General features: G+C 36.9%; 1 protein-coding gene and 1 long non-coding RNA gene across 2 annotated transcripts; both read right to left on the bottom strand.

The window, feature by feature from the left end:
• Positions 1-22523: 22523 nt before the first annotated feature.
• On the bottom strand, positions 22524-33139 carry LOC124153843. The gene is made up of 5 exons (XM_046527221.1): positions 33007-33139; positions 26115-26228; positions 24759-24872; positions 23657-23795; positions 22524-23225 (listed from the first exon to the last, which is right to left on the bottom strand). Exons 1-4 carry the CDS (start codon positions 33071-33073, stop codon positions 23728-23730), a joined length of 363 nt encoding a protein of 120 aa, XP_046383177.1. The 5' UTR covers positions 33074-33139; the 3' UTR covers positions 22524-23225; positions 23657-23727.
• Positions 33140-39980: 6841 nt separating this feature from the next.
• LOC124174083 lies at positions 39981-60485 on the bottom strand. Its single transcript, XR_006868853.1, has 4 exons — positions 60398-60485; positions 52312-52441; positions 41277-41346; positions 39981-40091 (listed from the first exon to the last, which is right to left on the bottom strand). It is a non-coding gene; the product is annotated as an uncharacterized LOC124174083 (long non-coding RNA).
• Positions 60486-72089: the final 11604 nt, after the last annotated feature.

Here is a 72089-nt window from a genome sequence, read left to right as displayed (position 1 = left end):
ACAAAAATAAGATGTTGCTTAATATGCCAATTCCCTTTCCTGCTCGCCTTCACATGTAGAGTCAACTATTGATTGTTTAGAAATAGAAAAGCCTGGTAACTAGAGCTGTGCGAGAGTCTCGTCTCGACGGTCGAGACGAGAATTTCATTTCTCGGCATTGTCGGGACGAGACTCTCGGCGCGGCGAGAGTCTCGCCTGGGTCGAGAGTCTTGACGAGAGTCGAGAAGTCTCGCCCCTTCGAGATTTCTCGACACCCGTCGAGACTCCCGGGCAAGGCGAGAATTTCCGATGAATACAGCAATCAGTCGTTAATAGAGATTACTGGGGTATCCCTTACTACTTTTATGGATTTATTCACACTATAAAAATATTATATTTAATTGACAATTTAAGCATATTATATTATTTAATCAACCAAAATTGACTGGTAACCATGAACCTTAGTTACCGTAAATAAACATTTCAAAAAGATATATAAAATTCTATTGAATTCTTTTTGAAAAAATAAAATATGCTTACATTGTCAATGTCGATCTTATATTACAACTATTTTTAGTTTTGGAAATATATATGATGTCTTAAAATAATCTCTTTGCTAAATTATTTTCAATGTCTAAAATAGAAATAGTGTTATTTTTTCGAGGAGCCGGGAGTCTCGACGGGTGTCGAGAAATCTCGAAGGGGCGAGACTTCTTGACTCTCGACCCAGGCGAGACTCTCGCCTCGCCGAGAGTCTCGTCCCGACAATGCCGAGAAATGAAATTCTCGTCTCGACCGTCGAGACTCTCGGGAGGTCGAGAGTCTCGCACAGCCCTACTGGTAACCCAATTTGGCAGAGTTTTACCTGAATTGGAGCATAAAAAATAGATCAGTACTCACTGCCGTGAGTGACATTATCTATTGTATGGATCAGTTCTTTTTACTGCGATCAGCATAACAAATTGCGCTTAGTTTATTACGCTGCGATAGGTATAAAGTAAAAAAGTGAATTGCGAAGGAAACTCTAAATCCGTTTTTTTACAGTACTAATCAGTGCATTATACTGCTGATTGTGAAGAAAAATAGAAATAATGCTTTTTCAAACGCAATTATTTCAAAAGGAATCATTTTTAACATTACTATAAAATCAATGAATTGTTTATAGCTCAAATATTTCTATCTAAACTCAATCAAAAAAATAAATCATATGATTCTTCTTTAGAAAATTTCATTTCGAGGGGTAATGGTGGCCGGGCAATGAATAGTGTCATTCGCATAAACTGGATTTCTTGAGCAAATTCTAAAAGGCTGTGGGGTAAAAGTAGATCGCGCGTTCAAACTAACTGTTCACTCATTCAGTGGTAAAATTTGAGAGTTAATTAGACCACCAAGAGTTTCCAAGAATGTAGAGAGCTCTCAAGATGAAGTTAAGCTAACTAAGCAAATAGAAAGCTTTAGGACCCATGTGGAGAGAGTAATAAGAAAGGTCAGGGAATACAAGTTGTTTTTCCTTCATTCCTGCATTGACAACTGTTTGGTGCAAAAAAGCAGGATTAGAGGATAGCTTTAAAAGACAATCACTTCTACCATAACGATATTCGGGCTCTGCCTCAATGATGGGGAAATGTTTTAGGAAGCGACGGAAAATACTTTGAATGATTCATTTATAACCTTTTTTTGAATAAAGATATATTTTTCATTTAAAAAATAGCGAGAGATTAGTTGCGCACCTAATACTATTTAACATAAATGATTGAATTTTGTCATACGTTTGCTAAATAGCTTATAATTATTTTGTAGGCTTCTTATAGAAGTTTCATAGCTAAGATTAAAAGCTGTATTATCTTATGCTTATGCCTATCGCTAAGCAGCCACCATAAAAGCGGCTACAAAAGTTCATAACCTGTCAAAACCTGTACACACTTCAGACAGTATGCATACAGAACACACCTTAAAACTGTACATAGTATGATGTGCATAATGTGTACAGAAAAATTACCTTAAATCTGTGCACAGAAAGCATTTCACAACATACTGAATCAAAAAGCTGATATCATACAGAAAGCAAAAAATCATAACTTGTACCATATAAACTATATTTGCACTAACTAGATGCATCAACATTTCATGCAGAAGTTTTCAACGGAGGCCGAGTAGCTACTACTGTATTCGTAAAAGCTGGCCAGTAATGCTATAATAAACTAGAAAAATTTACCACGAAGCCTTCACTTCTCTAAACTCTGCAGCCAAAAAGTCTGGGCTACTTTTAAAATATAATGCCATCATTATGGAATTCACCTCTGGGAGATTATCGCAACAGCCTTTTCACGAAATCGTCTTCCATTTCGCATATATTCGATATATTCTTGTTCTATGAATACAGAAAATTGATAAAATATACTTGACGTGACTAAATAACGTCATAAAATGTCTGAGAGAAAACACTGATTAAAAAAATAACGAAATATTCACTTACTCAACGACTGCTTCATTGTAGCTTCTGCGGCCGTACATGCAAAACGAAAACGCCGTAGGGAGAAATGACGTCACCAACAATCAGAGCTAACTTCGCGTTTGCAGACGCATTTCACTGTTTTAAATGAATTTCATGATAAAATCAATGGTTTACGAGAAGTTTGATTGGTGAAAATGGATTCCTGGTAAAAATTGCTATAAGAATCATATATTATTTCGATGAAAAAAATTTCATGCAACTTCCCCATTGTGATCCACTTTTTTGCTCATTGATTCATGCGTCTTTTGTTTCGCTCCGCGAATCGTTCTTTTCGAACGGGTCGTTCGTGATCGACCCAACACTCTGAGACCAAACAACCAGTTTGCTTACTTTCACCGTTGTGATAGTTTCGTGCAGTGATGGATAGACCGATAGTCTTCCATCACGTCATGGTGGGTGACAGGCATTTTGTGCTCTTGGCATCCTTCCCTGGCTATCGCATTGAAAGAGGTAAACTAATAATCTATTCCTAAGGAATCCTTCATGCAGCGTTATTTTTTTTACTAAATGCTTCCATCGCCCATAGGTTGTCTAGCGACCATTGGACTGTGCGTCTCCGGCCAAAATACTATGCAATTTCGGCGAGTGTTGCTGGACGAGGGCCGCTTCTCCTTTTAATTGGATCGGACGACTTAAGGAGGACTTTAGCATATCACCAACTGAGGAGTAATTTCCACAGAATTCTCCTCCGCCTTACTTGCCTATCTTCTAAGGTGGTTTAGTTGACCTTAATCCCCGCCCCATCACTATGGGGAAACGTCATTTATCGGCGTCATTTAGCAGCCATCAACCGATGGCTGCTTAAGAAAAGGGAGAGTAAGATATCAACATTTTAATTTACTTAATTCATAATTATGTCAATTTAATATTTATGTTACAGCTGCCATTCCATTCATACATTCCTCATTCCAGCTCGTAGGTGGTTTTCAAGTGATCGATGTAATTACACCTTTTCTTAGGGACGGTGTAGTGAGGGAGGAGTTATTTGAGCGGTAGGCTCGCAAATGCCTTACTAACATTTTTACTAATCGGGCGATTGTACCTGTATTCATAACCTCTGTAATTTATAGGTGGATGGGTCGCGGAGACCGGAGAAGGAGGGATGGAATCCATCTCAACAAGGAAGGAATGCGCCTCCTCTTATTTGCTTTACGGGAGGAGTTGAGGTACCCGTAAAACATTTTTTTAACGGTTTCATAGTAGGCCTGTAAAAGGGGATTTCTTTTCCGTTGGGGTAGTTCCCTGAAAAAGATCAAAACGCATTTGCCTGGTTACCTCGGAAGGTAATGTGGAAAAACCAGGGAAGAGGCATAAAAATATACAGATGTCTGTCCAGGTAAGCAAAACAACATTGTACATTTAACGTTGCTTCCACATGATTTTTCAACGAATGCGTTAATTTCCTATACAATATAATAGAACTTCGTTTTCAATTCAATAAGCAGTAAGGCTGCGAAATGTTCCGTAACATTTTGATCATCCGTCTTTCATATTTCAAAACGTGTTTATTTTCATGGATGAAAATAAATGTGATTTTTAGGATCTTTGTTAAAATTATCACGTCATAGCAATACCTCGTTTTATCAATGTTGAGCATATAACAATTTATGAGTGCTGTTTCACCTAACTCTTTTCACATATTAATTTCATGTGCGTTTCACCTATTCATTAATACCTTTCATCTTTTATCTCGAGTCATACTCTTTTAGGCATTATCATTATCTTACCATTTCTTTGTTCAATCGCAAAAACTCTTTCAGAGCTGCTATGATGTAAAGTAAATGCAGAGGTTGTTCTTATTTTCAATTAGGATGTTGATGTCATTTATTTAAGAATTACTTCATTGTTCTCGCATTGGCTAGCCGTTTTCAGTCGAAAGGAGTTCCCTACAGCGCTGCCAATGGCCCACGGATAGTGACGGTGATCGTTTACGATCGTATCGGTTAGGAGCGTGACATTTGAGGTTGTCATTCCGGTCATTCCTGCAGACGACCCGCAAAAAAAGTAAGATTAGGGAAGTGGGGCGAGAAGAGTGTGCGGGGGTAGAGGATAGTGTCTGCCATCCACCTCGCTCCGAGACGATGGAAGGGGAAGGAAAATAGAGGAATACATATTATATACACATTGGCCAAGAATGTAGGGAGAGGGAGATGACAAAGACGCGAGAAGGTGGATTGGGGGGGGGGGGAGAAAAAGGTGCGAGGCTTCCAGATCAAAGTCGCAAGGATACAATGTAATGCGAGGGGAAATAGTTGGAGGGCGGGGGGAGGAGAGAAGGAACGAGGCGAGAGTAGGGGAAGTTCCAAGGTGCATTGCGAGGGTGGGGGGGGCTTGCTTTTGAATGTTTTTCTAACCGTTTCCGGCAACGTGTTGAAACATGTGATTTTTATAACTGCCTGGATGATCACAATAGATAGACGTGCTTCAAATTGTGTCTATTGTCATTCACTCTGTCGGAGATATTTGCAAAGTGTTTCATCAACAGATTTGTGCTGCATCTTCTTCAAATAGTACAGCGTATTTTCTCCCTTGGTAGTCGTGAATATTGGTCATTTTATTGAATATTTAGTGTTCCCATTTAACGGATTATATTCTTGTGATAGTAGTGTAGGTTGAAGGCAATACCATGTGTTCACAGGAGCCAGGTCCTTCGGGTAAGCTGTGTTTCGTTTTTATATTTTCTCTAAATTATAAGTTATTTTCTAATGTGGTGAAAATTTTCTTCATTGTTTGCTTGGCTAAGTCATGGAAATTTGTCATTACTTGGAGGTTTTTTTTTCTGTCGCGTGCTACCAACGACATGCTCACCTTGTTAATGTACGGCGGAGGAAAATTTGCAGCAAATATTTTGTGAACATGATTATAACTTATGTTTTGACGATTAAGTATCATATATGTATAGTTTTTCATATTCGTGGCATAGGATAATCGATGTTGTCTCGCAAAATGTGAACTTGTCAAACTTAGTTACGGTTTTAATGCGTCGTGTTATTGTAAATAATTTTTTTTATTGCAAGTTCATTATGTTTTCCCTGGATATTGTTTTTAAATTGCTCACCCGAGATTTCACTATACATAATTGCTTGATGATAATCCATCATCGATATTTGAGCTATATCGTAAAAGGTTGGTAAATTTTGTTTTTAATGTCATGTGCGGGAAACGCGAGTGTGACGTGATCATGGGTTTATTTTTCTCGGTGGTATATTGGGACAGATATTTTTCAAATTGATCATCGCTACAGAATAGATTTATTTCACTTTGATACCGGCACATTCAGCCAACATCGTGTTGGAAGAGTTAATGAAAGAATAAAGAAGATCGCCAATCTCGGATCCATCGTTACGAAGATTGCCTACTTGATATGCCTAAGAGTTTTGCATTACATCAGAGGAATGCCAGTCTGATGATGCTTTTAATGATTACTTAATGCATTTAAAAACAAATTTCCAAAAAAACTAAAAACCATAAAATACATAAATAATATTTTCTTCTAATTTTAGCGTGGAATGTTATTTTACTTCATAGCATTACATTGAGTGCTTCTTTAACAAGCATATTGCATGACATTTATACTCTCTGCACGGGCTCCTAAAGAGAGAACGTGGGAGTAAATTATTTAGATGAGTAATGTTTCATAATTAAGATATGAATTTATATCCTTTAGTAACAAGTCCCCGTAAGAAATACACGCATCGCCCTATCTACGTCACCAATATAAGTACACAGGTGAAATCTGGAAAGCGGGGATAGGTGAGAAGGCAGTGATAAGGGAATGACCATTAAATGGAAGGGATAACAATAGGATTGCGAATTTTTCAATACACGTGTCAGTATAGTCGAAAGTTCGATTTGATTTTTATAGCAAATACGCAAATTGACATAACTTTTTTAGTGTATCTGTTGGACCAATGAAATTTGGTGAATGGGTGCATCTTGGTATTCCTTACGATACGCAATGAAAATATGTTTTGCATATTGTCTCACGTTCAATAAATATCGAATCTGCGTTTTCACATATTATATCGAATTGCTATAACATATAGGATTTTACATCCACGGGCATTGTTGATCAGGAATTATAGAGTAGATGACCATAGACTGGAATTAAAATCCATATCATTGTGGATTTTACAGTACAGATGTAAGTATAATCGAAAGATCGAATCTATTATTACAGCAAATACACAAATTTGCATAACTCGATTAGTATATACGTTGGACCAATGAACTTAGATGAATGGGTACATCTTGGTATTCCTCACAATGCCCAATGGAAATATTTTTTGTATGTAGTCTCACATTCGATATATATCGAATCTGCGTTTTCACAAATTATATCGAATTGCTATAACATATAGGATTTTACATCCACGTACATAGTTGACCAGAAATTATAGGGTTGATGATCACAGTCTGGAAGTTAAATCAATAGGATTGCGAATTATCAATTCATGTGACAGTATACTTGATAATTCGATACGATAATGATAGCAAATATGCAAATTTGCGTATCTTTATAACTATTGATGTAAGACCGAAGAAATTTAATGAATATGTTCATCATAGCATTGTTCATACTGCACTTTTGAAATATATTTTCTTGCTAGGCTCCCATTCGTCACATATCGAATCTATACTTTTGTAAAATATATCGAATTGCTATAACTTATAGAATTTAACATCTACGGGGATGGTTGAGCATTGATGTTGAAGGAAATGACCAATGAGTGGATGGCAACTCAATGTGATCACGAATCGTTCAAATCAAGTGTCGCTATAATCGAAAGTTCAATTCGTTTATGGTAGCAGATACGGAAATTGGCTTATCTTCTCTGTCATTTCTGTTTACCTATTAAAATTTGGTTTCATTGGTGCATCTTAGCCTTCTCCATGCAGCCCTTTGGAAATATGCATGATTGATGGATCCGATATATTTCGATTCTACATTTTCTTCAAATTAATGGTATCGCTATTCCTTAAAGGATTTATCATCCACTCGTATAGTATTGTTGGCATTTATTAGGGACAACGATTGAATGGTAAGGAAATCAATAGTATCGCAGATTATACATTGCAGATGTCAGTTTAGGTGAAATACGGTTTACATATTATCAAGGCTATTTTGCAAAATGGAATACATATCTTGAAAACTGTTTCCGTAAGACCAAAGAAATTTGGGGAATGGTTACAATTTGGTATTTTTCATGCTGCATTATGGACATATGTTTTGTGAGTGGTATATCTATATATTTATTTAACGAATCTGAGTTCCATTTTCAAGTTTCGCTTATCACAACGCTTATGGACTTAAAGAGTAGAAAAATAACCACAAAATCGTCACCCTCTTGAAATTTTTAAAACTTGAGTCGAATTATGACTCAATGTTAAACTTAACCTATCCAAAGAATGAAATATCCGTCAAATTAAATCATATTGAAAATAACAAATATTTTAACAGTGAACAATTAAGTTCCTTGCCCTTTCAAAAAAACGGCGGGGAAATTTTTGAATATTTAAACCACTTATTGACACAATACTCGACAACACGTGACACAACTATGTTCCCACCCCCTAATTACGCGCTTGATGAAATCAAGCGCCCATCGACTCGTTTTAATAAAGATCACAATATTTCAAATCAGGTGAATGCTGTTATGGGAGCGAAGGCCAAGGGAATAAATGTGGAAAATACTACCTTAAGTTTATTATATTAAAATAGTTATCCAAGAGTGTGCACGTTAGAGTCATTTTAAATGAAAAAGAATAAATAGACCAGCGCTTGCACGACTTATGTTCTCAAAAGAAGAAAAAGTGGAAAGACAGCTTCTGATGTTCTTCCTATTTTTGATTGGACGATTCCAATGATGCAACACAGTATGTCTCCAAGACAGGACGGATGAGGTCTTTTGAAGTTAGTTTCAGATTTAAAACGCTTTAATTTTTTTTCGATGTAAACTCTAGCTATGTAGCGTATTTACCAGGCTTAACTCATCCCTTTTAAGGTCGTATGGAAAAAAACTGAGCATGATAGGGGGCATTTCATGTGCATCGATTGACCAAAAAAATAGGGTATCCAGAATTTTCGTTTGAAACATTTTTCTATATGAGTCGTAACAGAGTCGTCTTTGTCATATACGCACAAGTGAAAAGATTCAAAGTATAACAGGAAATTTGATAGTAATTTTCGAAGAAAATTGGAATGCTGAATACTCAAAATCATAATTATTCATCGGTATTTTTACGCTGAGCTAACAATTTTCAAGTATTTTTTCCGTTCCTATTGCTATGAAGGTTAATATAGCACAACTGCATGTAGTTTTCTGGGGTGAACGGCAATGACACGGTAAATCTGTCATCCTTCCTTATTTCTACAGTAGTCCATCTTATTCCTCGTCCAGGACGTAGTGTTTATTAGTATTCCTCCCTTATTGGAATACCAGCAACATTGCTCAGCAGAATAGGGTGGTTTCCTATTATTATTTATTGCCTAAATCGAAAGATTATTACTCCTGGAGTACATATTTCACGCTTTTAGACTCTTATATGACGATATCTATTTTTCGCGATTAAATGAAAAGTGAAAATTTTCAAGCGCGCGAAAACGCGACGGGTAAGTGTGAATGCCGGGAAAAACTCCGCGTGACGTCGTTCTGCTTCCCGCTGCCGCAAGTGAAGTGACGGAGGTGACCTTGGGGCGAGGCTCTGAGCGCTGATACGACGCAGGATGCTAGCAGGTAGCTGAATACCATGCTAGCTGGTAGCGCTTGGCTTAAATCAAACGAAGAAAACTTTCCGACCTTAGCCAGTTTTAATAGGTGATTATTAAGACATGTTTCCCTGAGCTCTGTGCCTCATGCATGCATTGGTAGTCTCAGACGATGTAACACTCCTATCTACTCGTATAGAAACTAGGTCCCTGTGACGTCACGTGGAGTGGCATCGCATGGGCGCCAATCTGGCCTTTTTCAAATGAGGATAAAATTGACCCTTGCCATTCGTCTAAACCGGTGTTTCTAAAACCAAATAATATGTATATTATGAATACACTAATGGTGGGTAACGAATCGCAATCAATGCCTTTCGTTTTTTTATGAAGGAAACTACCCTATTCCCTGGGAATGCTATATTATTCATGGAATAATCCATCTTATCATTTCATATTTCACTTCGTTCAACGTCGACACTGTCGCAATTTTCACGAGCAATGAAATGAAATGTTCACGTGGAACTTTTTTGTTACGTCTGTTCAATAAAATTTAATTCCTGGCCATACATTGGTCTATGCCATACCAACATTCATTTAGTTCATTCATCGGATTATAATCGGATTTAAAATTAAATTACAAGTCTTATTATTTATATCAGAGAAAATTTTGGGTCAGTGCGTTCGTCGAAGAACATTTATTTTGTTTTTGCATCCTGGTATACTCGTTAAACAGATGTAATTCTTTTCACCAAAAGACTATATTCCTGGTCGAATCACAGGCTGATCCTGTAGGCAATTCATTTACGAACATTACGCAACATGGATAGTATTTACACGAGCATGTCAATTGAAATGTCATGCACTCTAAATTTAATTTTGAGAAAACATAGTCCTTATGTATATCTGAAAGGAAAGAAAAGCATTCTTCAAAATCGTAGAGTAGTCGATTACCTAGACTAATAGTTTCAAGATAATTCATCGAAAACAAATTGATGCAATGATTTCTGATAATGTATATAGTGAGACCCAAATCGGAAGTTTCAATCCCACTACCGTCATATGGGTGTTTGATGATTCTCTGTCAGCCTAAATCGGTTGACGTGTGGTAGATGATTGGCAAGGAATACAAAGCGAATTTCCCTCTGTTATTATAAGATATTTAGGAAGGTCCGTACTGAAAACACTAGAGATCGTGTCAGGTATAATCGCTTCTAAGAAATTTTTCTGCAACATTCCAGTTGCTGAGGTAGTTGACTTTTCACAATAATCCATACGCAGGGACCAAACACAAACTGGAGGATGAAAACATGATTTAACTATGAAAATTACGCAGTCTAAATAAAGAATTAATAAGACATTTGAACTCAAAGACAATAGTTATATACACAATAACTTGGAGGGCGAAAAGTTCAAAACAATTGCAGTAAAAAAGATTAAAATACTCGAGAAAAGAATACGTAAGTTGAAAACCACAAAATGCATGTTTGTCGAGCAGCTTAAGATGATAATTAATTGCATAAACCATGAATTCAACTTGTTTGGCGTTGTTCATAAATAGTTTTATCAATCCTTTTTTATGGCATACGGCGAAAACTTTACCACCACAGTGTGGCATTTTTTAGTGTACCCCCCAAAATTTCTGGTACCCCCCCAGAAATTCCTCCGAATTCCTCCGAACTTCTCCCGCTAAGGACTTTCCGCCCTAAGGTTTTCCGCGCAAAGGCCCTTCGACTCAAAGGCTCGGAGGCTCTAAGCCTCGGAACTCATGTCTCCAAACTCCACCATCCCAAGACTATATAGTACCTGGAGATCGTACTTATATAGCTAGTACGGCGGAGGAATACCTACTCCTGGCAATCAAGGGGAAGTTGGTGCTGAGGCATAAGAATGCAGTTTGGAGTGAGAAGTACTCCACTTGTCCTATCACAATTCTCTCTCCCTCCAACACCTCATCCTACTTTGTCTTTCCCCTCCTTGAATTCCAATGACTTAACTCTACCAGCTATCACACGACTTGGTTACGTTTCCAATCCAGGAGATAGAGGAGAGAAAACCCGGCGGTATGCGGTTCTCCCCCAACCCCGGCTTGGATGACGGACGTTTTCCAGAGGTCCCAGTCAACACGGGCGCCTACCGGGAGATTTACACCGATGCTGCTAACATGGACATCGCGCTATTACCCCTCCACTCCTTTGCAAATTCCCTCCCCTCCACTCTGACACTGTTCGGAGGTCGGCCAGGCCTCTTCTTTTTCCGGCGCTCGCGGTGGACAGATCAGTCGGCATAGAGAGTGATTTCTTAAAAATCATACAGCTTGTACTTAGTCTTTGGTAATGTTTCTTACGAGATTATTAGTTATCATCGTTGTTTTTCTGTAATAATTTGATTTTGAATATTTCTACTTGTAATGTATATTGATTGAAAATGATTCGTAATTTTATGATAATTGTTTCTTTGAGTGCTGATTAGTTTTGTTTGTGGAGTCTTTCCCTCAACCAGCTATTGACAGACGATCGGAGTTCCCTGTGTCTGGGGCTTACGTTCAGAATCTGGAAGATTTAAAGACGTAAAGCCACAGCGGGTTAACGCAAATATTATAATAGTTACGAACGTGTTTGTAGTTATAGATTATCAAAAAAGAAATAAAGCGAAAAACGCTTTATGCTCCTCTTCACCTAGGAGGATTCAATATTGATAGCAAAAGGAAAGCGAAATTCATGAACACACAAAAAATATAGGTGATATACTTACGTCAGACGACTTTAGTAGGAAAAGAATTTTGGTGAGTGCAGTTCAGAATGCTAATAAACAGATAATTGGAAGGTGTATCAGAGGTGGACGCGGTAGTAAAAAATAAACACACGAATAAACGGAAATATTATTAATACCAAAAATATTACAGAGGGTTAGATGACGAAGACATTCACTTGCCATAGACAATCGTAATAAACTAATGCATGGAAAAACTTGATAAAAACAAAAAAAGTAAATGAAAAACGTTATACTTATGCTATAATATTGCTAAAAATGGCCTTAAAATAAAATAACAAGCACAGGAGAACGCAAAGGCAAGAGAAAGGCATTTAAGAGTGGAATAGAAAAATTGATTGGTGAATCACAAATCACATGAACAAAAAATTAGATTTCAAATACATTTCAGAATAACTTTAAAAACTTTGTTCTAAATAAATATTTAAATATTGATAGCTCTTATTTGTACCTTACATGAAACCTTTACACATTTTCTTAGCTGTTACACTTTCCCTGATTTCAAATATGGTTTTTGTATGCGATGGTGCAAAGAGATTATATTAAGTATAATGTTAAATGAATCTCTTTTTCGTGATACGCAAGACTCTAACTTACAAACAGGATAATATGTGAAAAAACTCTTGAGCGGGCGACCTGGGGTCGATGCTCACCTATCACTTTTTCCATCATTACTCCCATTTTTTTCTTTTCCGGATCCAATCGGATTCACCATTCGTTTTATTGCTTGCCCTAAAAATTTATATGAACATTTTTTTCTCTTCATAATGATTACTGAATTTATAAATTAGGAATACTAATAAATACTGTCAGTGGAGTACAAATGAATATAGTAGCAACACCGAGGAATACTCTCAGTGGAATACTAGTAACAATGTTACTAAGTAACATGCCGGCTTCGGTAGCGGTGGGGTGAAGTCCTTGCATCCCACAAATGAGATCGCGGGATCGAGTCCCGCCTGGGTAGATTGCGCCTATCCAAAGCATGCTTGTTCGTATATGTTAGATTGTTAACTTAGCAACCCCGATGTAAAAGGCAAATTGTGTTGTTTTCGTCGGTACAGGAAGAAGTAGATAAATAGAGTAAAAATGACTAGATACTGGAGGAATACGGAAAGAATTTTATGGAAAGTATTCCCGAGTCTCAGTCGGAGTACTCTGGAAATGAGAGGAATACGGGATGCTAATGAGTACCTACGGTTGGGAACCGCTTCTTTGACCCAAAATATTGAACTAATATGTAGTTACTTGGAAAAATCTAACAATGTCAATACGAAATGGTGATGCATACGCCTTGGATATTCTGGTTATTCAATAATTATAATACCTTTTTCAAGGGGTTATGATGAGCAAAATTAATAAAAAATACGGGATAAATGAGCAATTAAAATTTGGGGTAAACTTCATCAAAATTCAAATACGTAAGTTAATTTTTATTTATAAGTTAAAATGCAAATTGTTAATATATTAGTGTCTAAAAATGCCATATAAACTTTATATTTATATTTCACTGTCGAGTTTTGTTGCTGAGGGCAGGCAATAGAACGCAATGGCATCTTAACATATCACTACATTTAAATGCAGTCCGGTGAAGTCAGGTAAGGATGGTGTTTGGAGGCTGTTTGAGGCCATTACTGCCTTGCGTTAAAAGACCGCACAAAGAACCTAACTCAGGGTGGTCAAGAATTTTCACTTATAACATTTTTCTTACCAACTGGTGTTAACAGAGTTGCCAATGGTACACATTTACCAATGAAAAATCCGGAAGTATATCATGCACCATCCGAAGAAAATTAGTATGATGCTAACCGTATCATCATCTTAACGAAGTTCTTTCACGCCTCACACAAGTTAGTGAGCTTCTAACTGCCATCGTTTCCATGGTATTCGGCCACCTTCTTCAGAACGTTGGCAGTTAAAGATTCATTGACCCGGTGTGGACCCCGACAGAACTTCAGAATTAGTACTATTTGCTGGTAATGTCCTAAATTATTTGTCGTTATTTTCATCGAACGTATTTTATAACTATGTTTATCATCAACAATTCAACTTGCTTCCCATACATCTTTTCTTTCAAAATTATTATCGCAGGAATTTTGTCTCCGTTTTAATTTTACAACGAAAAAAACTGGTATTCCAGTGGTGAATAGTTTACGAACTTGACACGTTGCTTGAAAACATGGTAGTGATCCACCGTTTCATTTTCTATTTTATGTAATCAAGTAATTCATCTTTTTATCACTACGTATAATATATACCGAGATCGATACTCACCTTTGCAATCTAAACTAGAAATGACACCATGGCACTCCATGAGCATGATGAAATATGACGTTTTCAGGAATTCTAATAATGAATTGTTTAAAAAAAATTAAACTTAAATATGAAAGCATGGAGAAATAAAGGAAGTTTTCTTAAAATGAAATGCGTTTAACTATCTTGCTGTTATTATGAAAACAGGATTAGATGGTGAAAAATCAGAACTGCAAAACCATGTGTGGCATTAGTTGGTATGCTTAATGAATGAATTTTGGGATTCTGTTAATTTAAAAAGTAATCAGATTGTTTTTTGATCGTAGCCTTTGCATGAATATTACGTCCCATCAACAACTCTATCGATAGTAAGTGACAAGTAATTTTCTCTCCTCCCGTCGCACCGGGTATTTTGAATTGAAGCATTTATCTCTCAGGTAACGGTTACGAGTCCCTCCAATGACAGGATTGTCTTCCATTACACGGGTCTTGGCATAAATATTCATAATTAATTTGCCCTAAGATGCACAAGTTTTACAAGATTAAGCACAGTTTTAGTTATTTTTTCCAGCAGGTTTTACCTTGGATGGCATCCTTAAATTATATTTTCGCTGTTCGCTCTGAAAAAGGTTAGAATATCTTAGACATAGGACTCGCTAGCTCAGTAATAATTTTTTTCTCCGTACCGAATTGTAACAGAAACGAATATTGAGTGACATGGTATGTTCTGAACCTTATTTTTTGTAATTAACATTTAACTTTGATAAATTATACTTTAAGTTAATTGAAAAGGATAATTAATTTCCCAAAGGTGAATGAAGATTTGAAACGATGAGAGTGCACTGATAAGGTGCCTTGACATTTGGAGTTAGTCGTGCAATATAAGGGAGAAATATTGAGAAAGGGATTCGTTGTCTCGAGAGAATTAGTCAGGGGTCGTCAGGTTTAGTGAGTTAATTAATTCCAAAGGCTTAAAGGGGGCGAAAGATGTCCACTGACGTTGAGAGGAGGGCTAATATAAATCCTTTCCTTTTGGAGATTTTATTCCCTCTTGGGCGACTGATTAAGACTGCACGAAATGTTTGCGACGTTAAGAAGATACAACCAGTCGGAGAAGACAGCGTGATTAATCACACTTGAATTAATGAAGATAATCTGAAGACACAACCCAATCATAAATGCTATCAAAAATTCATAGTTATTATTATTAAATATGAGCTTATGGAGTCGAGTGTTATTTTGTAAAGTTTAGTTAAAATATACACGGAAATGAATACATTTTTACATATACATAACTTCCTGACTTTTGTATTCCATTATCTTAAATTATTTAAACAATCCTTGTATTTTCAAGAGTTTTTTTATAAGTGATAATGAAGTCCGTAAGGGTTGAAGTGTATAAAATTATTCATTGGCATTGTTTTTTCAAGTATGAGAATATTGATGAAAATATTTCTTCCCACCCAATAAGAATGTTCACGATGGGATTTTGTCATTACATACTAGGTACAATATTCTAATTAGCAAGCCATCGGAATTTGTATCCAGCATTTAATGTCCCTTTTGCTGTCAAATCTTTATCGCTGATAATAAGTCATGTAACCACGAATTATTGACACGACAATAGAGAATTTTTTAGTATGCGAGACTGAGTGGGAGTATATTGCTAAAAATATATAAGGGAAAATATCCGATGTGTCGTCAACTTACGTTAGGCTTTCGCTCTGTTCCACAACATTTCATTTGCCAACAGCCGTCTTTGAAAAACTGAAATACCTCGCATCGTTTTTTTGCACGTTATATGCATAAAATTCAATTTTAAGTTTGTACGCTGAGAAATAAGTATATAAGCAGCTGATTTAAAAGGGAAAAACGTGAATATAGATTAAATATGAACCCTGTAAACGTTAACATGAGCTATTATTTAATTTGTATTTGCTTTCTCGTTCCATTAAATGCTTTTTCATAAAAACTAAGAGAAATCTGAGCAAAAAAGTAAAAGAAACCCTGCCCTTTATATATTTTATCTTTCATGCACCATTTGATCTTTCATGCACCATTTTATCTTGGGATGGAAGCCAATCAAGTTAGTAACAAAGCATTTTATTTATGAATTATGCATTTGGTTATTACAATGTATTTAGCCACGTGCCCATTTCAAAATTTCCTGCCTCGGGAAACCTGGTTAGCATATTAGTGCTAGCGTTGGCTAATCTATAATAATGTATTGAAAATAATGACCGATTTACGACAGCTTAAATTCACGCAAGTCGTCATAAAATCCAATGGATCGAGAATCAAATTAAGAGTCACTCGACTTTCGAGGACAATGGTCTCATCTCGGATGCCTTTATCTCCCTTCAATCTCCACCCCTTCCTCGTGGCGCAAATGCCCTTAGCTGTCAGTTGCTTCCTCCGAAGACGGATACATTTAGCAAAAATCTACCCATTTTGTCTATTTGTGCCAGATGGGCATTCATAATGGGAATCAATATCAGATCGTAGATTGAAAACTAGACTAAACCTATCATGTCAATTCAAGAGCAGTTTATTTTCCTACGAAGTTAACCATATATTTGGAACGCCAACATACTACGGTAGATCAGATCATAAAAATCAAATAAGTGAGATGGAACGTAGCACACATACATTTAGTTGGTTGTTTTCTCCGCGATACTCTACAACGGCAGTACTAGAACTTAGATGTAGGTTAGTAGACTGGTAGTGTAGCTTACTAACTAATGCTTTCCTTAATGCATCTTTCTGAACTTTCCTAGCATTTCTAATAGCATGTTTTCTATGATCTATCTTCAAAGGCAGATAGCCTTCATAAGTATGAAAATACTTATCCCAGATGGCAAAAAATAAGAGAGTTATCTGTTCCTTATGATTTTATTACGGAAGAAAATGACAAGCAGCTTATCGCACGCTAAGGAACTTGTGTAAGGCAAGAATAAGATTTTAGGGAAAATAGGCAAGGAATGCAGTCAAATATTCTCATATTAATATAATTTGCTGATTTTGGATGAAAACCAAAGGCGGCATAACAGCGTACTACACATCCTATATTGCCTAGAGCTCTGCCGGACATAAATGTAAAGCCTAATAGTGATATTCAGTGAGTCATTATAAGAGTTGAACAAATGATTAGAGATTTTCCTGTAGGTATATAGAAAATATTTTGACAAATGCATGTGAAGATGAAAAGAAGAAGATGAAAAGCATAGTATTCCAACTCTTTCTTGATGGCAGGAAACGACCGTATAGCCTTATAGGCTGGTAGGTTGCCATGCTATCCACTACACCACTATTCCGATTAATTTATGACTTGCTCTTGAATGTCACAACTCCGGTCAGTCTCTTACTTATTGTTTCCGATGAAACGTTAACGAGCCAAAGAACCGAATAAACAAGTTTTCTCAGGCAATCCAACACATTTACATGCTCAGAATAACAGCACTTCCACGATAACACGAATCGCTTGCCAGACAAAAGCTTCGTGGTTCATGAAAATGCAAACCCACTCTTAATCCCATCTATTGAATTACGTAGAACGTCAAGACGAGCAAAGCAAAACACGGGTTGTATGCCAAGGATTTGAATAAGAATTTAACTCATTGATATTAAAAATATAACAAGATAATGGTGTTTAGCTGTAATTTAATCACGAGTCGGTCTCTCATCAATTCTTTCGCCAAGACGCTACAACGACTTTACTGCCGTCGCTTACTAAATTTGCTCTTGGCGAATGTTTACATTCGCGATATGCCTGCCAGACCGAACGAGAATAACTTTTTGGTCGCCAGAGGGTCTAAGCGATGTTTTTTCTGGTGAAATAGATAGCTAATGAAACTGGGTATATGAATTCAGTCACCGTGCGCCAGTCTTTTCTACAAATCGCGTTGGCTATAGCCAGAAAGAGCCAGAATCAGGCCCCTGGCGTCTATGTAAAAGTACGTACCACTCCTGACAAGGAGTTATAATTTATGTGGTGGGATCTTTTTGGCCATTATCCATCACATACCACTGTTGTCAGCGATGTACGGTCTTTATCCACACCATTTTCTTTAATCTTGAGCCCACATTCTCACACAGCCTTTTTCTTCGTCTCTTCCCAAGCAACATCATATATGGCAGAAGTGACGTACACTGGGCTGAAATCGAAAAAAAAACTGGCCAAAAATCATATCTTACATTTTTAATGAGTAGCTCGATGAATTATTTCCAACTATGTTTTTTAGGCTATGTAACACGAATTTAATGACATTTTGCCGAAAAATTTTGCCGGGGAGTTTTAATACAAATTCTTGGACATCGAAAAAATACAAAATTTGATTATTCGGACCACTTTAGTATAGTGGGAGCATTTTATTGAAATTAAAAGTTGGCGATGTGAAAGTAAGTAGTTTAAAATAAAATTTAAATATTTAAATGAAAAAGTTCCTATAAAATACATAATTTTTTGTTAATGACATAGTACTTAATTACCAGTTGAACTTTGTGCCAACTTTTTTCCGAAAGAACACACATCAGAAGTTATCTCGCAAGCTTTTTGTATCTTGAATAATGTAATTGAAAACCTGAAATTATTTAAATTAACATCAATATTAACACCATAAACAAACTTAAATTATTAATTCACCAACTCAACTCTAGTTTTCATTTTCAATCAAGGGAAAGGTTGATGATGGCCCCATGTTCATTATTGAATCTTGACATTGATGCTAAAACGCGACAGGCTGTGTTGTTAAGGAGCTCTTGATGGTCCACATTACATTTTCTTCTCCCATTGATATCCCCTTAGGGTACCGATGAAGATTTTTTTGCGTAAAGCCCTTTCATAACTAGGGTAAAGATGGATGCCACATTTGCTGGCAGTCTTGCGAGTAATTTTGTACCGAAATTTTATTAAATTTCAATTAACAATTGGCGAAAGAGCTTCTTCTGGCGTCAGTTCATTTTGAGTTATAGGTATTGCACTCAATTTCTGTAACATCCGTTTCCCTCGGGTTGAGGTTGTCGTGGTCATTTCGGTGATTATCTTCCCTGCCGCATCTTTCACTTGCGAGCGCAGTGTCATAGATGTGGCTACCTATAGCTTTGCTGCTGATGCTTTCTCTGTCAAATCAACTACTTTTCTCCTCTTATTGTTAAAGCTATCACCAGACCTCTCATGTATTTCTTCGGCCTTTCTTTGCTGCCTAACCCGGATTTAAACAGCAATAGTGAAATAAAACGGCCTGGGGGAAAGTAAAGTCAATACGAATACCTTAAACAATAATACGTTACAACTTGAGAAGGTGAAGGAGATTATTATACACATGTGCTAGGAACCTTACTTCTCTAACCATCATCGACATTTTTTTTTCAAACGTGTCGCTAATTCTCTCGTCCAATTTCTTGAAATACGTATTGAAAAAGTATTTGTTACTGACGTTCTTAAATACTTCCTTCATTTTCACTTCATGCTCTAAGTTGAACTTATTGAGAAGGTATTGCATGGCTAATTTACGCTTTGAAGACAACGAATTTCTACTTCCATTTACAAAAACGTCATGTATTTCTTTTCTTGTTACTTACATGCGCTCCATTTTTTCTTATCCGGAATATGAACACCCTGAATCACCGAAGAAGAGCCTCGAAATTAGAATAAAATTCCCTGCGCAATACAACACACACAATCAGTAACTTGTTTTCCTTGGAAAACATAACTTTTTATCATTGCGAGATCCCCTCTACTAGTGGTAGTTCGGTCTCAAGGCTGAAATTTCACGCCCTAAGGAAAATTACCTTGGCTCCTCACTTTCGTAGCACATGCACCGAGATACTTTCACCGTCAGAAGAAAAAGCTGACTAATTTCCTCGGTAAAATCGTGAAAGGAATGTTTTTCAACCAATTGGGAAGAACGATATTAATTAACTACACACATATTTTTGAAAGGCATCGAGCGAGCTACCTTGTAGAAATCGTCCGTGTAGGTATCGAAAATGTATCAAAAAGACATCGAAGGCAGAAGCGAGCCTCAAAAGTGCAAAAACTCTCATTAGAACGAGGCAATAAAGCAAAAGCGGTATTACTTCAAAAGGACAGTTATGCTTTGAGTACCAAATTTCTTAAACGCTAGACTCGTGTAGAGAAATCGTAAGACTGAAGTAAGATTTACGGGCATAATAGGAAATAACGCAGTAGGCAGGGCAGTGCCCGTCACCACTCGATTTTTGCCCTTTCCAATGTTTGAGCTTATGGAATCTATAGAAGGCCTAGGAGAATGTGGATAGCAAAATGCGGGTGCAAAGCGGTAAGATATGGGTTCTCCAATAGTGAGGAGCTATTTCCCTTGCAGCCACCCACTTTCGGAGACAAGCTTCTGACGTGCTCGGAAGACGAATTTTTTACCGAAGGTGGGGGGCGAATATTATTCGTAGGAATAATATGAAAACCCCGACTTTCCCTCCGGAACCCCTCCTAAAATATTCACTTGTCATTTGTGAATTCCAACTTCCTCAAAGTTGAGCCGGAATCTATTGAATGTAAAAATTCTCTAGGACATATTTAGCCGACAACCACACTCGTTCATATTGTAGACGTCTGCCGGCATGTTAAAAAATCGTTCTCCTGAAATAATTCTAAGAGTATGTACATTAGAAAAGTGACCAACGCTTTCTTTATTCAGTTCTTCACCTCTAGCTAGTGAGAACTCTTGATACCTCCAAACGCAAAGTTCTGAACTTTTTCTTCAAAATTTATTAAGCCAGTCGTAACGCACCACCTTCAGTTCTGCATTGAAGGCCAAGCTAGCCCAATATTTTCAGCAAACGGATAGGCTAGTAATCTAATATTCTTTCGATCAGGTGCGATCCCAGATTTTTCCAGACATTGATTATGGCTGACAAGTCGCTTTTCCTGCTCTTTGCCAAATAAACCGTGGGGCCCGAAAGAATATTTTCTCGCTTTACCGGTCTGTCTGCAACGGCGAATACTGCGAGAGGGGACTAATGGTATCTCGAAGGCTCACTTATTCTAGAATCACCTGCTTTCAGCCTCGTGAGGTTATTTTACTTGCTCTACCAACCAAGGGCAACTGCTTGCTCCTTTAGCCTTTATTTTGTAAATACGCATGATCTAAAGTGAAAAAGATTATTTAAAAAACATTGGACAGAATCACTCAAATGAAGAGCAAGCGGTAATCGACATAGCCTGAACGAACGACAGAGCTAATTGCATAGGAGATGGGATTTAAATCTTAAGCTTGTCAGGGGGAATCAGCACTGAGAAGACAGACGCGTCTGTTGCAACAAGGGATAGCCTTTAGAAAATTACGATGAACCAGTTGCGAATGGTATTTTGTACTTTTAAGGATGGGCTTCTTTTTGAGTGCATGTACAACAGTAGTTTCCGTATGAAATGTATTTAAAATTTGGAATATATATTCTCCATGGTGTCTTAATTACATGGTGGCATTACCCTTTTATGGGCAATGGCTCTTTGCTTTCAACTTCAACAGAAGTCTTTCTGCTGAATTTTCTGTTGATTTTGGATGAATCTGTGGCTTAGAATCCATCACGTGGAGCGTATGCGTGGAGCGTGGCACGTATGTTTGTTAAAATGTTGTTAAAATTGTTTAAAAAATCTGTATGTAGACCCTTGGTGTTGATGGGATTCAAAGAGTAAATATCTGTGTTCAAAGCCTTTATATAATTGTCTGTCACAAGGTTGCATCTTCTTTTTAGTGATTATTTATTCTTTTTCACTTCATTATTTATTCTTTTTTTATACATTTCTAAGTACGTCAACGGTAAGCGAAGGCTTTAATCCATCAATTTCCAGTAATTAATTTAGTATGCAACGTGCCGAAAAGTACGATTCTATGATCATCAACATTACTTCTGCATTTAAAAAATACACATGCGAGCTTATATTCAAATAGTGTAATATAAGGGGTCAAAAGGAGAAAACCATTTCTTCAGCAGCGTAGCTTACCTCACAGTGATATAATTGAAAGGAAAATCTATCTTATTGCTCGGCGTATGTTATTGAAATGGCAGTTGTAAATCTTTAGCATTAATCACGAACTCTGAGTGACAATAATTTGGGAAAAATTAACCTACTCCATCCTCGCCGTCACTTACTCCTTACTAGCCAGAAAAAGTTTATACATCCTTTCTTTCGTCATTTTCAGAATTATCTCTACAATCATGAATTAAATCCACGGATCAGACAATAAAAGTTGCTCCATCAACACATTATATTAATGTAAACATTCTAAAAAAGGGTGTAGAAAACATTATTTCATATACTTCTTTGACCAAATATGTGATTTATTGCATTTTAATCAATTTGATGGCAAAAATACAAAGGATCATATAAATGTAATAAAGCCAACATTAAAAAAAATATTTTTACAAATTATATTTGGCTATTAACTCTTTGTATATAGAGTTACACGATAAAGTGATTTTGAAAGTTCCAGCTCAATTTTTCCTGCTGGAAACATTTATTGAATGCATTTGTAGGGTCATCTGTAGCTGCTTTCGCAGCGTTGTAAATAATGTTACTCGAGTTAACAAGCACATGGGGATTAACATTTGAATGCACTGTAGGGAGTGCTGGAAATGGGGGTAGTGTTGGCAGTGTAGGGGGTGCTGGAAATTGGGGTAGTGTTGGCAATGTAGGGAGTGCTGGAAATGGGGGTAGTGTTGGCAATGTAGGGAGTGAGGGCAATCTAGGTAGTTCAGGTAATTTAGGTGGTGTAGGTAATGTAGGGAGTGCAGGAAATGTATGAAGTGCAGTTATTGGTTCAGGGATTGTAAGTGGTGCAGACGTTGTCGTCTTTATCGTCATTTTAGTAGCACAAGTTGTTGCCACTGTAGAATCCAAAAGAGGCTGCTTAGTGGGTGGTGTGCTGATGTCCTGTGAAATTCCAATATTTACTTCTGGATGAGATTGACAGCCTTGGATCGTGCGTGACGCGGAATGAGCTGGTTCGTAATCATGGATCGCTGAAATGGAAAATTAAGATGCATTAAGATAAACGAGATAACGACTAAATATTTGGCCCTCAAGTTTCAGGTCGCTGAATGGATATAATGAGACCATGTTGTGGATAATATTAATAGGTATCCATACACAATGAAGCAGTATCGAAAAAATACCTCACGAGTCTTTACATAAATTATTGTCGTTCGTTTCATTATCCCTGAAGTGAATGAGTATCCCGACCTACTTACAATGCCGGATAATGGAAAACAGATATAATTTAATCTTGTTAAATTAGTTTCTTGAAAAATATTTTTAATAATCCTGTTATTCATAGGCATTTTTATCAATCCTCCACATTACGTAATATTAGGTAAAAAAGCATCTCAATTCAACTCTTAAAGCTACACAGGTGCCTTTTATTGGTTACATATCGACTATCTGGATTACTTACCGGTTTAACCGGAAGATGTTGCATTGATTGGATTGGACTAGGGTGATGCCTCCTGATTAAAGTTAAAATTGTTATCTCGAAAATAGACGTGGAAATATATTTTTCCCGTCATTAATATTTTGTTCCTTCCTTTGCTCACCTAAAAGAAATAAAAATTATAATTAAACAGACATGTGGAAGAATGAAGCATGGTTATTTGTAAACGGGAAACCTCGCGAAAATTCAGGTGGAAAAACCACAAAAGTTAAGCAAAAATATAGCAGTTTCAGTTTTAATTATGCTCGAATTCACAGATATATCCACGAGAATCTTACAGACACCTATTCTGCCAGAGAGAAGATATAATTCGAAAAAAATGGAAGAAAAATTTTCGAATTATTTTTATGGTGCATTTGGTATCAGATTACATTCCCTACTTAGCCGAAGTGTTTATCCTCGCAAGTGATAGGGAAAATTTTTCCTCATTTGGGTTTTTAACTGTAGAAATACGGATTCTTTACTAATGTTTCATTGCCATTGAAACTGAAGCATGAACTTCCACCGTTTTTCTTAGTGGGGGCAATGCAACCTCATGACCATGCTGTGAAATAAGAGAGAAGCGTGTGGTGTTGGAAAATTTGGCCGCAAGTGTTGGATGATTGAAAACAGATATATTTTATTCTTATTGAATTTTTTCTTGATAACTATTTTAAATAATCCTGATGTTCTTAGGCATTTTATTATAACAACCTATACATTACCTAATTTTAAGTGAATGTGCATCTCAATTCAACTCTTAAAACTACACACGTGCCTTATTATTGGTTACATATCGGCTCCAAATTGGTTCTGAAGTGTATTGCTTTAATCATTTTGAAGAATAATTCATTTTTTCGTTAGCTAATTTAATTTTAATCTGCTTCTTGTTGTTCGTATAAGTGGTTTTGCAATACTTGACAGAACATTAGAAGCAGAGTGTCAGCATTCCTTAAGGTGATTCAAAATTACGACTCTAAGAAATTCTTAAGTCTTCAAAACCGTTTCAATATGATCTATCTTATCAGACGCGGCAAAGGAATCATTGAGGTATTTTATGGGGCCATCGAGTAATTGGAATGCTTACCGGATTCAGCGGAATACGAAGCATTATTAAGAATGAACTTGAGTGATGCCCCCAGATTTGCTGCTAAATTATTAACTTTCAGATCAGTAACCATTTGTCCATTCCTTGGCTCACCTAAAAGAAAAAATAATAATAATTAAATAATCATGTGAAAGAATGACACATAGTTAGTTGGTTTACGGGAAACCTATCGAAAATTCAGGTGGAAAAACCATAAAAATTTATCTAAAATATAGCAGTTTCCGTTTTAATTTTGCTCGTATTCACATATATAACCACGAGAATCTTACACTCTTCTATTGTGCCAGGGAGGAGATATAATTCGAAAAAAAAATTTAATAAAAATATACGAACGTCATTTTTAAGAAAAAAAAAATTGAATCACTATCCCAAATACCATGCATTTAAATACCACTTCGCTGGAACGAAAATTTTAGTTTTCTATCCAAAGGATGAGGAATTAGGCACATCTGGCTTCATCAAAATCACCCATTCCTTCGCCACTTGTGTGCATTCACATACCACACTCATAGCCCAGGTTTACATTTTAACGGTTGTTTTTCGTTTCTGTGTCGTGCGTTTTAGATTTTGTTACTGAAATTACATGTGCTGGAAATTTTAAAATAATTTTTTTAACGGTGCATTTGGTATCAGATAACATTCCCTACTTAGCCTAAATGTGTTTATCCACACAAGTGATAGGGACATTTATTCCCCATTTGGGTTTTTAACTGTAGAAATACGGATTCTTTACTAATGTTTCATTGCCATTGAAACTAAAGCCTAAGCTTCCACCGTTTTTCTTAGTGGGGGCAATGCAACCTCATGACCATACTGTGAAATAAGAGAGAAGCGTGTGGTGTTGGAAAATTTGGCCGCAAGTGTTGGATGATTGAAAACAGATATATTTTATTCTTATTGAATTTTTTTCTTGATAACTATTTTAAACAATCCTGATGTTCTCAGGCTATTTATTATCATAGCCTGCACATTACGTAATTTTAGGTGAATGTGCATCTCGATTCAACTCTTAAAACTACACACGTGTCTTATTATTGGTTACATATCGGTTCCCAATTACTGCAGAGGTGTATTGTTTTCCGCATTTTGAAGCATAATTTATTTTTTCATCAGCTAATTTAATTTCAGTCGACTTCTTGTTGTTCGTATAAGTGGTTTTGCAATACTTGACAGAAAATTAGAAGCAGAGAGTCAGCATTCCTTAAGGTGATTCAAAATTACGACTCTAAGAAATTCTTAAGTCTTCAAAACCGTTTCAATAAGATCTATCTTATCAGCCGGGCAAAGGAATCATTGAGGTATTTTATAGGGCCATCGACGAATTGGAATGCTTACCGGATTCAGCGGAATACGAAGCATTATTAAGATTGAACTTGAGTGATGCCTCCAGATTTGATGCTAAATTATTAACTTTCAGATCATTAAACTTTTGTCCATTCCTTGGCTCACCTGAAAGAAAAAATAATAATAATTAAATAGTCATGTGAAATAATGACACATAGTTAATCGGTTTACGGGAAACCTATCGAAAATTCAGGTGGAAAAACCATAAAAATATATCTAAAATATAGCAGTTTCAGTTTTAATTTTGCTCGTACTCACATATATAAGCATGAGAATCTTACACTCTTCTATTGTGCCAGGGAGGAGATATAATTCGAAAAAATGTAAGAAAAATTTTCGTATCTAATTCGTATGCAGATAGTATCCATTGACTACCGCTCCGTCGCTTTTCGTCAATGGATACTATCTGCATACGAATTAGATACGAAGGATTCTGTGTCGTCTGGGAAGGTGTCGGTACGGCCACCGGCTAGTGGGTTTCATGAACTCCCCGGGGCGCATTGTACGTTTTATTTTGTTTTTACCTCATCACCGAGTAAATAATGAGGTTTGCTGCAATGTTAACTTTTTCTGCCCCTTCGAGTACGCCTCAATAAGTCACTGTGTCATCATCCATATTGACAGAAATGTAAGATATTGGTTGATGAACATGAGGTTTGCTAACATATAATGACTTTCTCTCATTTATGTTGCCACTTTCACTCGATTGTGATAGGATTTATTTCTCTCTATCATCATTTATCGTATTTACTCCTTCGTCATAAAAAAGATATTTTTGATGAAATATGAGTTTTGCCGCAATGTTATCACTTTATCTCACTCTGAATAGGCAACTATTATTTCACTCAATCATCAATTGGCGTTTCTCTCGGCATAGAAATAAGATCTTTTTATTTAAGTATGAAGTTTGCCACAACGGTATCAGTTTCTTTCATTTGTAATAGGCAACTATATTTCATTTTAACGTCAGCCATTGATTCCCTTGACGACAAAAGAAGATATTTGTTAATAAATATGAGGTTTGCCGCAATATTATCATTTTCTCTCACTTGGAATGCGCAACTTATGCATATGTATTTCACCCAATCACGATTTCTTTACTTCCTCGTCATTACACTTCTTTTAATTACACCCAGCTCCATATTTTTATAACAATTTCCTAACTTGTTCCTCTAATATAACATTTACATCTGCTTTTGAATCCTATAGTATATGCAATAGTAATTTATATGTATACGTTCACGTTCCATGGTATGTGATTTTCGTCTACTACGGTGCCAATGGCATAACCTTCCGTTGATAACATTTTGACGGAACTTACTTAATGACAACTATATTACCAAATCATGAACAAATAGCAACATACGGAAACAATATTTAAAAAAAGAAGCTACGATCTCTAGGATAGTTTCAATAATTCATTCCAGCAACAACAATCTCCATCACATTCAAACTTTATTGTGATGTTGTAATATTGTTTCCTTCGATTCTGTAGGTACAGCATTACTACCACACATTATATAAGCATTGTTAACAACTTATCCAATATCGATTATCTTAATCTGGCAATAAGTCGTAATTTCCGCAAATAAAAAGATTGAGAATGACGACAAAAAACTGTGCCAATAGTCTTCACTTGTTTTACCCTTATTTCCTTGGTGGTAACGCGTTAAATGACTTCTAACTTCGGATATATTCTGTTTTCCCTGTTTGGGAAGGAAGGGGAACCGTACCGACTGGTTTGAAACCGACGACCTTACAGAATCGCTGAAAGTGCCGTCGTCGGTACAGAAACCGATGTCGGTACGGAATGATGTCCAGTCGGTGGGCTTGAAAGGGAAACCGATCGTGCGGTACCGACGAAATACAGAATACGGCCCCAGGTTGGAATGGGTGTGAAGCAAAGAAACTTTATGCATGGTGGGTGAAGAGCAGTAGCGGATACAGAAATAACTCAAGTGGGACGCAAAAGTTACCTTGTGTTACCTTTACTTTTATCGTAATAAAAAATAATAAAGTCACATGCAAAGTTTAAATAGGTTTTAATTTTAGTGATTATGTATGGTCACGAGCACTCGTGGGGTACGGACGTGCTGTGGGGAAGGGAAAGGACAGCGGGTAAGGTCGTCGTGTTGACCGCAAAGGAGCTTGCTTTTGGGGAGGAAATGAAGAACGGAAGGGCGGCGAAATCGGTGGAAGTGAAGTGTACATTTTGCCATAGGACTCTGAGAAATGGGGTGCGATGTAGTGAATGCTGCGCATGGTACCATTTCAATTGTACCGAAAGCAGGCTGGAGGACTGTGTAAGGGATGATTGGAGGTGTAGCATATGTGAAATTCAGAAAAGTCGGAGAGTTATGGAGGAGAAAGCGGAAGCTCTTGAGCGGTTGCAGGCGGAGCTAGAAAAAGTCCAAAGTAAAATAATTGATTGGACTGCTGAAAACGTTGGACTAAAAGCAGAAATCGCAGAAATGAAGCTGCGGCTGGATAAGCGCCTCGAAGGCGACGCCCGCACTGACCCAGGGTTCGGAGGAAGGAAATCCGAAGAATCCAAGACTACGAGGGAGAAATTTGACGGTGATAATGCAGACAAGAGTGCGCTGAGAGGGGAGACACGGAGGAACATCCTTAGTCAGGAGAAGAAGAATAATTGAGGGAGAGCACAAAAGAAAAAGACAATATGGCAATATAGTCGTGGGGACAGTATTGGATTCCAGTCTTTTTTGAGGAATAGGTACCCTGAGTGGGTAAGCGGAGGTCAAAACGTAGAAGAAATCTGGGGCGATTTTAAGAAGATAATGGAGGAAGGATTAAACCTATTTGTTCCAAGAAAAGTCATCAAAGCAAGTACTGATCCCAAATATTACAACAAAACTATCAGATCACTAAAGAGAAAAGTTAGGATTAGTCATAGGAAACGGAACGAAAGCTCGGATTCGCTAAAAAGGTACAAAATGCTGATACGCACATTAAATAGGGAAAAGAAAATTGCCAAGGAATTATTTTTGCAACACACAAAATCTAAAGATAATGGCAATATGTTTTTTAAATACATGAGGAAGCGGAGAGATAAAAAGGGAACAATAGAAGTTTTAAAAAACGAAAAAGGAACCATTATCACAGATGACAAAGAGAAGGCCAATGCACTCAATAATTGGTACGCTAGTGTTTTCTCAAGGATGGAAACCAGAACGGACAAAATTACTGATGCAACCCAAACAATAGGACAACAGGAAGACAAATATTTGGTTATTTCTTCGAGGTCAGAAATTTTCGGCAACATGAGAAAAACGAGAAAAAATAAGTCAGTGGGGCCCGATGGAGTTTCTATCGATTTATTGAAATTGGGTGGCTTGGCCGTTTCGAATTACATATACCATTTATTCAATGTTACAATGAACAACAATGCCTTACCAAGTGACTGGAAGAAGGCCAGCGTAATAACAATTTTCAAAGGAGGAGATAAAGATCTAGTGGAAAATTATAGACAGGTAAGCCTAATTTCTGTAGAATGCAAATTGTTAGAAAAGATCATAGCAAACTACCTTTGGGATTTATGGGAAAGCGAGAATTGGTTGTATAACCGCCAACATGGATATAGAAAAGGACACTTACCTGAAACCCAACTGTTAGGGTTTTGCCACGAAATTGCCGACTTAATAGATGCGGGAAAAGAATTAGACGTGGTAATAGTCGATTTTTCTATGGCCTTTGATAAAGTTGATCATGAACGGCTTATGCTTAAGATGAGGCAGTTGCCAATGGAAATAGATGGAAGAGTCATCTTGTGGATCGATGAATTCCTCAAGGGCAGGACGCAAAGAGTTAAGGTAGGAGATGAATGCTCAGAGACGGCGAGGGTAACGTCCGGTGTTCCTCAAGGAAGCGTCTTAGGACCTTTATTGTTTTAGTATACCTAAATGACCTCCCGGAAAATATAAATTCTAACAAGGCTTTTTGCGGATGACTGTATTATTTATAGGAAAATAAGCATAAAATTGATCAGGAAACTCTTCAGAATGGCTTAAACAAATTAATGGATTGGGTATCTAGAAACGGGATGGAAATAAATCCAAATAAATGCAAATATGTTAACTTCAGGAACTGAAGAAAAAGCGAAAATAGAAATTATGAATTTTCGGGAAGTTTAATTCCAAAATCTAACAGCTTTAAATATTTAGGAGTCCATTTATCTAAGAATTTAGGATGGGGTTTAAACGTAGAGCACACAATCAAAAAATCTTTTAAAGTATTGCACTGGGTGATGAGAAACCTCAGAGGAAGCACTAGAGCCACCAAAGAAATGGCCTATAAAACCCTAGTACGACCTACATTAGAGTACGCATCTCTTGTCTGGGACCCTCATGTTAAAGGAGAGGTCAAGAAATTGGAGAAGGTGCAGAGAAAAGCTGCTAGGTATGTGTTGGGAAAGCATAAAAAAACGGAAAGTGTGTCAGAAATGCTCAGAGTTCTAAGGTGGGAGAGCTTACAAGAGAGGAGGAAAAGAAGCAGACTATGTGGCATGTTTAGAATAATGAGTGGGGAAAAAGGATGGAAATAATTTGAGAAGGACATATCAAAACCCAGGTTTGTTGAAAAAAATGATCACCAGTTCAAGATAATTATAATAGAGGGTTATATTCTTCATTTATTCAATGTAACTATGAACAACAATACCCTACCCAAGGACTGGAAGAAGGCTAACATAAAGCCCATATTTAAAGGTGGTGACAAAAAACTTGTTGAGAATTATAGGCCAGTAAGTTTGACTTCAGTGGTTTGTAAATTAGTTGAAAAGATAATTGCCGAGTACCTCCGGGATTTGTGGGAAAGTGAAAATTGGTTATTCGAACGACAACACGGTTTTAGAAAAGGACACTCATGTCAAACCCAACTCTTAGGGTTCTGTCAAGAAATGGCCGACTCCATGGATGCGGGTTTGGAAGTGGACGCCGTTATAGTAGACCTGTCTAAAGCCTTCGATACAGTCGAACACAATCGACTCATACTAAAGATGAGACAATTACCCCAGCAAATAGACAAACGGGTGATCCTGTGGGTTGAGGACTTTCTGAAAGGTCGAACTCAAAGAGTACAAGTTGGGGATATGAGTTCCAATGAAACAATGGTTAAATCGGGGGTGCCTCAAGGTAGTGTTCTTGGGCCAATCTTGTTTTTAATTTATATAAATGACCTCCCAAACAAAATTAACTCGCATGTTAGACTTTTTGCTGACGATTGCATTATTTGTAAACAGATCGGAGGAGAGAGCGATCATGAAACTCTGCAGGTGGACATTAATAAAATGGCAGATTGGGTGACTCAGAACGGGATGGATATAAACGTTAGTAAATGTAAGCTTATACCCTTCGGCAACAAGATAAATTCTAGCAAAAGGGACAATCAGTTCTTAGGTAACCCTATTCCTAGGTGTGACAACTGTAAATACTTTGGTGTCCACCTGTCTAAAGATTTGAATTGGGGGCTGAACGTTCAATATACTGCCAAGAAAGCCTTCAAGAAACTGCACTAGGTGATGGGAAATCTAAGGGGAAGCAAGTTTCGCACGAAGGAAATGGCCTATAAAACACTGGTTAGGCCTATCCTAGAGTATGCCTCAATGGTGTGGGATCCCTATGAGGTGGGACATATAAAGGACTTGGAGAGAGTTCAAAGAAAAGCGGCTCGATACGTTTTGGGTAGGCATCGGAGGATAGAGAGCGTATCAGGCATGTTAAATATACTGGGGTGGGAATCTTTGGAAAGTAGGAGAAAAAGAAACCGACTCTGCGGTATGTATAAAATATACAAAGGGGATAAAGCATGGAGGGAATCAGGCAATGAAGTGGGAAAACCTAATTTCATTGGTAGGAACGATCATCAGTTCAAAATCAAATGCCGGGCGCAGAGGACCAATGTTAAAAAATTTTCATACCTGAATAAAACAATTGAAGATTGGAACAGATTGCCTGCAGAGTTATTTGAGCCCTTTCCTAGTATGTAAAAATATTTAAGAAAAAGCTGAAAAAGAATTTAATTTTTTAGAAATTTGAATTAAATTTTAAAATTTGTACAACTGTCTAGTTGATATGTGACTTTGTGGGGATGTTGTGTTTTTCTTTTTTGTATATACATGTTACCACATGGCCAGTTGCCAAATTGTAACTTATGTAATAATAATAATAAAGTGCCGATCACAAAGGACAAATGCGAAGCAGTTCTCCTTGAATAGGACCATAAGGGACTGGAACGATCTACCAGCAAAACTATTTGAGTCCTTCCCGAAAAATGTACACAGTTTTAAGAAGCGGTTGAAGAAGTAGGGACCAAGGGCTTTTTACAATGTTTTCTATTGTTTTTTCAAATGTTTTCTAATGTTTTTTCAATGTTTTATCTTGTTTTCTTTCATCATATGTGCATGTTACCACCAGGCCAATGGTCTACTTGTAACAATTTTAATAATAATAATAAAATACAATGCCATCTTATGATATAAAAAAGTTACAACTGTGGTTTTGCATTGTTTGGAAATACAGTCGACCCCACAATTAGGGGCGCACCCCTTCGACCCCCATCTGTATCCGCCACTGATGAAGATTTTAAGCATTCAGTAGAAATGCCGAGGAGACTTCAATGGAGACGAGGCTCCTTGTGGAGCTGTTTTTAAGCGGTAATGATCTAAAAATGCTAGGGGGAATGTTTGCAAGTAAGGTAGTGGCAGAAAGCAGTATTTGTAGACACAAAGATAGCGATTAGGCCTTATTGTGAGTTGAAGAGGTAAGTTCAATATTTTAAGACATAGATCAGGGGGATTAGAAATCTTCTCCGGGTAATAACACTTGTACCGGTAGAAATGGGAATGAAAGAATATTTCGTAACTTACTTTGGACCGACAGGAAAACTCCCATGTAACAAAGTGCCACAGCAAGGATGAAATGTATTGCAGACATTTCGAAGTACGCTGGAAGACCACTTGAGCACGATCAGTCGACGACCGATGATGTGTGACTGCTCTGGTACAGTCCCACTTATATTCTCTCTCGCCATTCCAGGAGTCGGTCCGCGCCCACTATTTGCGTCACGTGACTGTATGACTCTTATTAAAAGTTCCAAGAAACAAATAGAGGATGACGTCGTGCTAAATAGCTTTGCACTGAATCGTAGCATGTTTGTTCTGTGCATCGAATGCCTTCCGTTCACGTGTTTATACAATGATGACTTTGATTCCAAACAGTGGTAGAAATTGTGAGTAATTTCCGGCTGTTGGCGACGGTGTTGTGTTATTTGTAGGTAATTGTTCACGATGCAGATCTTTGGCTTGGTTCTCCCCTTTTAATGACGTTGATTGTGATTTATTTTGATTTCTGGTGGCGTCAATGGCTACTATAATTACGCACTACTTATTTCATTGCATCGAAAGAAAAAAAAGCAATTGATACGAAATATATTAGAATGTTTTATTCCATTTAACTCACTACTCAAATGAAAAATTAAATATTTATATCCTTGCATTTATATGAAATCAAGGGAATTACCATTTTGCTAAAAACAGAATATCTTCCAAATTTTCCTTGCAATGAGGAGAGTTTATTCGCAGGGCCGAGTAAAATACAGTCAGAGGACTATTTGAAATCAAAATATCTCTCCTCATGTATTTGTTATGCAAAAAATATGCAATAGCATTTTAAATACTCTTAAAAATACAAAGTACATTTATATAAAAACTAAGATATCATAATAAATTACTTTTATTAGCACGTTGAGTATAGTTACAAACAGTGAATATTAGGAATGCATGTTTTTCAAATAAATATTCCAAAGTCGGTCTACATACCTGGCGGAGCCGTCACCGTTATACACCGAAGTCGACCCTCGCGTATTGCTTACGAGTTCCTTGTGCGCGGGGGATCGATTTGACTTTATCGGATTGTGCAAATGGTGCAACTTGACTACTTTAACCCTCGCCAAGAGCCTCGGAAACGATTACTAAGCTACGCATGACCCTACATGGTTTTGTGAGACTTTCCACAGCCAAACATTTCCACCATAGGAGAAAGCAGAGAAGAATTAAAGGATTTTTTCGGCCCCTTGTGCGACGAATAGCGTGGAATAATTGAGTCGTTTGGTAAACTAATACAGCACATATAGTGCAACAAAATTTTAGGAGCATTCGATTATTCTACCAATATTATTTCTCCACATAGGATTGTGAAAAATACCAACATCGATACTTTCGTTTGCGTCACCGCATTCATCCATGCTCGCGTTCACCCATGTTGGCTGCGAAGGATTTTCAGTCATTTTTCAATGTTTCAAAGCAGTTAACCCACAAGCCCCACAAGTTTAAGTTTATTTGGAATACAAGTGGCACCTATATTTTGAATACCGCAACTTATTTTCATCCTTTAAACAGAAAATAATACTTTTATACCTAGAGCATGAAAATTTCTACGTGGAAAGAAGTACCGGTAAGGCATATTATATGAGAGATGACACGATGGCGGTTTTTTCAACCTCTGATCGCTCAGCAAAAAACAACATGCAAGCGACAGGCAGGTACTGCGCGAATAGGGCAACCGCTCATCCTCCGTACCACACGCTCAAGTCATTTTGTCCGTAAGTTGTTAGTTTTGGTTAGTGGATATCTCATTAACTACACTGCCTCAATGGATTCTCCCGTCAAGTGTCCACTGCGGAGAGACAGCCAAAAACTCGCCGAATGGCTTCATCGTTGACGTGTCACATAGTCTAAGAGGGTATTTGGTACGCAAAATTTTCTAAAGAATACTCTTTCAGGCGTAAATTCCTGTTTTCATTTCTTCCTTATCTGTTACATTATCGTGGAAGTGGGCGCGTTGCCACATGCCGCAAAAATTACCCCCGGTCACCGCCTCCTTTGAATTCTAAGGTCGGCACTCTGGTCAAATTGGGAAAGGGAGGAAGTAGGATATAGGAATCGGCGATCACGTACTTTAGGAGGCGATGGAATAAGATTAAGTTCAGAAGGAGTTGGAGTTGCATATCCATTATCTCCCAAGTTTCCTTATCCAAATGGGCAGAATGAGAATAAGCAATAATTTCGTTTTGGTGACTGATAGCAGGGTAGGTATTGTTTAAGGCGATGGGAAACTGATCGATACCTAACCCAGGGTTTGCATCCTGATTCCGTGTAAGGGAGCTGCGAAGTCATTATGGAGAGTGAATCATTTATCAGTGGTAGCGCTTAATAGAACCGACATATCTAGCAATCGAAGGTGCATGATTATTTATAACCCTTGTATCAAGTGCGAAGGCAAGGGAGATATATAATCAAGGTAAGCACCAAAGCGCGTACATGCCTAGAATGTCGCGTGGAAATATCAGGATGAAATTTTTTCAGGTATTGGGGCTTCAGTTTTCTTTATTAATTTTTTTTACGCGGCCAAATTACCAATAAATGAAGGAACTTTCACATTTTCGGCTCAAAATAAAGATAAAGCGATATAAATAATGAGAGAATTTTTAAAGGAATGTCATCCGTTGGGCACATGGTTGAGTCTTGACGATAGCAGATTGGTATTTTTTTTCAATCCCAAGAATCACGGAGGTAAAGGAAAGAGTGCATCTTTAAGAGAAGAAAGTATATCCTCCGTCGAATTTAAGTTTTAGCTCTGATCCTAAGACCGTGCATAAGTTTTTCATTGGTTATCTTTTCATTTAACACCCTTGATATGAGAATGACATGCAGCAACAGATATTATGCTGCTCTTACTCCGGTTGTAATATTAGTAATGCTCATTTTAATAATCCACCCAATTATTTGAACTATAAAAATGCTTATATCCTATATTATCTTAAAGTTAACGATGGGTTAACTCCTCAGAAACAAATTTGGTAAACTTAGGGCCGGTTTTATAATGCCTGGTTAACACTAACCACATTATGATACAGCCTTTAACTTTGCCAGGTTGAAAGTCCCGGTAAGCTTCTGTATAATATCAGACTCCTAGCTAACCAGAACTTTAAACCACCGCCAGGTAAAGTTGAAGGTTGTATCATAGGATGGTTAGTGCTAAATAGATATTTTAAAACCGGCTCTTAGTGTATAAGTCTATCTAACCGGGAGAATAGCTATACTCTTTGCCAAATAACAAGATTTTCAATCATTATTCAGGCTCTTTTTATTCTTTGGAAATGTCGTGCAGGGCTGAAGGTCCTTATTATATATTTTTGTGACCTCTAGGGAATGTAAAAAAAGTTGAATGGCAAAAATTATAATGACTAAGAAAATTCATTTTAACTTAGCGATTTCGATTAGGCCAAGTTAAGAACATCGCAAGGAGAATGGTTTATTAGTTTAATGTAACTTTATTTGATACAAATTCAAGATAACAATGCTAAGGTGACCATAAATGGACTGCATGTGGATAAATTCGAAGAAAAGACATACCGAGGGTAGCAGGAAGACCACCTCTGTACAGATCATAAAAGGATTCTACGAGAAAGAACGCGTGTAAATTTTGCATTTAACATTTCCATCAAAGCATAAAAGGAAATTGAGAAATGGAGAAGACTTAAAAAATAAAAAGCACCATCAAATTACCTAAGACAATGAAAGTGCTCCTTGTTTTCGTTGGAAAAGAGAAATTCTGGCGTTGATCGGTAGGATGAAGAGACCCTGGAGAGAGAAAGCAATTTTATTTGAGAAGAATTCCGTGGGCCGTCGTAAACGGAAGCATAGAAGCATATAAGGGAATGAAAAGGTCGGACGTCACTTTTTAGTGAAGGATCATTAAATTAAGTTTCCTGGATATCAGACAATTACTTATACCAATTATTTTTTATCAGAGCGCGAACCGGGTTTCAATGAATTATCATCATCTTCAGGCCATTCAATTAATTCAGGACATGATAATTCATTGAAACCCGGGTCGCGCTCTGATAAAAAATAAAAGGTATAAGTAATTGTGTGATATCCAGGAAACTTATAATAGAATACCACAAAGTAAAGCAAGAGTGAATTTTGATCATGAAATTGTTCTAGCCAGATAAAAATATCAAATTACAGCGTAAATTCACTATGAGCATACAAAACTGACAAGTCTCAGAATCATTTTCACCGTCTCGTCATATTTATTTAATAAATATTAAGAATAAGCATTATTTTTAAACAATTACCCATATTAAAAACCTCAGAGTCAAAAAATACAAATGCATTATCTAAAATTCAATGTCTTAGAATCTTGGTCCCTGTGACGTCACGTGGAGTGGCGTCGCATGGGTGCCAATCTGGCCTTTTTCAAATAAGGTTAAAATTGACCTTTTACATTCGTCTAAACTAGAATTTATAAAACCAAATAATTTGTATATTATGAATACACTAATGGTGGGCAACGAATAGCATTTATTGCCTTTCGTTTTCTATGATAAAGGAAAATACCCTTTTGTTGATAGCACAATATAATTAATTCAGGAAAGATGTACAGAATTTAGTATGAGAGACATTGACTGTTTCGCAAAAATAATTAAAAATATTTGATTCCTATATTCTTTAAATTGAAACTGTATACAGCGGTGCAGTATCTATTCGGACAAGGGGGTAATTTAGTATAGCGGAAAGAATTGCCTTCTAGTAAAGTACGTCTTCTATCAAAGGAAGTACCTCAGGGTAATGTATGATTAATATTTATATTTCTGGCCAACAAAGAGATCGCGAGATTTATGTTCGGGATTTAATTGGCGAAGTCATCATCTGAAACTATTCAGCATGCATGGAATAAGCCTAACGGCTTTCCTCACAGCCCAGTTTTTAGGAAACAGGGTTATTAATGACTCGGCGAGCATAAATATTTTTTTACCTTCTTACTACAGATAATTTATGCCAAACATGATATCATATTTGGTTGGATTTTAAAATTATAAAAATAAGGTTTAGACCAAATTTAATGTCTAAAATATTAATAAAAAAGAATTTTTGTCCCTATTAATGCAGAATTATTATGAAAAAGATTTTTGATTTTTGCTTACATATTTGAAGCATTTTTTTGGGTTTGCAAATTGCAAACCAAGTACTGGTGGTGACCAGAATGAATTATCTAATTGCGATTTACATAACCTACAGATTCCTGATAAGTTGACGACTGAAGGATTAAATTAAGACGAACATCACGGGGAAAACGTTTAGAAATCACCAATTGAGAATTTTCATCTGTCACCCGATGCGGCTCGATCGTCTCGTAAGGTTCCCGCCTGAATTTAGATCTCCCAAAGTAAGAGGAGAAGATTTAGAGGTTCCATGAATTATAATGCTCTTTGTATTTTATTCTCACCCTGAAGAAACACGCCTGAAGTATCGCAGATTTTTGCATCTGGGACGTCAGATTTTCTTTGAAATGGACATTTTTGGAAGTCAGCTATTAGTATCGTATGTTATGTCAGGAGGCATGCTCCTAAAAGGTATCATTAGAATTTGTTAACGTTTTTGCGTCTCCTTCTGCAACGTTCGTAGTTGTTGACTGTCCATTGTAAGGCTGCATTATGATTTCTCCCCTGAGCAACTGGCTAGTCGTAATGCTCCCTCCGCTTATCCGAGCATGTGGAAGAATGGTGAGGTAGATTTTTGGAGGTAGTCTTGTAAATGGTAATATTTACACTGCTGGAAGTAAATTATTACAGCAGTATTTGATCCTCTCATTTCAAAATGAAGTATTTTGGTGTTAATTTCGGTACGAAAGTTATGTTTCCGCCAATGGCGTACCCAGCGACGGGCAGGTTGGGGCAGCTGCCCCACCCCCCAAAAGCAAGAATCGCAAATATCTTTAAGGAAAATAATATTTTTTCAAGTAAATAATTTTAAAAACTAAGAAAGAGCTGTAATAGTTTCCTTAAAATGTTGATTTCATTCATATTTTCTATGCTTAAATCTTACCTACAACTTGAAAAACCACGGATTGCCCACCCCTAGTTATGATCCTGGGTACTCCCCTGGTTTCCACACATTTATTTGCATTTAATGAAAAATTGAAGGTTTTTTTACATCAGTAAATCAATGAAGCAACTACTTTTTAATGAGTTTGTGAAGGGTGAAATATGTGTGCATCGCTGCCATTTCCACGAAATTCAGTTATCTAATAGCTAATTTGTAGTTGCATTTGCATTTGCCTACTTTCTACTCTTTTCTGCTTCCTACGTTGATATGTACTTACCTTTTAAATTAAACCTATATTAGTTAGCTGTGACATATTTATGCTTTTATTTTCCATAAAGAAATCAAATTCAGAAAAAAGGATTTCAAGGAGCTTCAGTTAAACAGATTCCATATGGGCCACTTCACCGGGGAGAAGAACACTGTGTTTCAAGCCTTACCAAAACCTTCTCGGCGCATTGCTATGAAGGGCTCTTGAGCCTTGGTGAGCTTGTGAGCTAGCTGCGACTAAATGGTGTGTGTTAAAATGCCCATCTTTTGCTGAGATTCAGTGACGTTTTGAGTGCCTAGAGCATTGGGTTCCGACTCCACGAAGAACGTCATTGCTAGGAAAGAGTTTTGCCCACAAGATGTTTAAATGGAATTATCGTCGGCTGCTCAGCAATTGCCTTAATTTATTCTATTATTTTCGGCCTTTCACAGTAATACTACGAATTAAACTTACCTTAACTCCTTTTTGGGAACTGGTACGCACCAAATAACTAATTTTTCGGATTGATAGATGCCTTTATTCGGGCGAGATTGAGACTAAAAATTTCCCTCTTCCACCTAACCCTTTATAAGGTAGTTTCAATGGTTTGATATTTGGAGGGAGGAACCACCAAAATCCAAGAGAAGTAGCCAGTAAGGTTGCCATAGGTAGATGCATATAAGTTAAAGGAATTGTGAAAAGGTAATAATAATATTTATTGGGAACTAGTACAGTCTTTTATAAGAATAACATAAATTAGCAAACAAGTCAATGCAGTATAAAATATTTCTGGAACGAAGTTCTTCATGAACTCCTGCAAATAAAAAAATGGAAAGAAACATAAAATTAGTTCCCTTCATTTATATTGTTTCAGACATTAAAGGAGAAGAGCACCTTATGAAAATACAAGAAAGTTATGTGAAATGATAGGACTAAATGAGTTTCATACACCATGAGCTATGACTGAAATGGCTATAAAGGAATTTTGCATTGCCAAACATGATTTCTTTGAGAATATCAACCAAAAACAAGGTAGACAAGAAGGAATAATGATTGCATGGATAGTTTCATAATTCAAAACTTTTATAAGAGAGAAGACATAAAGATACAACACAGTAATTTCTTACAGGATAAATACTCTCAAAGAGTAACAAAAAGTATTTCAATACAAGGTCAAAATTAAAGAAAGATTCACATGCCATCAGCAGAAAAATGCATAGTGAATCTCACCATCAGAACACAATATGAGACAGAGAAATGAAAAAATGAAATAGTTAATTGAAAGTGTTGTAACTATCTAAGTTTTTCTGCCAGTTACGGTAGATTTGCAGTAAATATAGTGGGTGATCGAAACTTCCGGAGTTTGGAATTTTCCGTTCAGAGCAATTCTTCGGAATTTTGATATACTTCAGCTGATTGCTCCTCTGCTGAAACCACTCAAAATGATGGAGGAAATATTCCTTAACTTTGAATTGAATGAATCAAGCCGTGATAACATCACAGGGTAATCAATCAGTGCTATGAATGAAGCTGCATCAAATTTTGCCCATCGGCATACACTTTTCTCAATTCTGAGAGGTCCATTCGTGCAATTTTATTTAGTGAGAAATATTTTCAATCTTTGAAAAAACGAGTGAAGAGTGCCAATCAGAAATATTTATAAATTACTGCGAAGCCCCCTACGCTTACACATTTTATGATGACCGTTTCAATACATTCGTATGAATAAATTAATTTTCCTCAGACGTCTTGTTATTCCAAAAAAATCTAGCTTTTTTCCCTCAAATGAATGAAATTAGGACCAAATGTAACAAAAATGGTATACATGATTAGGGCATTTCATTTAAAAACAATATTTCATAATTATCTAATAAAAAATTTCTCACATTGCTGTGTTTTAATGCTATGCAGTTTTTCATAAACGGACAAAAATAACAGTCGACATTTTTCCTTGAACAAGTAACCTTCTCATTCCACCTGCAACAATAATATACTTTACCTTTTCATTGAGCTCTTTAGTACATTCCCATCAAGGATTGGATACCAATTGAATCAAACGCGCTCAGCACCTGCAAACCCAGATAAAAATTTTGAATGTGATTGCTAGCAACGACTGGTTACATCTATGAAATGTTGATCAAGAGAGTTTCTTGATGTAAAAATTATGATCAAGATGCGTAAAATATTCAAGATAATAACGTCCATTTAAAGCAAGTAAGTCTCCGTGAATAAGACGAAATAAATATGGGTCAGAAGGAGTGAAGCGTCCTATTAAGAGATATCTCTAATGGTGCCTGCGACCTAAAACTTGCTCTAAATGATCATAGTAATTTTATATTTATTCATCAGTAAAAACTAGAATAATGAATAATTTAAGTATACCGTGACTAGCCACGGTGACAACTGTGCGGAGTCAACTTCAGTGCATAAATTGATAAAAATCCACAGAGAAAAAAAATAATTCGCCTTGACCGGGATTCGGACCAGGATCTCCCTAGAACTATGAAGTCCTCTCTAACATAAAACCTGCTGAACATGCACATGAATAAAAATGATGACGGCAAATCCAATTATGGAGGATGTGAACCCGCGACTCCTATGCTCGCGGGTAGGAAATTAACCCCAGAGCCACTTTGATCAAAATAAGTTGTGAAATACTCCTATTGCCGTTGTCGAGTCGATTCGCTCCATTAGAGAATGGTGAGTAACTGTGGGGCGGCTGGATTTCATTCGTAGGGCTCTAGGAAAAGAGAGGGAAGTTGATACCGACCGCCTCTTAACGAAGGACTCCGAAAGCAACGGGACTTAACGAAGTGCAGCGCTCCTTTCCGACGGTTTTCGGGAGGGAGACGATGCAAGAGACGTGGTCTGCCCGCAGGACAGCACAATGCGATTAAAACTTTGCTCTGGAATGAAGAGGAGGCAGTCCGCGCTTCCCCACCGGTTAGGATGCTCCAAAGTAACTGCACCTAGTAAGAGCCCTCATCCTCTCTAAATTAACTGTCCACATCCTGGCTCACTAGGTTTTTTGTGCTTAAATTGCCCGCATGCACCGATGCTTGTTTTCGAATGCCAGATTCTTACACAAAAAATGATTTACTGCACACAGAAAATTTTCAGACGAGTACATCAACATTCTGCGGAACTATCAAAGCTGCTGATGTTTTTATCCTACTTGAACTATGGTATAGCACATTTTGTTGTGTAAATTTTTATTTGAACATCATTATCAGCGCAGTACTAAGACACTGTAATGAAAATAGGCGTAGAAATTCCTAGTTAATCAAAGAAAATAACGGAGATCTATTTTATATTCAGATAGGGTAAGTTTTTATAGAATCTATAAATTTAAAATAAGTCAGACGCTTTATTGGAGGTAGGTATATATAATTTGAAGGTTTAGATGTATACATGAGGTCTTTTTTTAAATGACCAAAAAATGATAATTAAGTATTTTTTTTTAAATTTGGCGTTCATTTCACTCAACGTATTATAGCTAAATAAAATGAATCTTAACTAGTATAGCTGGAAAAAGAACATTGGAGAGCAAAATATATATTCACTAAAACATTTACTCCCAAAGAATCTCATTCTTAAATCACTATGCATGAGTGAACTTGATACAAAGGATAGCAAAAAAAGAAAAATTGCGAGAAAAAAATGAAAGACAGATGTCAAAACTTATTTCAAAGGCTAAACATAAAAAGTGAGATTATATCAGGAGTTTTTATTCTCTCTGTCATCTTTTTTGTATCTGAACTCCATTTTTTTATTCCAAAAACTTCTCGTGACATGGTCATCTGACTCATTAATTTCAACCTACTCTATCTTGCATAACCCACAAATTCTATTGAAAAAAATTGTGGCTGGAAATATCGTCCCTCATAGCCATTATCACTGATGGATCTAAACGCTCAGACAACACGTTAATGGAATCGCAGTTGCGACGTGACCACACAATACGTAATTGCCGCAAGAGATTTAGAATTACATTCATTATGGATCGGAGTAGGGATTCGGAACTGCAGTAGTGAGTCGATGGTATCGTGTTTGAATGGGGAATTTCGATTTGGAGAGCATTTGATGAACCTGGGACAACTAATCGAACCCGAGCTCTAGTTCCTGGGGCTATTTTGTTTTCATCCTATCGCCCGATGACTTCCCTCTGATCGCTTCCCACCGATTCCTATTAAAGCCATATTCTCTTGATATTTATTCATTTCCGAGAAGTGAAGCAACGCATGAATCAATGCAGTGCGAATACTAACGTTTCACTCACCTACAATTTTCATATGGAAAGGCTTTTCATATAATAATGGATCTATGCTGATTGGAGAATTGAGTGGAGAGCTGCGTCAAACCAATCCTAGGATTTTTGACCAGTGATGATGATGAATGGATCTATATTGCGTCCCACAAGAGTGTTAAATAATTCTCTACTGACCAGGATAAACCAATATTAAACCAAGATTCATTGTATCTCCCTTAAATAAAAAATGCTATGCTTGAACGATTGCACGAGCAACGTTTATAAATTGATACATTTTATGAACTCTCTTACAACTGTCTGAGATGTTGCATGGATATACGACGTCATTCTTTTTCTAATATTTAGAATAATGAGAAAATTCATTTATTAATCAAAGAAATATGTTGTGATTCTTCCATAATAATTTTCAGAGACCCGGAATCGAAGTTCATAAAAAGAATTCGGTAGATGAAAGAGAAAGACAAGCTACGGCAAAGAAAAATCCTCATTCAGCCATTCTCTCTTAACTTAAATAAAAAGTGAAAACTCACTTTTCATGAATTGGTACCGTCATCAGCGTTTCGACTTTTAATTTGTTCAGAGATGGAAGGGGGAGGTGACGTAATTATTATTTAAAGGTGACGTAATTTACTTATCTGAGAAATGGTTAAGGCCGATTTTTCATAGCGAATAGCTCGAAAAGAAAGTGACTGATCGAAAAGTAGCTCTACATGTTTTGCAAACTCTATCGCAACTGATTATAAATAAAAATTAATGGACAAACCCATCCATTCAACAACTGACTGTACCAAGATAGGGCGTGGTCATGCTCAATGTGGCCATCATCTCACGAACACAGCTGACTCTGAACTGCACAATGCGCACATGGTGGTGTTGCGGTGAGGGTGGATCTTAGATGGCCGTGGGGTCTATCTGTCAGGAGATAAACAATGCGAGGTCCATCGGAGAGCGAACCTATCTAGTTGGCAGCCTCCCAAAACGGCACTCCTTACGAGCCTGCCTCTCGTGGGGGACAAGATGGGGTGGCAATTACAGAATGATACGGATATTCAGTGAGATTCGGAATATTTGAGGTCTCGTTAACCTAAGGACCCTCCCACTCACTTTCAGGTGAAAATTACCCAGTGAGGGGCGTAGGTGGAATAATTGGGACCGCATTTGTGGAGTTGCTTTCCTCACTAGAATTTTCGCCATGTTAGAATGGTTTTAAATACCGAATATAAGCCGATATGGGAAAGTAAAGCCGGGTGGATTTTGACTTCATTGTCTCTGGTGTTAGCGATCAAAATAGTAATTTACTCGTCCTTTATCTTTATTATCCAGCTCATTAGTTCATAGATATTTAAGGTGTGAAGGTATATTTCCCTATGTGGCCAAATCTCATTTAGCTATTAGCTGAAATGTAGCTTCAGTTCTTAATCAGGTGGCAAGAAATCAGTGTAATAAGGATTACGCATTTTTAAATTCTCTTTTTGTAATTAATAATGTTCCAATAATGACCGGAAAACGCAACAATATAGTCAAACATATTACGGAGAGTACAGCTCCAGCCTACATTCGAAAGGCTTTTTTTCAGAAACTGTAAATCTTAGAGAAAAAATGGAAATGACAATTTTGTAGATAATTTTTTTATCTACAATTTTGATCTGAGCAATTTGTATCATAAAACTAACTGTTTGGCCAAAAAATGCAAAAAACTCGTTTTTGTGACCTTTGACCTTGAATAAAAATTGAAAGAAAAGGAACTTTCCACTATAAATTGTATGAAAAATAGTTACTTTGGGTCGAAGGAAAGGAGAGACAAAATGGATAATTATCAGTGGAAAACAAAAATTGATTTTATCCTGTAGGTCAGGCAACACAATTCGCATTATCACCAGCTCTGAAAAAATACAACATATTTTGTGTCTTATTAGTAGCCCGGTCAAATTAGCCCAACAACTAGGGGTACCCTTGCATAAATTGCCAACAAGCTGAAAATTCTCATGAACCTCTAGGATACCACTATTATGAAATCCTGAAAAGTCCCGATCGATCCCGTGTGTGCAAAACATTTTATTCAAGGTCAAAGGTCACAAAAATGAGTTTTTTGCAATTTTTGGCCAAACGGTTAATTTTATAATAAAAATTGCTCAGATCAAAATTGTAGATCATAAAATTGTCTACAAAATTGTCACTTCTGTTTTTTCTCTAAGATTTATCGTTTCTGAGAAAAAACCTTTTAAATAATAATTAATAATGTTCCAATAATGTCCGGGAACCGCAACAATATAGTCAAACATATTACGGAGAGTACAGCTCCAGCCTACATTTGAAAGGCTTTTTCTTTATACAAGGGTCAATGTCTATTTTGACAGGGCTATAGTGTCTTCAAACTACTATGTCATGGGAAAGTTAGCGCTGGATGTCGCAGAATTGTAGCGTGGCTACATCCACGGATTAATGCCATCCAATTCAAAGTGATTTGAGCATGAAAAGTGGTGCATTTTTAAGAAATCGTTTTACAGAAAAAAGCATTCACCTCTGGAAATCTTTCCATGATCCTAATAGTTTTTTGTCATCATACTTTGTCCTTGACTTACATGCACAACCGGCAATTACAGCCTCTTCAAGGCAATTTTTGATTCCTAGACTACTTCTGGAGTTATTCAAATTAAATCAAAAATCGATAGCATTTTACCCTTTGGTAGATAAATTGATGCAGTGGCTCGCCGCTTCTCAACCACCCCTCCCTCTCATGCTTGAATGATTTGTGGTTCATATTTTTTTATACTCTGGTGAAGAATAGGGTGGTTTCCTATAATTTTTTTATTACCTAAATCAAACGGTTATTACTCCTGGAGTACGTATTTCACGCTTTCAGATTTTTAAATGACGATATATATTTTTCGCAATTTAATGAAAAGTGAAAATTTTCAAGCGCGCGAAATGCGATGCATAAGTATGAATGCCGGGAAATCTCTCGGTGTGACGTATTTCTGGTTCCCGCTGCCGCCCTGTGGGGTGACCTTGAGGCAAGGCTTAGCGCTGATACAATGCAGGCTGCTAGCGGGTAGCCGAGTACCCTGCTGGCTGGTAGCGCTTTGCTTAAATAAGGATTATTAATACCTTATCAAACGAGGAAAACTTTCCGACCTTAGCCAGTTTTAATAAGTGATTATTAAGACATGTTTCCTTGAGCTCTGCACCTCATACATGCATTGGTAATCTCAGGCGATGTATAACTCCTATCTTCTCCTATAGAAACTAGGTCCCTGTGACGTCACGTGGAGTGGCATCGCATGGGCGCCAATCTGGCCCTTTTCAAATGAGGATAAAAATGGACCATTGCCATTCGTCTAAACCGGTGTTTCTAAAACGAAATAATTTGTATATTATGAATACACTAATGGTGGGTAACGAATCGCAATCAATGCCTTTCGTTTTCTTTGATGAAGGAAACTACCCTATTCCTTCACTCAATTAGCGGTGCTCCCTGAATGAGCTTATGAACAAGAACTTTGACAACCTCACCAACGAAAAGTGGGTACCAGCTCTTGCATTTTTTTTAGTTTTCAACATGTGAGACAATAACTGAATAAGAAATATTTCCATCTACTTAATTATTTTAATGACTTATGATAAGATGATTGTTGGTGATGTTTTTCAGGTGTACCCCGCGTACTTATTCGGTTTTTGCCCGACGTTTCGTGGCCGTTGCCGGTCACTTTTTTTTTAAGGGAATGAGGATAATATTTCTGTGGAGGGTATTTATATGAAAAGAGGTTGAAAGAGGAGAGATTGAAGGAGTTTTCATTTTATTTTGCATGATTTCAGAGCAGGATGAAAGTGTGACTAGCAACAGCCACAAAGCATTAGGCAAAAACTATATAAATATGTGAGGCACCCCGAAAAAAATCACCAATAGCTATAATGACCTGCAAGAGCTTCAAACAAGAAATACGATAAGGATTCCAGACTATATGATGCTAGATAAGAATGGAAAGCTATTTTAAAATTATTTATCCCAAAACATCCTCTTACATTGAAAATTATCATAACATTTATAGAAAAATGTGGTGGCCATAATTTTCAGGGAGGAAATAAGAGGGAAAAAGGGGAAAATTATATTCATTCATTTGTATGAAGACATGGGGCTATATTTTCTCTTTCATATGCTGATAAAACTATCGGAAAAATTAAATCTTAATTACATATCACTAAGTTAAAGTCGGAGAGTTTATATCGGAATGTTGGGACCACCATCTCCAAATAGGGTAGTATGATTGTAAATACATAATATAAAATACATATTCTAAAATAGACATAGACACAAAGGCCGACAAGGTGATCCATAAAGGCCCAGCTCATAGTTTCCTTTTTATACACACAGAAGTGAGAGCCATTTCTGAAAGAATGTCTTTGGGAAATGGATATTTGACGTAAAGGCATTTCAGTGATTGACTTTGCACCATTTTGAGATTAAAAGGTTGCAATGTAACAACTTAGTACTGGGAGGAGTAAGTCATTAGCAGACTCTTCTATCATTCTCTTTTACACTCTTTAACATGTATTGATAACACTGACCCTTCAGCAAAGATGCATTCTTCCTTTCGATTGCCTTATTCCTTCCTATCCTAATTTTTTAAACAACTAACTTAAAATTTTGGATAAAAACCTTTAAACAGCTAGCATCCCTGTGCAGGTATGGGAAAATAACTCCACTTGGTGCCTCTCACAGTACCATTTTTTGGGAAATCCTACTGCTAACTCATGTGGAGTAAATAAATTTGCAGATACTCTAAGTGAGTGAATAGTCAAACAATGATTGAAAAGAATACTCATTTAAAAAACTTTCAATGTCCAATTAGGCACAATTTTAAGAAGTATTAACTGGATACAACCTCATGATACATATTTTAAAGTATCAAAAATAAAGAAAACAAATCCCAATTTTGGACTTTACAAGGCATCAGGTTGAGACTTATTATTTAGTTATAGAAATGGAGAATCGAGTAACATGAGTGGCAATTTTGGAATTCTAAAGAATGAATAGGCCTTGTCATACAGTACAGAGAATCAAGTACGGCTTCATCTTGAAACAAAAAAATACAGGTGCCTACAAAAGTTAGTGTCGAGATAAATTGCTTAACTGGCTGAAGTACAGTGAATAGATGTATAATTTCAATCTTGGATTACTATGATTAGATAACAAAACATGATATGGCATGCAAATATTGACAGCATTAAATAAAGGCAGGAAAAAGCATATCAAAAAGCATACTTCCGTACTCTCATCATCCAATTTTTTTCAGAATCAAGCTTACCTATGGATCAAAGGTAAACATTCCTCCAAAATACCATCCTTCTTCTTTCCAGGAAAGTAATAATTGGCTATCATAAATCAAGTTATTCAATGTAAAGTAGTCTTCAACACCCTCCAGGCTCCATGAAAAGTTCTAAAACTCTCCCAAAAAGAATGAATCAAAGCTTTCTCCAGGATGAAATGTAGTTTTCATTATGTCATTGTAAACTACGAATTACACCTTTGTAACTGGGGAAATATTCAGTGGAGTTTGTGTAGATACATGAGATGTTAGACTGTGAAGTCGGCAACAGCAATGGTGATCCAGAGATTAACAATGGAGAGGAACTAGTTCCAGTGGAGGTCTAGGAAGGGCTGATGAAGAAGAGGAACCAGTCAGAGATGAAAATAAAAGAGAAAGTTTCAAAATTATGGGAAACCATAATGCCATTTGGCATCAATCATGATGGGCAAGTGAGAAGGAAGAATGGTCTTTTGGCCAATCTGTTCTGTTCCTATTATGCCCATCTCAATAACTTTATTTTGGGAATTACCTAAGGAAACTTTGGCATATTCACCATCAAATTCTAATTGTGTTACTGTGGAAGCTAAGGAGCTAATGAGGGAAGCAGAACTTGGTAGTTTTGAGGTCTCATCAAATTTATTAGGTACTGGATACCTTCTTTTGGAAATACACTGAAAATACCACCCAGAACAATGAAGAAAGAGGATACAGATAAATTAAAAAAATATTATTTGGATATAAAAAAGGGAACAGAAAATTTGAGAAAGTTGCTACAAATCGTTATCACTGCACAAAGTCTTTGAAATTTAAAAAACATTTTCTCAATAGCTGTAAGAGTAGAATATGAATTTTACATCCTAATTAAGAGGAAAAAACTAAAAATTAATGTGAAGAGTCAAATAATCTATTCGTGTTCGGACTTGGGTGGAGTGGATTGGGGTGCCGCAGCCCTATGCCCTTGCTAATGACCAGAGCATTTCCCTCCTTCCTCCCATGCCCTTGACAAAAGAGCTTGCCATCCCTCAAGGGCTATATATAGTCTTTTGGTACAATTGGTAAGGGTGCAGTGACTCTTATTTTCTGGCCTCAGTCGGTCATGTGGGTGATGCTAAGAACATATGGGCATTGGGAATATCACACAGAGAGTCAGGTTGTGGCTACAAGAGCATGCGGTGGTGTCATACCACATGCCTCACCTTCAAGTGAGCACGCATTGAATGAGTTTTCAATTTTTAAATGCGACGTGCATTTATTAAATTGGGTCACCACAGACCCCACGTACGTGTTAATTTTTAAAAAAGCCTCTAGCCATAATATGTTTTGCCTTTGTCCTACCATTTTGCCCTTTTAATCTAATTCAAAGTTCTCTTAAGTGGGATCTCTGTGACTTTATTTGGTGTGGATAGGTACCCAAAAGTGAATCTCTCAAATGTTTTGGGGTATGTGAAAAACCTAGCTCCCCTCACTTGCTCTCCCTGCTCTTTTAAATCCCACAAGTTTAGTTGAGTTGGTTATTTTGACTCTAACCATTCTTTAAAAGAGTCTTTTGTTTGTGTTTGGCAGTAGGTGTTTTTTTCCTGGCCTGTCAATCTTCTCCATTTCTCTCAGTCAGCCTTTCTATCCATCATGGGATATCTGTGATTATAAATCCAGTTCATAAGAAATTTTCTGAAATAATTAATGTTTCCTCAATCTTTCTTTTGAGCTAGATCAACCGTTGATTTTTACTTCATTATCAGACTGCTTCATCTTTCTTATGTTGTTTAGGAAGTTTGGAATACAGTTTGCCTCAAAGTCACCTCCCACGTTTTGGGGAATTTTAACCGGAATGAGAAATTGAAAGACTTAGTTGCACATAAAACCCACCCTCATCCATATTATAATGCTTCAGCAAGTTAAGAAATGATATTTTTAATTTACAATGTTGCAGATGATAGGTATAAACGATCAAATTAAACTTCTTTGTTGGCTGAATTATGTAGTGGTGCATTGAGATCATTGTTATGGGGGGTGGCTGAACACTATCCGTGGAATTCAGTGGATTTTAAATATTCATCAATTATTTCTTAAAGCTGATTTTCAAGCTGGTTAAATAAAAAATTATTCGGATGGCCACTATAAAGAGTTCCATCTTTTCACTTGCTCCAAAAAATGGAGGGTGGTGGTAGTTACCCACCTCTGCTTTCCCTCTTAACCCACCAATGGGCTCAATCTGTCACCTTGAAGAAATAAAATCATCTACCCTCCTGTTTAGAATTAGCCATGCTAAAAACCATGCTAGTGGGAAGAATGTTAGGTCTAGTGGGAAGGGGCAGGATGAGAATGCTATTTATATATTGAGTGCAAGGGGACAGCTCTTATTCTGAATTGAAGTGGCAAGTTCATTGTGGAAGGGAGGACAGACTGGATTCGCAAAATGACTCATGAAGTAGACCTTTATCAGTAGAATTTATTAAATAAATTGATCAACGATTGATGAGATTAAGGGAAAAATAACCATTAAAATTAATTTTTTGGTCTGAGGAATAGGGGTGGTTTAAAATCTGAAGCACTCATGTGAATTACCTGGGTGCTAATATAAGGTCTAAATTACATACATAGTTTTTGCATTTGAAAAACACAAAAATACAACCCTAACATCTCTGGCAGTGGTATAGAAAGACATGGAATGATGTAGCTCACAATGGTGATAATGGAGGAAAAAATATAATTCTGATAGCTAATAGGGCATAGAGTTATTTGATTTCTATTGCCTTGAATCCAAATAGGATTACATGTGTATTCAGTGAAATCTATCCCAATAATCTATCAGTCAACTTTTTGAGGATACGCTCATAAGTGAGAGGTGTGCTAAGGTTAAGGGTGGAAAGAAGAACTCTAATTTATTTAATAATGGCTACAGAGAAAGTACCTATCCAGCAGAAATTGTGAGTATGCACCAAAGGATATCCAAAGACTGTGAGCATACACCAGTGACTAGCAAGGAGACATCGCAAGAGTGATGTTCGGGATCTGAATGCCGATGTTATTTTCAGGAACTATATAGGTGATGTAGAAAAAGGGTCACTTGTAAGTATATTAAGTTTTCAGAAATGCACAGTGTATTATTATGCATGTGATAGCCCAAACAACATTAGATATTAGGTCTCCTTAAGGTACAACAGCTGCTAATTGGATGCATGGGTATTATGCACTCCAAAAAAAGTATGGTTAATCATGTTGTAAATCATGTCTTTATAAGGGAAAAAAATTGAAAGAGAGTACAACCCTTGGGAAATATGGGTTAACCTGCTGGGAAATCAAACACCGTTGGTCAGAGATGATTACAAAAGATAGGTAGGTACCTGAAAATTGAGGTTTCTTCTCAATCTATTGACCACAAGACCTCTGATATTTCAGCAAGTTATGAAAACAAAACAATCCTTATATGAACTAATTATTTTACGAATCTTTACCTTGATAAGTTATCCATACAATGTGGCCAGTGCTAGGGCACTCCAGTTGGGGGGTGGTATGGAATTCTGCCAATGTCATTGGATGTCCTTGGGTCCACAGGAGTCCAGAATTTTTTTTGTTAACCTTGGCCTTAAAGGTACAAAGTAAGAAAATGAATGATCAATCTTAATTTTTCTGCTTGCATTAATTTATAATAGAGTAGCTTTTGAAGCAATAAGGCATTTAAATGACAACCAGAGTTAAGAAAAATTCGATGAAATACGTCAAAAGGAAATGGAGTACATATACCACATTATATTTTTTATCTCATATGATATGAGGCATGATGTGATGGAAGTTATTGACATTAGTTAAACGAGACATTTCAAAAATTCAGCAGAAGTAAGTTATAAATAATTAACTAATATTATATTTTTTATTACCTTCTTTGAATTCTAGATTTTTTTGGGAAGTGTGGTTGATTAGAAGAGAGGAAGAGCTCAGAATAAAAGTGTACTGATCTGTGCTAAAATTATGGCAGTATATGATCTTTTACAACAGGTAGTGTGTGGAACCGTTTTAATATTAATATTAATGAGAGATATGCATGTTCAATTTCTGTAGCTAGATGATTAACATCTGGTTTTTTAACTTGGGATATTTATTTATTACAGTCATGTATTTTTAAATATTTACAGACTTTTTAAAATGCTAATTGGTACACCAAGCAGCTGTAAATCCCTTATGTAAACACATTGAAGCCTGAGGATATAAAAATTATATGGGTCCAGACGGTGGCATAACTTGGAATATGCTTTAGGGGGGATGGATAGGCATGAAGGGGAGGGGAACTATCCCCCCATGCAACTTGGGGGCTACGGGAAAATTTTTTAAAAATGACATGTGTGGAAGTACAGTTTACGTCATTTTGGCTATTATGTCAAAACTATACAATATTTTCAATTATTCTTTTTATTATAAAAAAAATATTAAAAATAATTTCTCCGAGGCTTTGGGGGGATCTATTCCCTCATCCATCTCATACCTGGACCACTGAAACTAGGGTTTTTTGAATTTTGTTCCACCAAAATTGCTTTCATATGGATTAATTTTAGAAATGACACCACATAGTTAATTTTGAGTAATATTTCACAGCACTATCCATCAAAAGAAATACCTACTAGGGGGCCTGGTCATAGCCATAGGGGCCTAAGCCCAGGAAAATGTGTTGGGAGAAATCATGGGTTATATCAATGCAACCTGAGTGACCCCATGCTAAGTGGGAATATCGGCCTGAATAGTTTTTCACAAAATTATTCATTTTAAAAACACAATACTTACTGTACATATTAATTATTATGGGGAAAAATAATACGTAGGAATAATATTTTATAAGTGTTTTAGATGTGTATTTAGAGATAAGTACAAAAAGGTATGGCAAGTTGGACATTTCTTCTTCACCATTCAATAAAATTAATGAGATTGCTCTTTTACTGCAATTAAAATTTTAACAGTTCAACTTATGACTAGCTTCATAAATTTTATTTTTGGTATTGACCTACCTGAGATGGGGGTTAGAATATAAGGAATGGTGAAAGGACAGACATGTTGTGTCACTTTGGAGTAGTCACACTGTTACAGTTGCTTGCTTATGCCACTCTAGGACCCTTGAGAATTCTCAGCATGCCCGTGTCAACAGTTTCTGCTCTTAGTCATTGAGCCTCCTTCCCTGGTAAAGGACCTCAGGGATGAGGTCCCTCGTCCAGCCCACCTCCCACAGGTATTTGGTACATTGGGACCGGCTTGTTCCCTTCATAATGATGCTTCTCAAGTCATATTGACTTAGAGAATACATTTCAGTGTAAATGTCATAAAGTTTATCATATTATTAAAATGATATACATATATAGGTTTTGGCTTTCCAGAAAGCCAAAGGTCTGTGGTTCAATTCCCGGTCCGGGGGATTTTTCTCATCGCAATTAATGTATATTTCACCGTCGTTCATGCGGCAGGCGTAATGTTTCACCTTTTAAAATTATTTACACATATTTCACGTATTTAAATGATTTTCAATGATGTGTAGACTGAAATCATCGGATACATTACTAGATGGATAAAGCAGAACGATATTGCTAAATCTGATGATACTTGATTAAAATTAGAGGGAAGGAAATGAGATATATTGTTATTAAAATTCTTCGCAAGGTGGGTGTTCCCTCTGAATTATTTGAGTTGGTTTAGCCAGCCCCACCAGGAGTGGATTAAGGAGGAGGGTGCGGCCGCCCTCACGTTATTCGTAGAAAAACAGAAAAGATGGTTATCATTAAAGGGGCTTTGCGATGTTTATTTCACAATCTCGATATAAATGCCCTAAGATTTTTGAAGACTATCTAAAAGCCTCTTTTATGAGCAGATGCATTACGGCTGATATGTATTCCATACCAACCAAGCTCCGCGGAAAGTAGTGAAACCTCAAGTCAACGACCATAGTCCGTCCCTGATTCCTTCAAGATATCGCATTTCCATTCATAGAAGGATGCTTATGATCTTGTTGTAGCCTACATAGTAATCCTTGATTACATTCTCATTCTCGTCTAATGTGTTAGAAGCTCTTCATATTAAATTGGTGTCCTGATTATCACTACTTCGCAGTTTTATATCCAAAATAGATTACCTTTGTCTATGCTTTCACGGAGAGTTATGGCGTCGAATTCGCTCCCTCAAAAACACATTACACCACAGTCCAGCGCGCGTTCAGTATTTTTCTAGAGGAGAAGAATATTTTTTACGGCGCTTGAGTTGGTGATAATTTTTTAAGATAGACGAGTTGCAGTGGCGATCAAATGGGGCATTAAGGCCCGCAAGGCAATCAGGGGCGTCGAAGAACGTAGGCGATGCCATTGCCCTACTTCTAAGCAAAAAGGCGCAAGGGGGACCATCGTGGTCTCACGTCCTATAAAATGGACATCGTATTACGGGCGTCGACGTGCTGCTCGCCGCTCCACACCCTCGCGGCGATTGGAATGTCACTAAAAATTATCCTCTCCAGACTCATAACGTGTAAAACGTCACAAACTGCCCAACGGTGGCGCCACCAGCTCCCTACCAGTTGTATAGGTACTCGTTTTGCTCCACGTATGTACATTGTTGCAGGCATTCAACTTTTCCGAGAGAGCCACCGACTCGTGCTTGTTTTTTAGTGCATTGTGTCGCTTACGCTTGTCCAACGTGTCCGAGAAAAATTCAAATGTAAAGAAAAGCGACGCTATTCGTTAAAAAATCTACAGAGCGAATAGAGAACGTTATTTATGACGCATTTTTAGCCAAGTAGAACTATTATACTGCGCAAAAATCCTTTAAAAATTTTAACAATAGGTTAGCTTATTTTCCTCGTCGATTATTTTCACGTCGTTTCATTATCACGGTAAAAATCCACACAGCTACCACCCGTATATTCATTTTTATCATGGCACATATTTTACTTGAATCAGGAAGGAAATCGCTAAGACTTGGAGGCTACTTGCTCGGCTGAGTCTGATAGATCGCAATGATCCATTGAGAACAGAAAACTAACAGTTTGATACAGAGGATATAATTAGGAGCCGCACTCTTTTTCCAAGTACAATAGAAACGACACCATAAGAGAGATATATATCATACAACATTGACTCCTTGAATTCTTTATTCTCGCGGGCTGCTCTTCACATTTACATAAATATCGTGGAAAATAAAACAAAGCAAATAAAACAATAAAATAAAAAAACACGTACATATGATACACTAGCATGCATCGGAGACTATGCCAATCAAATCAGTTCCCGGGGCCACGCAAGACCAGCGGGCCGTAGTTGTGCACAACTGGTACATAAGAAATGCTTTTTTTTCACGGAAAATGAAGGAATATAATAACATTTACACATGGAAAAAGTGAGTTTAGTGGACGTCCTTCAAAAAAATAGGAGAAAAAAGAAGTTCTCAAAAATTACAAAAAGAAAACGGGGAAAATTAATCCACCCAATAGTGAGGCATAATGACTCAATGAAGAGAGTAGTCGACGTTCAAGTGGACAGAAAGGAAGGCACAGGAAGGCCTCGAATGAGTTACAAAGGACAAGATGAGGATGAGGATTGAGGATGTAAAGGAATAGAAATACGAATGCATGAAAATTTGAAAAACAACTTCAAAAATATTGATGCTAAATCCTATTTTTCTGATTGAAGACTGGTACGTGTCTTAGCACCCCCGTATCTCATACTCCATGGCAGATTAAAGTGTTTGCTACGTCTCGAAATTCCATTTACTCGCTGTGAACAAATGCTAGTTATTCTCCCAGTTTTGTACTTAATTTTTTCCGTTCCTTTATATTAACCCTTCCATGCATTGCTGAGTATTTGTCTGAGTATTTGGACATGCTTAGGCTTGTTGAAATCGTAAGCTGTCGAGAGGACTGCATTGTACATGACTAATCTTTAAGGTCGTTTTACACGGAGCACTTAATTGCGCAGGTCAGAAATGCACTAATTTCTCATCATGGCATGCAATTGCGGGAATTCAGTAACAAAATTAAAACAGGCCTATTTTGCCATCTCGCGTCCATGCGTTCTCGCATGCGTTCTAGCAGTTCACCGCTATACAGGACGCAATGTTGGCTTCTCCTTCGTACACACGTCAGATTGTGCAATTTCGTGTCCCTTGTAAAACGGCATTTAGACTTTTTATTCCTAATGATGGCTATCAAGTAGGTGAAAATGAGAGCATCTGATTTGTTCGGTGGCTTGAGAGCTAGTTTTTACTAAGAGGCTTCGGCAAAATTCCGGTTATGGCGAAGACTTACAATAAATACATCATTACTGTTACATATATGAATATGTTAAATGCAGCATGTTGTGATTGGTACTAACCTTTATAACAAACAAATAATTGTGTTAACTGTTTTTAGAATAGTGTAATTTTAATTTTGATAACAATTTTGATGTAGGCCCCTCTTGATCTTGAGGCTCTAGGCTCAAGTCTAATTAGCCTACAGGAAAATCCGGCCATAGTTACACCACTCCTTCCGTCGGATGAGACTCTTATCTCTTAGGAACTTTTCCCATGGAATAAGCTACCTACGGCGCTGGACTGGCCTCAAAAGTGGTAGTCACCCTAGTTGCTAGGTTTTAGTGGTATTTTTTGCCCAGTAGCCACTATTCACACCTTAATACGGCTCAAAATACAGGCAAATAGTCCACGAATTAAGTCTCAATTGCGAGAATTGAAGGCACTAATTAAATAATAATGAAATGTTCGTGAAATGGCACCTGCATGTAGTTTGAGCATTGAATGCATCCCACTTTTGTTTGTGACTGTGCAGTACATCGTATGTATGTCACAGCAAAATATGGTATTACGAAATTTCAAGGGAATCACAAAACTGCAATGGTGGTTATTCCACGAACGTAACAATGTGGCTATGGGAAACTTTTCAATACAAGCATAGAATTAAGGAAACAATTCATCAGGTGCTATATGTGGAGCATGTTTTTCTATGGAAGCGAGGCTTGGACGTTGACAGCATCATAGAAGTCAAGAGTGGAAGTATTCGAAATGTGGTGCTAGCGAAGAGTGATGAAGATAAAATGGATCGATTAATATAAATTATTTTAAAAATGCAATGACTATTATTATAGAAAATACGAAATTGAAATGGAAATAAGGACTGAACTTTATTTGATTAGTAAAAAATGAGATAGTACTGAGGCCCCTGTATATATCTAACACCTAAAGGTATTCTTATGAGACATGAAGAAATACAGTCATTACCGCAATAAAAGAATTTAGATACAGGATAAGAGTAAATCACGCACTGTACTTATGATCTTTACTGTATGATTTTAAAAATATTGCAAAATCCCTGAAAACTCTTTTAATACATTCGTTCCACAATATAGCTTGATAGAAAGAAAGTTCAAAAATGTACTTCATAAGAAAAATGATTTCGTACTAACTTCTGACGAGGGGCCAGTGGCCGTTTAATTTCACGAACAAATTCCACTCCACCTTTCTTCGCTACTTTCCGCAATCTCTTGATCAATGCTCATTTCCTTTCCCTTCTGCTGGTTGGTTTAACATCCATATTCCCGCTGTCGTCATAGTCACCGCCTCGGCCCTATCCAAAAACCAAACTTAAGACTTTTCAAAAGCTCTCTCCACTGAGGCTAACTCCACTTTCCGTTCCAAAACTACCAACGAGCCGTCGTCGGCCCGTAAGCGCGACCCAGATTTTCGAGAGAAGTCTGTGGGACAGTAGGCTCTGTTTTTCTGGAGAACGCGGTGGGGCTTTTGGCGGGCCCGACCGTGATCACGAGTCTTTAAAAACCCGCACCAGTCACTCTGGACACTGGTTCTTTTTTTTACGTTCTTTCAGGAGTCTGAACTGAGGGGTACGGTATTTCCTTCCTCCCATCGCAAATGTCCCGTGCCGCTCTTTGGAATGTAGGGAAAGAAAGCTCGTTCACGGCGTGGTGGATGTAATTTTAAGGACTGATCCATGATAGAACAGGGTTTTTTTCGAAATATTTCCTTGATTACAAAAACCAAAGGAAATTTGATGTCAGCCATAGCTACAAAGAGATGTAATTTGGAGTCAGATGAGAGAAAGGAATAAAAGAGGAAAAACGTTAGTATTTATTACACGCTCTCAAGATAAGTTCATTGCAGCCATATATTCGCATTAGTGTGTTTCAGAGGAGACGTTGTCCTTTGCTTTAAGGAGCTGGCATTTGGGGCATTAGGGGAGTGGGAAAGTATCAGTTACATGATTAATGTTGCACTAATAGTAAACTGTCCAAATCGGCTTGCAATCGATTTTTTACGCCTTCTGAGCGCTCGTTTGACAGAGACCACCCCTGTGCTCCGGATACACAAATGCCATACAACGAGAGCATTTTACTTCATATTTCCGCTGAAAAATTAAAAAAATAGAAGTGAAAAAATTGAAAAATAACAAAAAGTATCCACAAATGGTAATTTGGGGTCAAAAAACACCCCACTCGCATTTCTGTTTACTGCTCGAGACTGCACCTGCCTATGACGCAGGGAACATGCTCTCTGTAATCCGGATAATGTAAGTGAAATATCAAAGCGTAAACCGCTTTTGTTTGCTGCGAGTTTTCAACCGCTCAGGGGTGTTTTTTCAACCCAAGTTACCGTTTTAGGGTTAAGATAAGACATTTTACGGTAGTTTTTGCCATTACAAAGAAAGAGAATCGCGCCCTAAAGTCTGTCTACCTACGTAGGATGTTCAAAATGATAGCGTAAGTTATATTCGAGTGGAAAAAAGGATCAATCGCGAGGGATCCACTTGAGATTTCAAGAGGACTAGTTCTCTTTTTCTCCAGGGCTAGAAAATGCCTTGTGCTGATGGGTGTCTATGAAAGGATACTCGCTTTCACTCGATTCGCTCTGCCCCCCCGAACCACCCCGGGAAAGGTCTGTGGCGTTCTCTGGCTACTCTTCCGTTTTCGGCACGGATGATTGGCCGGGTGAAAAGTCATTATTTGCAAACAGTTTATCCCTCAAAGTAACAAAAAGTGCAAAATAGCGAAATCCGCTTCAAGAAAGATTTTTAACTGTCATAACCGACGTAGATGAGTATTAGTGATAATTATTTATTACTTTTTGGGAAAATTTTAGAAAGTTGAATCCCATCACGCAACACTGTATCTCCCTCCGTTGCTGAGATAATAATTAACGAAATAATTAAAATGCACGATTTGGATAAAAGTGGTACGATTGGTCTAAAAATTGGTTTCTCGACATATCACATGGTCCAAATTAGAAAAAACGACATTAAAAAAATAGATTTTTTGATCCTCAAATACTTACAAAAAGTAGAGGCGTAGAAGCAGTTGGCAACAATGTAATATATAGAAACTTTATTGTTTCGAAAAATTTGCCTAGCATTTCTGACGATTTAAGAGGGGGCCGTTTGTGTGACTTTTCATCGTATCTCATCACGTTCACCCCAAAAATGTGTTCGAATCAGTCAGTCATTGTGTCAGTGGTCGGAAGTGGTTTTTATAGTAAAGTGATTGAAATTACTATGTACGCGGCACTTGATTTTACCTGTGAGAGGATGCGATGAAAACTGCCCTTGTGTTCGCGACGAAGAACTTTCGGCGGGCGTACCTCAGCTGTTATGAATGTTATGGTGATGGTTCACAGAAGAACTACGTCGGCATTCCTCTTCACTACGGGTGGCGGGCGATAGTGGAGTAATAGCCGTGACGCAACATATCGGAAAGCACCCGACGAGGAGGATCATTTTGCTGAGTCAATAGACGTTTGCTCGATTCGAAATGGCTGAGGTGCGCTTCGAAGCTTCGGGCCCACGTAGTTTCAACGCTTGCAATCTCGTTTCCTCTCTCTACGGGCATTGAAATAGACTTAATTTTTTTAACACGCGATATGCGTAGTGCTCTGCCCAGAACTGCAACGTCTTGATTGCTTTTGTATTATGCTGAAAGACAGCGTCTAAAGATAGAGATTAGTGTGTTGTTTCATTCAATTAATTTTTACTCTAAAAGTTCCGTTAGTCGATTAGGAAATGACCTTGTATGAGCTGTAAAATTTTCTGCTATGTGGTTAGCTCAACCCCCTATGTAAGAATCATTGATATTTTTCACATACGGACATGCGATGGGTATGAAAGCCAACATGATCTTGCTATCGACGCGTAATAATCCGAGATGAGAAACTAATGGTTCAAACGTGACAGGTAAACCATGAAATAGGCATTTTAAGAACTGAAACTGAGCCACAAAAAGTATCATATCCTACTTGGGAAAATAATTGAATTCTTTTTTTGAGAAAAAGTATCTGCCTTAAAAATGAAAAAATCTGGCTTCCTCATCAAAAGTACTAATTATGCATGTAAATAGGGAAACACGCAATGCAAGAGGATAGAGGGATTGCATAAACCCGCGAGAGTTATTTATTTGTTAAGAAAATAGTCACCTTTAATAGACAACCGACCGGTGGAAAAGGACATTCAGGAAACAACAATGCTCAGTAAATTTTTGAAGACTATTCATGACACATATCTAAGTATGAAACATAAAATTCATTTCTTTATTTTCAGTTGGAAATAATCTACATTGAAACTTACTCCTAGTAATGAGAATGATACAGTTTTTACGCCCTCATCGGGAAGACTAACAACCTGGATGCTGAAATTGGGAATATAACTAAACGTAGTAGAAATAGATGACCATGAAATGAAAATCGACGTTATCTTTCATTTGATCTCTGGCCGCTTGACTTGTTTGACAGAGAAATCTAACATAGCATGACTAGCTAAACACACAGATAAAATCATAACAAAACGTGCAAAATTTCACCCACTCTGTATCACTTAAAGACGATACGAAGTATCGAAAGTCAGGGATCGCCTGATAATTAAAATTCAAAGTGAAATTTTGCAAGTTTTGTCTAATTCCCATCATGAAATTATTTCACAAATGTACATTTATAAAATTTGTGATAAATAGGTTTCTCCAGTTTCACAATTAGAATGTTAGCACAAATAGCACAGCTCAAAAATATCAAATATAGACACAAACAAGAAAACTACGTACTTCCAAATTTTAGTCGATTCAAAAATATATATTAATTCCATCAAATTGAGGTAAGAGATATTTAAATTTAGACATATGGGTCATAGACTGAAATATTTCGTTTATTTTAGCCCAATTCTTTCCTTAAGCTCTACCAACAGTCCAATCTTCCACAGTGGGACGTCCCCCACAGTAGTCCTTATCATTTCCTTTTTTGGAACAAAAGCGTCCAATACTTCATTTTCCGCACTGTTCATGTGTCGTGTTCCCCGGACGGAACTTGTTGAAGCGTCTCGGTGATGAAAAATAATGCACGGTCGTAACTCAAAACCAAATTTTGCTCGGATGTCTTCAGCGTATGTCATAATTAACACCTCAGAGGTCGTGAATGTGGGGTTCGAACATGAAAAAATTTTTTCCAATGTCACCTGACAAGTCATCCCTTGTATCAAATATCACATAAAAATTTCTGGAGCTGAGCCACGGAAAGCAGCATGCCATGTGCCACATAAATCAGCATCAAACGTTTGCGAAAATATTCCACAAAAATATATACGGAGCTATTATCAAGAATTCTTATTTTAATGCCTGTATTTAAATTGATGCATCTTTTATAGCTGTGTGCATACAAATCTGCATATTCCTTTGCTCATTTGCAATCTGTCGTTTTAAGTATTTATCTAAATTCAGATGCAGTTTTATTACCCATATTTTCCAGGACACTACACGTTAATGCATCTAGTGAAATTCATGCTGCGTGTGAGATTTAAATGAGTATGTAAATTATCGCTTTATCTCTTTGTTTCACTTAATTTTATTGTAAATTTACCTGCTTATTACGATAGTATTTTGAATAATGGCAAATCCCTTTCGAATTCCCTAGTTGCTATTGAATGGATGCATCGCAAAATTAATCATAAGTTGTGTCAGTGTTTACTTTAGACAAGGTAAGCGTCGTGTACAATAAATAGAGTTATCGAAAGGGAGTATACTGTAATTATCCATCTTAAATAATTTCAATCATTTACACATTTGGTATCAAAGCCTAGAAAAGTATTAGTTTAATGATATAATCTTTAATACACGCCATAGGATAACTTTTAGGGTATTTAGAACTTTTCCTATAGGGTTGTACTGCATGGTCTCTAAATTGATTATCCAACCTTAGAGAAGGATGTTTTCATCTCGAGGTTATTATAATTTATCGTTTTCCTTTAATATCTTTAGCTAATTGGGACAACGATGACCATATATTTCGATGTAAGTTATAAATGAAACCTAAGTCAAAAATTTCCTGTGATAAAAAAAAAATAAATGCCTTAGAATAAAAGAAAGAATAAGGCAATACTCTAAAAATTCACTTTTAAAGCAATGATTCTGGTGTCAGAACTACCTAATTTGACATGTTGACGGTTCAACAATTTTTGAATACCATTTAGGAACAATGCCCATTACCTGCCCATATACCAAATGTATTAACATATTGGTAATTTTTGCCATGACTATTTTAAGAAAATACTACTAGGGATCTAAATTACCAAAAATAGATAAATAGTTTAAAATAAGTATGAAAAATAAATAAATCCTTATTTTTCAACGCTTTCAGTGGCATTTTGAAGTAAAAAAAGCTTGACTTATGAATGATGCACATGATGATTACTAATTATGTAGCTCAAGCTCATCTTCCGATACCTCCACTGCACAAACGCTCAACAATCGCCCACCGGATCACATCCACTCATCTAGTAGCCCAAGTAGTTCTAGATGAGTTGATTTGATTAGGTGGGTTATTGTTGAGCGTTTATGGAGTGGAGCGCTTCTTTGTGTTAAATTTACGAAGCAAATGGATTCATCAGGGTAAATTTTGAAGATATATGGTTTTGTTGGATTTTTCATCTATTTATTCCTAATCACCAATATAATAGTTTCATAATTATATTTTTTAGTAAAATTATTTTTAATTTATCGCTTACCTGTACACGAAGTGGCATTTCCTTGAAATTTTATGTGGAAAATAAATATTAGGAAAGCTAATTTTCGATCTTATCCTTCAGTTTTTAATATGAAACGGAATCAATTCGAACGACATTTGTGTTATTTAAAATTAAATAGTTTACGCCGAGATTGACGAAAATAGAATCGGCGAACGGACGCAGAGTACCTATGTATGCAGCGCGGAGATATTCCGTTCCAATATAGAGCGCAAGGCAGGAAATTTGGTGCCGGGACGAGGACGGGTTTAACCCTCTCGAGGTCTAAGACGTGGCACCATCTCGACCGTAAAGAGTCCCATGGATGCCAATATTCTGGCGGAATATTGCTCCGTTCCTGGAACAAACCCGGATGGGTGGCTCACATCTTGTCTGTTGTCCTCACGTGTACCTCACCTACTGTATTTAGGTCGAGTGTGGTCATCATACCGATAGGAAATAGACATTCACCGACATTGAGACGTTCTGCCCATAAGAAAAGGCAATGCATATGTTGAAATGGGAGGAAAATAAATAGTATCTGAAATAGATATCAATCGAAAAACATCAGGTTGTTCATTCTCTTGTGCAACACAAATATCGTAATCTCCAATATTTTCTCGGAAAATACCCGGATAGTTACTAATCATTATTAATAACATCCTTATTTACTAGTATAAATATCAAATAAGTAATTATTGAAGTGGTTATTGATTTATTGGTCATCACAATCCGCAATGAACTACTCTATTGTAAAATTTCCTGACTCGAGTTTAATCTACGAAAGTATCGAGTGTGGTTATCAAAGGCGTACATAATTCATGAACGGCATTTTAAACCTTAAAGAGGCAAAAAAACCTTTAAAAACAGGCAATGGCCTATTTGAAGTCCTCATGTGGTCATTGTATCAACTAAAACTAAAACATTAGCTTAAAACATGACCAATAAAATAGGCACGGACTCCAAATCTTATAGAATATCAAATGTTTTCACGGATGTAAATGCTGTTGAAGTGCAAGATCAACTACGTCAAAAATAAAAGCATGACAGTATTTTAAGGACAGAGTATGCCAAATAGGTATTTCAAGGTTTTCTGCTGCGGTACCAATTGCAACACCAAATTCCGACGAAAATCTATAATGTAAGGCTCTGAAGAGTCGCAAATTTATTTTCTCATTATGTTTTCAACATAGAGATCAAATTCAGGGATGATTAATTATTTACCCAATTAACTGAACTCTAATTCAGATACTTTTTACCAATAACTGCTTTCTGTTGTTTTTGTCAGATTTGATCATACAGTAATATTTTGAGTTTTTACTCATTTTTCGCAAAAAATGTAACTGTCATAAACACAAAGTTAGAATTAATATTAATTGATACTACAATTCAAGTCTTTTTGGCATATTGAGTTATTTTTACTAAAAATTCCTCATATTTATTTAAACCACAAAGCCGTAATTTATCTCCCCACTGGATTGAATTTCCAACAATTCGTACTAAAAACGGTATCTCACGCTCACGATAAATTGGAATTGAACAAATTAATAAGTAATATATTTCATCATTCTGCAATTACGAAATCGGAGGTCATTGCTTTGCAGGTATTTTGCACTTTACCATCAGGTGCGAAATAATTAATTGCTTTTGAAAATAGAAATCAGCGGTGAATAAAGTTCTCTGACATCAATCATCATTAGTTTCTCGCCTTTTATCATTGAAAGGCAGAAAACGAAGTCCACAGATTGCACATTGAACGCCTAAATCAAATAATGACAGCATTGGACTATAGAGTACGTAAAATACACAGAACTTGGATTGGGTAGGTTTTGCTGCTAGCGTATTGCTCTACGAACGGGTTCAAATCCCGGCGGTGGTAGAGATTTTTAAGGGGTCACCCGATCCCAGTTTGACTGATATGTGGAGGAAACCTCAAGCGCTACACTTCGTCTGTCGGATGGGACTTTAAGCCGTGGTACCCTCGGCGCCTTTCGTTAAGAGCAGGCTAATTCCTACGCTGGGTTTCTCTCCTCCCAACCCTGCCCACGTGGCGAAATATGACTTTACTGTCGCTTGTTTCCTTAAAATACAATGCATACTATTACACGAATAATTGGAATGAAAAATTTCTTCTTTATCCTTTACTCAAGTTATCTTACTTCTATCCGAGCTATGATAATATTTCTGGAGGGGTAAGATGAGGTTAGTAGAAATACGAGCTTAGAATTTTTATGTGATGCATAGGATGCAGATACGAATTATATATACTTGGAGTACAGGATGCCACGAGGCTGAGAATATCAACATTACGCGTAGGGAAGACCTCAGGTCATCCTATTTTTTCACACCATTATAAATTCACCATTATTTTACCAAATCATCATCATCAACTGTCAGCAATCAAAAGTTGATTTTATGCAGCTCTCCACTCAATTATATTTATTTTCACTAGACCATCATGTCAGATTTGGCCGAGGGTGTCGAATATATGGCTTATATTTGGTTTGTCTGTCTTTTTATCAAGGTTTTCAAATGACTCCTCTCCCCCTTTCTTCCGGTCTCCCATCTTTATCATTCTACCACTAACTAAGAAACCAAAATGGGACAGTTGACAGCTCCTGGTCACCCACCCAAATGATGCACAAAGGTTAAGAAAACACTTAGCTGTTTCACAAAATAAAATATATTGCGACCGGTTTCGATACAGCGTATCATCATCTGGGTAGATCATCGCCAGATGATGATACGCTGTATCGAAACCGGTCGCAATATATTTTATTTTGTGAAACAGCTAAGTCTTTTCTTAACCTTTGTGCATCATGAAGGAGTTTCACCATGTTACGCCAACCACCATCGCACCCACCCAAATATTTAGATTCTCCATGGTTTGCACCTACAATAAATTTCATCCTCGGTCCACGTATCACAGTCGATGAATTTAGAGGTAAAAACAAGTTTAAGAGGGCGCTCTTAGGTAACCAAGCGGGATCACCGAGGTGAGACCAGCGATGCATTCATCCGTGTGTTGAAAGCGATAAGTTCCGGTCAGGCACAGGCCGGGCGCAAATTACGCGTGCGGCTCTATTTTTGGTGTGGCATATGTAATCAGTGGACCGTGATAGCATCGGGGTCATCTGTAAATTACGTCACACTCATCGGGTGGAGGGGTCGGGCACTGACAAAGAGTTCCAAGGGGAGGGGGTAGGGGAAAGGTGACTGGAAGGGGTGGGAGGGGGATGTGGAGGTGGGGAGGGGAAAGAGTTTATGATACGCCACATCAAAAGTATTGAATTTTAGCCTCTCTGCTCACATAAGCAGGTCGGCTCAGTTTCTTATGAGAGTAATGACGAAGTCGGGGAGAAGGAGCCTAGGAGTAAATCTATGAACTAAGGCCGACAACGATGCAAATTGAATTAAAAAATTAAATATAGATTTGGGATACAGTGAGGGGAATAAATTGCTTTTAAAGATGCATAAATGATTCATAAATAAACCTCTACCGGGGAATAAATAAACCTATTTCTCTACTTCCCTTTTCACATGTCTTGTATTTGTGTTCATCACTTTTTTTAAGCCTGTACATTATGTTCCTATTGTTTACGTTTATCTTTTATGCTTGTTACTTCGTAATTGTAAATTGGCAGATATTCTGTACGTGAGAAATCACTCAAATAAATAAAATTACCTATTATCTGGAGGTGATGCTATAAAAGTGCTCTTTTGCTACAGTAATTTTATCATAAAATAAAGTTTGAGTTGGTAAATATGATCAACAGGAAATATACCCATCACTTATTTCACCATTCAATTTCAAGGTTGGCATATATAGTGCATAGGGATAGTGAAAGTGACTCTTTTGGAATTTATTTGTTGGAAAGTTTCTACGTTTTGAAAAGGAATATATATTAATAATTATAATTAGAAGTTCTATATTGAGTTCTGAACGTCGATAATTTTTTTCTGGATCTTTTCTACTTCATACTTTATTAAGATGCTTCCCGAGGCATTTATATCAATGTAAAGCATGGAGCTCGCAAGTTCGTCTCAATCGAAGGTAGACCACCAATGAAGGTGACATTAGATCACCGCTTCATCAGTACAGATGAATAACAATACATTGTCAACGTTATTTTTAGTGACGAACTCAGAGTTGTGGCGGAATGAGGGGCCAGAGTACGCATCTAACAAACGGCTATAAAAATTATGCATTCAGGTTCAAACAATAACTTTAACTTTCACACAAATTATTCACTGTTACATGAAAAACAATACTCATTTTTCATTGCTGCAGGAAAAATAAAAAAAAACTGGTGTTATTGATCAAAATGTGAGAGAAAAACAATAAGAAACTTGCCCCTCACGTGGGGCAAGTGTCCTATACTTATGGGGCAGGAGTCCTCATCTCAGTTTTCACATGCAATCTTTCTCTTTCCAGAATATGTGGTGCGACGTTCTTTCCTCCATGTTTTACATTATTAACCCATTATCTAATCAACATTTGTAATTTTCCACCATAATATTAGTTTAGTTTTTTTTAGCCGTAATCAGTTTTTTCGGCAAAAAACAACCATAAATTGAGCTGCAAACCAGCCAACTGTATAAATTTTCGAGGCAATGGATATAAAGGGATGATAGACAAACATAGTAGTTAAATAAACGCCCAAAGCACAGACAAAAATCCGTTCTGTCGTTCGTTGTCGTCCGCTGTACGCACCCGTGAACTACATCTGGTCACGTAAATGAAACCGATTGACTACACGTGGCATCATATCGGTATTTATGAGAAATAAGGAAAATATTTCGGAAAAGGAATCTTGCCCCGTGCGGACTTTTGCCCCTCACTACTCTGGCTCAGGAAAACTGCGCGCTGAGATAAAAATCTCAAGATCCATTTAAAAGGCTCTTGAAGTGTTTTGGTGCGGAAACCAAGCTGAAAATGAGAGAGCTGAGAATGAAATCAATATACATTTATTTTTAAAACGGATTGACTATTATTGGAAAAAATTTGACATTGAAATGGAAATAGGCTATGAATTTTGACTGACTGGTAAAAAATAAGATACTGACACCTAGGTAGATAGCAATCACCTAAAGGTATTCTTATGGGAACCGAAGAAATACAGTTATTACCGTAATAAAATAATTTAGATACATGATAAGAGGTAATAACAGTCAGAAAACTGATTACATCATCATGGAATGGAATTAAGAATGGAAAAGTATATTTCAGGGTCGATAAAATCAGGGTTTATAGTTCTTTGCCTACTCTCTTATGGTATTTAAAAAAAAACAATGAGAGAAAACTTATTCATATGCACCATATAATTTACGATGAAATAGAACCTTCGTATAAAATAGAAATATGCACCTTTTTAGAGAGATTTAATAAAAATAGTAAAAGCAGCTATAAACGGAACAATAACCAGTACAGCAATAAAAAGTTTGAAAAAAATGCACGCGATTGCTATGTACATCAACTATACAGCTTGGCAATTTAATCAGTAGTGAATTTCAAGCACTTTGTGGATTAAATTCGATCCTGAGCAAAAATAAAGTAGAAATTACGGTTGCCGGAAAATGCGCGATTGAAACCAGGAATCCATGATCTAATAGCAGGGTGCGTTATTGAATGATTAATGGCGGCTGTATTGCCACTGGCGAGGTCCAAACAATTGGTGGGATGATCGTTTCCTGAGAGTAAATTTTTCATTTTTTTGCCCTCGTACAAATTCTCCTGTCTTTTGTCTTTTCAAGTGCTCAACTTCCCATCTGAAATCTCGTAATCACCCCCAATAATCTCTATCTTCCTTTTTTCTTGAACCAAATTTTTCCATAGATTTATCACATCTTCCGCTCCTGCTTAATCTATTAGCATCCGGCAATGAGTGGAAAATAGCCAATTGCACGCAGTATATTCATTTTCCACTACTTTCAGCCGGCATGATTTCTATCCGGCGAATTTCGGTTATTTTGACCTCCACTTATTCATACAGTCTGAAGAAATTTAAGAATTGCACAAAACCCATGAATATTTTCGTTACAACATATAGTGTAATGACTTCTTTACATCAATAAACCAACCTGATTTACTGACAAAAACTGCGAGAAGCAATTATCATATATTTTCTTGCCATATATTAGCTCTGTACTGTGTTGAAGTGTTTTATTGTAACAATTATCAAACTCAAGTAGTTGACAATGATTTTTGATCTTTAAATGGGTTTATATTGTCTAATATATAAATTGTTTATATGTCTGTAATATGTACGTGGAAATTAACTTGAATTATCTTAAGATTAGTTCTTTACGTTTATATATCCGAATCATATTTTTATATGTAAAGCAAAGCTAAAAAAACACTTTATTTATCCGATTCAATCTCCCATGTGAATAAATTCGTGGAACTGAATTGATTTGACCTCAATTGACAGAATGGATCAACGAGGCTGTTTTATTTTCCCTTCCTAAAAAGGTTAATGAAATTGGTGCTGAGGCTTGGATTTTGGATAGCGGCAATTATGAAATGGCTTCTAGGCCACTGAAGCGGGAATAATTCATGAGCTGGCTTTCAGGCTAGTAAGCTCAAAAAGTGATATAAACTTCTCCCAGCAATTTTATTTCATTCCTGATAAACACGGTTATATTGCATGAATCTATTTGAATTTTAATTGTTTTTTGCTATCGATTAAGGACATGAAACAGGATATCATCACCAAATGAAATTAAATTTTACAATCTCATACTGCACGAATATTGAAGCGCCATATTTTTTCTGAGAATTATACAAAATGTAGTATTCCTGAAAGCTATAAAAAACTAAATGATTTTAACTTGCAATGCTCCTTCCTATAAGTGATTATGTTTTATCTAAAGACATAAAAAATATACAAACTATATATTGACAGGATTTAACCACAAAAACAAGGTTTCACACGTCCAAGGTAAATAATTATGGTAAAAATACGCGAAATTTTTGTGGGTATAATTGTTCATTGAAACAAATCTCAGAGTACAACGAAATAAACATTAGTGTGGTTATTTTCCACTGCCACCTTCGTTGCCTCTTGATTTTATGTAAAAGATATGTTTAAAAAAATGGTCCCCATTTTACTAAAATGATTAGTTAAATTGATTTGTAGACCAGAGATAAGTCAAATTATTACTCCAATGGAATCAATTTGCATCTGAAAATTCCACTTGCTTCTATATCTTTGCAAGGTGTTTTGTTGCTCCTCTACCCCTGTGTTTGGTCACACTTCAGTATTTTCTGCTATGGGGAGAAAACTACTACAAAATAATATTAATATTATTTTAGAATAGGTTGGATATGCTGATTTAATGGTAGTCTAGGTTAAAGCATAATAAATATTCGATCTACTTATTTAGCCAGGTATCATTTGAGCAATATCATAGGCCACATGTTGAGACATAATCTTCTGATGAACACAATCAACTAACTGCAAAGGGACGGAGAGTGTGTCATAAGTAGGCCTCGGAATTGTTAATCTTCAGATGTGATGGCTGAAGCGAGAAGGAATGCGTGAATGTGAAAAGGTAAGCTGGTAGTAGAATTAACCTTAGGGCTGCGGGAGTTCACGATTTTAGCTGCCTGCCAGTGCAGAAGAAGCCTACTGTGCAGGAGGCACCCCCTGGCACTTGGGCTGGTCTGATAGAGTTAAGATCCTTAGCGATCCTTAAAGCACTCCTCGTACTGGACATATAACCAGCCGGCATTAAAATTCTCAACAAGGTTTTTATTTGTGCAAAGTGTGGAGAATTTTTATAAGCCACAGTACGCAAAATTTCATAAGGAAAACATCATTTTGGGCATTAATCGGGAGTTAGGGGTAGATGCGTATTTTTATATCTCACATTCTTCTGGGTTCAGGAAATTGGTACCGTATGGGAATCATAGCATAAACTATCTATTTCTTGTACCCAAATATACACCCATTTCCTATTTATCCGATGGGAACCACTGATTGTTACGAGCTCATCTTTGTGCCGAAAGGACGGGGTATTTTCATTTTTTTTCCAAAGGCACGACATGCAAAAAGCCATCGTTTACGTCACTATTACCCCACCCAAGTCAAACATTTACCGCAAGATTTTTATTTGCACAAAATGTGGAGATTTTTAATAAGGCTCAACATGAATTGACATTGAAACATTGACATTATTTTGAGTATTCCTCGGGTGTCACGAGTAAATTCCCAGTTTTATATTTCACAT

The sequence above is a fragment of the Ischnura elegans genome, chromosome 2 (assembly GCF_921293095.1).
Source record: "Ischnura elegans chromosome 2, ioIscEleg1.1, whole genome shotgun sequence".
Classification (NCBI taxonomy): Eukaryota; Metazoa; Arthropoda; class Insecta; order Odonata; family Coenagrionidae; genus Ischnura; species Ischnura elegans.
The sequence above is the reverse complement of the archived record's forward strand: the minus strand, read 5'-3'. Positions and strand labels throughout refer to the sequence as shown.

What these genes read in the sequence shown, in the direction of transcription:
- LOC124153843 (XM_046527221.1), bottom strand. Translation starts at nt 33,073, where the DNA reads ATGTCTGCAATACATTTCATCCTTGCTGTGGCACTTTGTTACATGGGA. An exon ending in AGTTTTCCTGTCGGTCCAAA is followed by an intron (nt 26,229 to 33,006) that starts GTAAGTTACGAA and finishes TTTTTCTTTCAG; the next exon opens with GTGAGCCAAGGAATGGACAA. An exon ending in TTCGTATTCCGCTGAATCCG is followed by an intron (nt 23,796 to 24,758) that starts GTAAGCATTCCA and finishes TATTTCTTTTAG; the next exon opens with GTGAGCAAAGGAAGGAACAA.